The sequence below is a fragment of the Podarcis melisellensis genome (genome assembly GCF_964234715.1).
Source record: "Podarcis melisellensis genome assembly, chromosome: 14".
Taxonomy (NCBI): domain Eukaryota; kingdom Metazoa; phylum Chordata; class Lepidosauria; order Squamata; family Lacertidae; genus Podarcis; species Podarcis melisellensis.
The window spans coordinates 17314574-17383855 of record NC_138546.1 but is presented as its reverse complement, the minus strand read 5'-3'; the positions used below and the strand labels follow the sequence as shown (position 1 = coordinate 17383855).

The following is a 69282-nucleotide window of genomic DNA, read 5'->3' as shown; positions in this document are numbered from 1 at the left end:
TGGAAAAGGGTGAGAGGCTGGCAGCTCTGCAGGCAAGGGGTGACATAACTGGGCTCCTGAGCCCCACAGGGGTGCTGCAGAAAGAATGTTGTTGGTCAAGAGAGCCATGGACTCAAAAAGGTTGAAAACCTCTGGTGTAAACTCTGAGCTAAATGGACCAAGGGTCTGACTCAGCATAAGGCAGCTTCCTATGAGCATCTATCCTTGTTTTTATATTTGGCTTTACATTGTTTCTTTGAGACTTTTTTCTGAAAATGATAAAATTATTATTATTAAGCAATATTAGTGGTCTGCAGTAGTTTGAAATTCCTCATTCAGATAGCAAACTGCTTTCTATTGGTGCTGGGCCAGTGTCATGCTTTGTTTATCTTGAAAATCCACTGCAGCATCAAAATGATTTAATCTTCCTCGTCACTGGAAATACAGAGGGATTAGATCATGCAGTACGGTCCACTGAATGAGAAAGGACTCTGAATTTATACCTGCCTCTCGTTCCTCCCCTTCCCCATGCTGCTTCTGCTGCTTTCAGTCTGGATTGGATTCAAACCGCTTAAACCATCTGGTAAGTCAGGGTTGCAAACCATCTGATCTCATGAGCTTTCTGTTTGTCTTGCTTATGTGTGCCAGCTGGCATGTGCTTTGGGGGGAGTGTAGATGAAGATTTCCAACATTTATTTCTGCTGGGTCTCAAGAGCAGCTTTTGTAGGCCTTTACCAAACTGAGTCTGACATGGAAAACCTTCTTAGCAAAAAACACCCTGATCCATCTACAATGGAGAATGTAACATGTCGCCCAGGCCATCCTCAAGATAACTGCTCCTGCCATCTACTACTGCAGGAGGGCAATAGCTCAGTGGCAGGGCTTCACATGCAAGAGGTCCCCAGCATCTCCAGGCAGGGCTGGGAAAAGCTGCCTGAAATGCAGGAGCTTCTACTTAAAAATGAGTCATGCACAAGAGGCCTTAGCCTCATGTTGAGCAATAGTCTTCAGCTGGGTGGATCAGCACAACAAGTTGGTATTGCGTGGACAAATGGGTAGCATTAATAGCATCATCACCATTTTCCCTTCATTTTTTAAATATACGAATGAGAGGCAGGAGAGGGAGAAGTAGAATGGAGGAGGAAGTGTGATGACAGGAGAAAACAAAGAGACAGAGAGGTGGGCATATCTGGTCAGAAATTTCAAAAAGGGGATTCCAGGTTCTGATCACAACATCTGAAACATTTGCTGCCATGTTGGTGTTTCTGAGGATACCTTGAGACTCCGTGTGGATGCCCAGGAGCCAATGGAGTTCCTCTCGAATGTATGGAGAACATTCTGAAGATCTTAGCTGACCTGTTCCCTAGCTAACTAACCCCAGCGCTCCACATTTTCAGTAATAAACTATGAAGAGTTGCAAATGTCCATGCCAGTAACCAAAGAAATGTTTAACTGGTGATTATGGTTACAAGTGTTGGATGACTCTACAAAAGTACTTCTCTAGTCTTATTGGCCTGAATGGAAGCTCGCATTGTTATTCATATATACAAAGGGCTAGAAAGGCATTTGAGTCTGTATTTGTTTTAAAGCTGAGGTCATAAAGCGATACTCAGTGAACAAGACTAAACATAGATGGCCAATGCAACTTCAAAGTACACAACTGAAAAGCCAACCAAGCATGCAGATTTGTCACAGCATGTGGCAACCGGATGCTTTGGATTCCAACTCCCATCAGCCCCAGCCATAAAGGGAGTGGAGGGCACCAGGATGGGGAGGGCTACCCTATGTAGAATATTAGATCCAAGAGTCTCCATACCAACCAGCTGTATTCTGATTCACAAAATCCCCTCTGATTTTTCTGGCTTCCACTCCAAACATAGTCATCTTGCTTTTGATATGCTTGCCTTAATTTGCCAGGAAAGGATTTTAAGTTCATCAGGTCAAGTCCTCAATTGGGAAATAGACTTCTACTTACTAAAAATGCATGGATGAATTGGTGCATACTGTTATGGACTATTACAGTGGTTCTCCTGGGAGTGGGGAAGCTATGGTGCTCCAGATGCTGTTGTATTCCACCAGCCCAAGCCAGCATTTCCAATGGTTGGGGATAACAAGAGTTGTAATTTCAGCAACAGCTGGCAGGGCACGGGCTCCCTATCAGTCTTGACCCTGGGATCAATGAACTAGAGCAGGCACGTCCAACAAGTAGATTGTGATCTACTGGTAGATCAAAAGCTCAACAACTTTGACCTGAACCCAAAAAAGGGGGTAGATCACTGCCAGTCTGTAATGCCATGAGTAGATCGCAGTCTCTTGGGAGTTGGCCACCCGTGAACTAGAGGACTGGATCCAAAGGCAAACAGCTTCCCAGTCCAGCCATAGAAGCAAGTCCACAAGATGAGCTTGTAGTACCTGTGCCCCTCCTACCTAAAAATGTGAAATTGCCATTCCCTGACTCAGAAGCCTCCTTCGCAGAAGCCCTAGGACAATTCTGCTCAACTGGAGTAAAAAAAATATATGCCAGAGTGGACTGTTCCTTATGAGTCACCTTTCAGGAAAGGTGGAGATTACCATTGAGATAGTTCTTCTGCTCCTATATAAGGCTCAGCCAAAGGCTATCTGATGCTGAAGCAGCATTACAGTTTTGTTCTCCTATAGTGCAGCCTGAGCCCTACTTGGATGTCAGGGTTGCATCATAACACTATCCCTACCTCAAGGGTCAGTGTCCTCAAGTGAGAGGTCAGCCCCCATAATGAAGGGGACAGTGGTAGGCGTTTGTTTCTTCTATTGATCAGCTGTTTCCCAACTTTCTTCCATCATGGAACTCAGGGTAGTATGCAGAGGTTTCCCAGGGGGCTTCCCATATAGGTGGTTGCTTTGCAGACACCTTCCAAGGTGGTGATGGTTTTATTTCATTTAGGAATGAATTGCTTCCTGTGAAGGGGAAGGAATGTAGCTCAGTGGTAGAGCATCTAATCTGCCTTGTGTGCAAAAGTCCCTTGTTCAATCCCCAGCATCTCCAAGCAGGGTTGCGAATCACAGAATTGTAGAATTGTAGAGTTGGAAGGGACCACAAAGATCATCTAGTGCAACCCCCTGCAATGCAGGAACCCACAACCTTGAGATTAAGAGTCTCATGCTCTACTGACTGAGCTACTGTATGTCCCTTGCCTGAAACCCAGGAGATCTGTTTCCAAACAGTGAGGTAAACAGACCAGTGGTCTGGCTTGGTATAAGGCAGCTTCCTATGTTCCTATATTTGATTATTCTCCCTTTTGGAAGCCTGTGTAGTGGTTAGAGTGTTGCACTAGGACTTGGGAGACCACGGTTCAATTCCCTACTCAGCCATGAAACTCATTGGGTGAGCTTTGGCCAGTCACTCTCACTCATAATGCTGGAACTCATGAATATCCAATGAATGTTGGGAAATTCAGGACAGATAAAAGAAAGCACTTCTTCATGTAGGACATAGTTAAACTATGGAGCTTACTTCCACAGGAGACAGTGATGGACAAATTCACGGAGGAGAAGGCTATCAGCAGCTACTAGCCATGGCAGAGGCATCTGACTACCAGTTCCCTGGTAGGGAAATGATGAGGGAGAGTGTTCTTGTTCTTGGGTCCTGCTTGAAGGTGTCCCAGAAGCATCTGCCACAGTGAGAGCAGCACACTGGACAAGATGAGCCATTGGCCTGATCCTGAATTCTCTTCTTATGCTCTTACGTTATGTTCTTCTAGAGTGCTATGATGTATCAAAGGATCTCTCCAGTGGGGCAGGGTGGTTGCTTTTTAAGTGTCAGTCAATTTTACATCTGATTGCCTTGTTGGATGCTGAGCTGCCAAGCACAGGGGAAAGTTTCACATGTGAACAAATTGAGTGTTTGTTTTAAAACACCACTCTTTCTCTACTTGTAGCCGAGACTTCCTTCCTGGCCTGGCGTCACTTTAAAAAATCTGCCCGGCTTTTAAACAGTTTGCTGAACAGCTCCAGCCTAGCAGGCAGAACAGGCTAGGGTTCATTGTCCTAACATGTTATCATAACAGCAGCTGCGGGGGGTGGGGGATGGACTATGCCTGTCCGTTCCTAGCTGGAAGCTCTGCAAAACTCTCATTGCATAAACAAGGCTAAAGAGGGTTAAGATCAACATTGCCTTTAAGAGAAAAAAGTGCAACCTGGAAAAGATCTTTGCACATCCCAATCCTGATTGCATTGCCTACTGTTTCTTGCAATTGCATGTTTCATATGCCATTTAGTTTGGCTGTGAGACCATGTGATCAGAGTCTGCCAGAGCAATTCTACCACAAGAAACCAAATTGACAAGATCCATCCATCCCTAATCTCCAGTGTAAAGGATCTCAGTTGCTAAGGCAAGACACTTGTCTCTTCTGGAGACCTTGAAAATCAGAGTAAATGGGCTGGTGGCGTAGGAAGTTTCTCGGGTTCAGCCAATGGTTATCCACGATGGAAGCATTCTGTCCAAATACACTGCTAGCTTCAGTGGATGGTGGTTTTCACCTAGAATGCTTTGCTTTCCCTAAAGAGAAGGGATTTCTATAAGCAAGTGCATGTGAAGAAATCCCTGGAAAGCTCACCAGCTTTATCAAAGCTGGGTGGATTAAAGCTACACATTCTCTCTTCCTCACCCCCTGGCCTCCACCCCCTCTTATTTCCCAGACTGCCCCCCCCCCCCCGGTGCCTGTAATTTCCTTTCTCTATCTTGCTTTCCCTGCACCCCTCTAATATCAGAGAGAGTATTATCTGTTGTGGTCTTTTAATCTACAATCCCTCCAATCCCTCGAGAAGGCAATTGGCAGGAGGGGTAATGTGAAAGAGAGGGAGCAGCAGAAGCGCCAGAGGATCCCAGCTAGGCAGCTGCTGCTGCTGCTTCATTTTTCTTTTGTCAATACTGTGATGAGCCGATGCTGTTTTAAATAAGATGTTTTGGACCTTATCCAGAGAAGCATTAGTTGGGCTAAGGACTAGCAACCCAATACAAGTCTGTGTAGGACAATGATGTGGCTACAGACTTATTTATTTTATATATTAGGTTTATATCCCACATTTCCTCCAAATAACTCCTTCACCTGTCCTTACAAAACAACCCTGTGAGGTAGGTTAGGCTGAGATACAGTGATTTGCACCAGGTTACCCAGGGAGCTTCATGGCTGAGTGGGAATTCAAACCCTGGTCATGGCCCAACACTTACACCACACCGGCTATCCAATGTTACCTACCAAGTACATGAAAAGACAGGAAAATAAAATGGTCAGGGAGAACAGTTGGACAGACCCTTCTGCCCAGAGCAATACTGCAGGATGGAGTAAGATGCCTCAAACTGGTCGGTGGTTAATTTAGTACCAACAGCTGCTCTCCAAGCTTTCAAGTAGGTGGATTTTCCCAGGTTTACCTGGAGATGCCAGGGATTGAACCTGGGACCTTCTGTATGCAAGGCAGATGCTCTGCCACTGAGCTAGGGCCGTTCCCCACCCACATGCTATGTGAAGTGGTCCTGGTGCTGGTAATTGTTAAGCTGCCCCGGATCTCTAGGAGAGCACAAGGATGCATCTCAACAAAGAAGTGAGTTTGAAGTCAACACTGGTCCTTTCCAGTTATACAACATCTTGGGCCTTTTCACATCTAGAAATGATAGGCGCTGTTTCTCTAGGGGATATCATTTTGTTTATTCTGAGAGAAGGGTGGGGAAAACACTTCTCAGAATAGAAAAGGCCGTGGGAGAGAGTGCACGTGCCAACAGCTCCTCTTAGAGGCTGGGAAGTGGGGAAAACTTATGTCCTTTGGTTAATAGAGAAAGGACCTCTCCTGACCTTTGCTCTGCTGCCATCCTCCTCCTCCTCCAAGGCTCTGCAAAAAAAATATGAGTGAAGGCAGCATCCAAAAAGTTTCTGCAGTTTCTCTGTCTCCCTCTGATCACATGTAGTTGAGACCTCTCTCAGGACCATTAGAGCAGGGGTGAGGAAGCAGTGACCCTCCAGATGTTGCTTGACTATAGCTCCCATCATTCTTGGCCCTTGGCCATGCTGGCTGGGACTCATGGGAGTTGGGAGTCCAACAACATCTGGGGGACCACAGGTTCCCCATTGCTGTGTGAGAGAGAAACCAAGGTTGTCTTCCAAAATGAAGAGAGTGGCAGCTGTAAAAATGGTGAATTCCATGTTAGAAATGGGTTGAAAATAAAAACACTGATATCACAAGAACCTGAGAACATCAGAAGAGCCTGCTGGATCAGGCCAATGGCCCATCTAGTCCAGCATCCTGTGGGAAACTAGGAAGCAGGATTCGAGCACAAGAGCACTCTCTTCTCTGGCAGTTGCCAGCAACTGGTATTCAAAAGCATTGTCACCATTGTGGGCACAGAGCATAGTCATCATGGCTAGTAGCCCTCAGTAGCCCTCGCATCCATGAATTTGTCTGATTCTCTTTTAAAGCCGTCCAGATTGATGGCCATCACTGTGGCCTGTGGGAGTGAGTTCCATAGTTTTAACTGCATTGCATTAAAAAGTCATTCCTTTTGGATGTCCACAAGTTCTAGTGTTATGATAAAAACTTTTCTTTATACACTTTCTCCATGCCATGCCTAATTTTATAAACTTCTAGCATGTCAGCTCTCACCTTTTCTCTGAACTCAAAAGTCCCATGATGCAACTATGACAACTTGATAATCATACAAATCTGTGGTGTGACCTCACTTGGCATACTGTCTAAAGTTCCAGCTGCTGCATCACACAAAAAGTTACTGTAGAGCTGGAAAAGTTTCAGAAAGGGGCAAGCAAAATGATCAAATGGCTGGAACAAACACACACACACACCCCATGAGGAAAGGGACTTTTTAGAGGGTGAGGGGACAAGATAGAGGTGTATTAAAAAACTATGCACATGATGGAGAAATATTAGAACTTAGGAGCCACCCAATGAAGTTGAATGGTAGAAGATTCAGGTAAGATAAAAGGAAGGACATCACACAGCCTATTGAATCCGCTTCCACATGAAGCAGTGATGGCTACCAGCCTGGGTAGTTTTAAAAGAGGATTAGACAAATTCATGAAGAAGAGGGCTATCCATAGCTACTGTCAATGGTTATGTTATACCTCCACTGTTGGAGGCAGTCAGTATGCCTCTGAATAGAAGTTGCTGGGGATTGCAGGTAGAGAGAATATTGCCCAGTGAAGTGAGGCAGCTGGGGCTCCATTGCTTTTCCAGCTTCCCAACACTGTGGGTCACTGCCTCTTACTGAGAGGAGGAAGGCTGAGGTACAGGGACCTCAGCATGGTGCACTGTGTAGCAGCAGAACCAGCCTGATGCTCCTTCTGTCATGCAGTAGGCTAATCTTCCTGTGCTCCATCCCTCCCCTTCTGGTAAGTGGCAGTGACCCGCCATGTTGAGAAGTCAGGAGAGCAAGCGAGCCCTTGCCACGCTGCCTCACCAGCCACCAATGAAGGAAGGTGCTCTTTTGCTTGTGTCCTATTTGCTAGTTTCCCACAGGCATCTGCTTGGCCACAGTGGGGACATGATGCTAGGCTAGATGGACCTTTGGTCTGACCCATCAGGACTCTTATGCTCTTAAGACACCCACATGTTAAGTCCTCCTCTAATCCCCAATTATGGAGAATTGTATTTAATGGCATGACATCACCCTGCAAGGAGTCTCCCTGCCAGCCAGAGAGAAGGGACAGGGAAGCCCGCAGTACGATGGCATCACATGGTGCCTGGAGAAAGGAACCATCTGGCCCCAAACACATTTGCTGTTAATATCTTGGTGAAATAAACAACCTAATTGCTTTGCTGAGAAGAGAGGTTTGCCTCGTTCCCAGCAATCGGAAGCTCCCATTGGTAACAAGTGACCTCAGTTTCTTGGGGTCAAGCAAGCACCTCCCTTGAGTCGTAACATAAATCATGGATGGTTTGGAAATTGTCAGGAGAGAGACCAGCTGCTTGACCTGGAAGAGGCACCCGATAAAGCTGAAATCTGCAAGGATCAAGATAAAGGAAGTCTTTCTCACACTGCCTCTGACTGACGCTAGGAGAGAGAGATGTACTGTACAGAATGAATTTGGTCCTGGACAAACCCCCTACTAATGGAGGCACCAACAGAATAATCAGCAATGTCTGCCAGGTGGAAAGGAAAGGAAGGATGGTTCAACTGAGCCACACTGTTGTGGAAAAATGACATTGGGAAGCCTATGCCACCCCAAACATGGAAAACTGGATACAAGACCTCCTGCAACTAGCAGCTCATAAGAAAATTCTGCTCCATAAAGGACATAAAAAGTCGAGCTTCCATGGGATTTGGAACATGTTTTTTGAACTCTTCACTGAGTAATGCCCACAACCAGGAGACAGAACATATTAGTTGAATACTACCCTTAAGTTGCAAGGGAGAGTGGCTTGTTGCTTTCAGTCTTTCTTCTCACTCCCTCAATTTAGTGTGGTTTTAAATATGTATAGGTACTTCCAGATATCTGGAGTTTTAGATCAGGTGCCAGTCATTAATTTTCCAGGATTTTATGAATTCAGGGGCAGGGAGTGGATTGTCCCCAGTGCAGAAGGTCCTACGTTATTTTTGTTGTTGTTTTTCTCAGCAATTTTCAAGTGGTATGTGGAAAGAAAAGTTTAGCAACCACTGGTCTGCGTTGACAGGCAGTGACACTCTAGGATTTCAGGCAGGGACTCTCTCCAGCCCTACAGGGATTGAACCTGTGACCTTCTGATGCTCTGCCACTAAGCTATGGACCTCTCCCTTTGCCTTTCAAGCAAGCAGCTTGAACAAGAGTCCAATCTGGCTGCCCTGAAATCTGCAGCCAATGTCTGACTATATATATGCATTATTCCTCCCTGGGCTATAAGTCAGTTCTCCAGCTCTGATTTCCATCCGGCCTTTTGCTGTTCTCTGCTTTCCTTTGTTTCTCCCCCTCCTTTGAGTTTTCCCAGCAGCAATGGCAGCAAATAAAAGAATTTTTTGACGTGTATGAAATATTAATAACTGATGCTCGGAGCAGTCTTTGCCTTGTGTTGCGCTGCACCTTTCTCCTCTCGGGAGCTGGACGCACTTGGCAAGGCAACTTCAAGGATGCCGAAGCAAAGGGGCTCATAATGGGTGGTGTTTGGAGTGCAGCTGCTGTTCCCTGGGAGCATCAAATACGTACGACCACTAGTGGCCGGGGCCGGGGCTCCGGGAGCCTAACAGCAAGTGAAGCAAAAGCCAATGAGAGGCAGAGGCAACTCATTCTGGTTAGCTCCCCTATAAGGAAAGGCTGCAGCAATTTGGACTTGTCATTTTAGAGAAAAGGCAAGTAAGAGGTGACATGGAAGAAGTTTATAAAGTGATACATGGCATAGCGACAACAGATAGAGAATTCTTTCTTTTATTAACCTAGAACTCGGTGAAGCCGAATTGTGGAAGATTCAGGACAAACAAAAAAGGACATTTTTTTTACATAGCACATAGCTGAACTATGCTAGAGGCAGGGATGGCCACCAACTTGATTGGCTTTAAAAGAGGATATTGGACAAATTCATGGAGGAGAAGGCCATCAATGGCTATTAGCCACAATGGCTCTGCTCTGCTTCCACGGTCAGAGGCAGTAATGCTTCTGAATACCAGTTGCTGGAAGCCACAGGAGGGGACAGCACTGTTGCGCTTGGGTCCTGCATCTGGTTGGCAAAACATCTGCATCTATGAAAACAGGATGCTGGACTAGTTGGGTCACTGGCCTGATCCCACAGGCTCTAAAGTGCTCTTCTTGTCCCCATCATCCTCCCTGCTGAGTTCTACAAGGGTGAAGCTGAGACTAAGAGATAGAAGGCAGTTCCACCCCCTGGATTGGTTGCAAACAGGAAGGTAGGGAGATGGGCGCTGGTTGAGGGAAGGCAATGGTTGGTGGGGCAGTACCCCATTTGCCCTAATACACAACTTTCCACTGATTACTACCAAAGCCACACATGTGAACAAGGATTTGAGCTTAGCTGGTAAAACCAAGCTTGCTGGACTAGGAGGAGGAACCACTTGCCTCCAGGATTGGGATGTTTGCATTTAAAGGGGAAATCTACCAAAGCCACACTTTCTGAAACAATATGCAAACTGAAACACAGCCAGCCTTTGAAATTCACACACCTCCGAATTTTGCAATTCAGTTTACCAGGCCAAGTAATGTGTACCCTCCCCCCCCCCAAAAAAAAAGAAGTGTGGAAAAATGCATATATTTGTGAAAATAACATGCAAGAACTGTGTTCTACTAGGAGAAACTGTTTGCCAAAATGTGCGTGTTAGTCAAAACTGCATTCAAAAATATGTTTATTAGGAGAAATTTCATAAATCGCTGGGGAAATATGGAGAGCTGAATTTAAGATTAGGAAAATTAGAAACCTGGAAGACTAAAACTGACGGGTGTGTCCATCTTTCCTCCAGGACCAGCCTTATTATGCAGCTGTTATGCAGGGCTGCAGAGCTCCAACTTTCAGTTTCCATGTTTTTGTGTGTATATTTAAGAGTGCAGTTTTGATGTTTTTGAGCACGTCATTTTGACTTCTTGCTTTAAATAGCCATGGCTTCCCCAAAAGGATCCTGAGAACTGTAATTTGTTAAGTTCTCTGAGGGTTATTAAGACGCAACCCACCACATTTCCCTCACAAAGCTACAGTTCCCTGGGAAAAGGGATTGATTGTTAAACCACTCTGGAAATTGCAGCTCTGAGAGGTGAATAGGGGGTCTCTTCACAACTCTCAGCATCCTTAACAAACTGTGGCTCCCAGGATTCTTTCAGGGACTGCTTAAAGTGGTATGATACTCTTTAAATGTATAGTGCATATGGGACCACACACACACACACATAAGTAAAGAAGGTGGTGTAAAGGGGTTAGCCTATCAAACTAGGACAGTGCCTCTCAGTCTAGCCTACCTCATAAGGTTGATTAAATGAGGAGGGAGAGAACCATGTACACAACCCTGAGCTCCTTGGAGAAAAACGGGGATTTTAATGCAATAAATACATACCATCTTTCAATACGAATATTTCCATAGAATATGTCTCTGTGTGTATAAATATATATGATGAGAAAGGCCTTTTCTAGCTGTAATCTTGACCTCTTAACATATATCCTTCATCTAAGCATCATCTTGCCTCAGTGTCAGAGCAAAAGCACTAATAACAAGGGGGGCAGAATGGAGCTGGCAGCAAAATAGGAGATATATAGGATATCTATCTATCATCTATCTATCTATCTCTATCTATCTATCTATCTATCTATCTATCTATCTATCTATCTATCTATCTATCTATCTATCTATCTATCATCTATCTATCTATCTATCATCTATCTATCTATCTATCTATCTATCTATCATCTATCTATCTATCTATCATCCATATCTATCTATCTATCTATCTATCTATCTATCTATCTATCTATCTATCTATCTATCTATCATCTATCTATCTATCTATCTATCTATCATCTATCTATCATCTATCTATCTATCTATCTATCATCTATCTATCTATCTATCTATCTATATCTATCTATCTATCTATCTATCTATCTATCATCTATCTATCATCTATCTATATCTATCTATCTATCATCTATCTATCTATCTATCTATCATCTATCTATCTATCTATCTATCTATCTATCTATCTATCTATCTATCATCTATCTATCTATCATCTATATCTATCATCTATATATCATCTCCCTGGGAATGCAGCCCATTTATTAACATATACATGGAGACCTGACTCAATAGTCAATCTTTATCATATGACGCACACACAAATCAACATGCCTTGGTCCGTATCCTCGAGAAGAGGCAACAGCAGAGGTTGCATTTCAAAAAGCTGGGAGTGAATTTTTGAGTGGGCTGGGTTATAAGTATTTCATGAGCTGCCAGGTCACTTCTCTGGTGCACTATTAATAATTCACTCTTGCAATGCTCTATTTAGCATCTAAAATTATCCCTTCCTTTCGACAGTGCAGAACTAACAAAGCCCCGGGCCGCCTCTCCTGGCATTTCTCTGTTTTCTGCAGCCGCCTCCTTTTCATTTCCAGACTCCTCAGCTACTGTTTGGCTTAGAAAAAGCCAGGCTCGGGAGGGAGCAGAAGAGTCCCTGCAGCGAATTGACATGCCCGGTGGAAGGATGCTTTAACAATCAACAGAGCCTGTCCTTCCCTGATTCAGAGGATGGCAGGAGGAGGAGCGCGATTCATTTGGGAGCAATTGAAAAACGGGGACCAAATGGAGCCCATTGGTTGATAGTGTTTGATAGGCGAGAGTAGCCAATGGATATGAAGGGTGTTTGCTTTAATTACCTTGTTCATCACTCATTCATAGGAAGCTGCCTAATACTGAGTCAGACCAGTGGGTCTATCTAACTCGATCTTGTCAATACTGACTGGCAGTGGTTCTCTTTAGGGTGAGTCAGATGATAAGTCTCTTCCAATCCTACCTGAAGATGCCAGGGATTGAAACTGGGATGTTCTGCCATTGAGCTACAGCTCTTCCCCTAAAACCAAAGCAAGGTTCCAGTCCTCATGAGTCTGAATTAAGGACAGGTTTAATTATAAATACAGGAAGTCAGATCCTGGGGTTCATCAAGCTCAGTCCTGTCCACAAAGACTAGCAACAGCTGTCTGGGATTTCGGGAATGAAACATTTCCAACTCTACCTGGCCACACTGGAGACTCCAACCTGGGATCTTCTGAATGCAAAACAGATGTTCCGCCGCTGAGCTACAACTCAACTTCTCTGAAGAATCTGGCCTTGCTCATGTCCTCTTCCTTTCCTTCTCTCTTTCTCTCTCTCCTTCCCTCCTTTTGATGGGGAATCAGGCAGGTCTGCCATCAGACGAGTGAAGTCAACTTCACTTCTTCTTCGCAAGCATCTCTGGGTATGTTTGCAACGAGAAAAGTCTACTCTCTAACCAAGATTCCACAGTCAAACGCTGCTCACCCTGCCTATTGAAAGGGTTTCAGTGGGTAATTGAACTCTGTTATCCCAATAATCTGGAAATGCACAGGGAACTGTCCCTGGTTAAGGGACAAACAAGAAAAATGGATCCTGTGGCGCTTGAGGAGGTCAATTCCTAAACCTTCCAAGAGAAATCTCTGTAGCTGGAGCTCAGCAGCGTCTGGAGACAAAGGCTCACCCCTGCTCAGCTCCTATCGGTGACAAATCCACACCACAGACAATGGTTTCTGGGCTAATCCTTTTATAGCTGCACAACCACTAATTAAGACTCCAAAGCCAGCCTGCCTTGCCATATTGAACAATGACACTGTTCTAAAAGGCTCTTCTTGCCAGAAAGGCAAGAGAGGCCGCAGAAGTTTGGGAACTGGCTCCCTCTGGCACGCCCCCCCCCCTCATCAGTATGCTGCACAGGGCCATTTTACTTGTCAGTTTGGGTGCTGGGATGTGGGCGGCAGATGAGGAGGGTTGTTAGTAGCTTTGGTTTTCGCTGAGGCGGAAGCGTTCCCGTAAAAGAGAGGGGAAGCATTCTGGCCGCTGCTGCATTAATGGACATTAATATGAGGGACCAGGCCTAAAGGGTTTCCTGTCACAGGGAGGAGGGTGTGCATTGCACAGATTCATGGCACTCCAACTTTCACCGCACAGTTTGACTCCAGCCAACTCCAAGCAGATCCTTCTGCAGTGTCGCAGCAGTCTGCACAGTCAAGAAACAAGGCTGATTGCAGGTGGTCATTCCTGTAGCTTCTCCCTTTCATCACTGCTGGGGAAATAGTCCTCACCCACCAATGCTCCTTTATGGTATATTCTATCACCACCTGCTAGCAATACCTTCTGCATTCTGCAAAGCCCTCTCGGGGCTTGAACAAGACATTTGGGCCTGGGAAGTAACGCAGTTCTGGAGGAGAAGGTTGCCAGTTCACTCCAGAATATTAACTGTTGAGATCTGTCATGTCTGTTGCAAGGCAGAATATGGAAAGCTCACAAGTAATTAAAGGAATGGTGATATAAAAATTAAGAGGGACATAAATGGTAGGAGCTGAGTAGCAGAACTTGGCAGTTGCAGCATCTAAGTTCATAAACACATTAAGAGGCTTTTTTCTAATAACAAGGAATCCACAGTGGAAGAGTTATGGGTTTTGGGAGATCTGGTTCATGGAATCAGGAGTACTTCCAGTCTCCCCCTTGCCTAGCAGGTTTATCTGGCTGGCTGACTCTGTTCATTTTGGTTCCTCTCTGTTTCTTATTTTTTCAGTCTTAAATTCAATTCCCCACATTTCTGCGTCAGTTTGCAATTAAAAAAATCATCAGTAACTCTCTCCTAATATATCCATTGCAATTTTGCGAAATATGCATTTTTCACAAAGCAGTTTTCCTCAATATAATACCAGTTTGTGTTATTTTCATTTATAGGCATGCTTTACCCCAGTATGTACACCTTACTTGGAGGCAGAACTCCATTGCAAAATTCAAGGAAGTGCAAATTTCAAAGGAGGGATATGTTTCCATTCATGTATTGTTTCACAAAGCAGAAGTTGGATGGCTATCTGTCATGTATGCTTTAGCTGAATTTCCTGCACTACGGGGGGTTGGACAAGATGACCCCAAGGTCCCTTCCACCTCTGCAAGCTTATGATTCCATGATTTTATGTGAACTAAATCAAATTTCGTTCCCATGTCCTCTAATCAGAAGTGGATAATCACTATTAATTTCTATTCAAAATGTCCTAGAGTGCCCTTAGAGCATCACTCTGCGGCACTGGCAATATTTTAAATAGCAGTTTGCATCTGTCTGCCACCCAACAATTGGGGTGGTGGCAGTGCCAATCAGGCTGGCCAAGTCACTGGGGCTCCAGGAAGATGCATAGAGTCACTTTCAGTCAAGATGCAATGATCACCTATTCCATGATCAGCTGGGTGCCTGTGAGCCAGGGATGGGAAACAACCTTGGGCCCAGGTGCCAGATGCATCCCTCCAAGCCTACCTGGCCCTTGGTACCATCCCCAGACCACCCCATCCCCAGCTGGTCCTGCTTCCCACCCTCCTCAAGTGTTTTTGCCTGACTGCAATGAGTCCTCGAACCCTGATCAAGTTTCTTGTTCGCCTGGATGGAGGATAGGGAAGAATGCGTGTATACAAACTAGCCTGCTTTAGAAAAGCAAAATTTACATGCATTGCTCTGCCCTCGTTTACCTTTGACTCCACCTACCCCTGGCATGTGGCCCCCAGAGGGTGCCTAGAAAGGAATGTGGCCCTCCAGATGAAAATGGTTCCCAATGTCTGCTATATCCATGGGAAATGACTGCCAAGGGCACCGGGTAACTGCAGAGTATTATGCCTGAATTCGGTCTAGCAGCCAGGCTGGGCTTCATGATGAGGCAGCAGTCACCAAGACAAGACTGTAGGAAGCCGTTCAAGCATTGCTTTTGCCAGATAGGGTTTAACCCCCCGGAAAGCAGATCCCCCCTTCAGTCCTCTTGGCTGAATGTGGGATCTCAGCCTCCCCTTTTTTCACAATAACTCTCCTCGCTTCCCAGCAAAGAGGCACAATAGCTGTATCGCCTGGGCTCCTGGCCTGGCTGGGCTCATTTGCATCTCAATATTCAGCCTGTTCTTTCCTCGCTCACCAATTTCACAGCAAGACTGTTGTTTTAGCTGCGCTGGGAACAGCGTCTGTCCATCCGGTGCTCAGGAAGGCGTTGTGCCTTGGGTGAGCCTTTGCAGCAGCACTGAACCGGGGGGAGTTGTGGTCTGTCAGATTCAAGACCTCACAGTGGTGGGTGAGAGAGGGGTAGCACATCATGGTCCCCATGTCGTAAGGATGTATGGCATACCCTCTAACATTCCTCAGATGACAATAGGGACATTTCTCACTCCCCACAATTGACCCTCCTTAAACCCCCCCCCCCATTTTTGTGCGGCCCCCAGCAGAATATTTGTTATCAGAAGAAGGGTGAGTGCCCCCACCACTTTACTAATGGGACACATTACACACGTCCTCCACCATCCTGAGAAAACCCCTTTATCCCAGTTTTATTTTATTCTTAGGTAGATTTACAAAGAGAAATACACACCAATAAATAAAATTTGGAAAAGGGCAAGATTAGACACGGATACGCAAACTATCTTTTTTCACATCAAGACTCCTTGCACTCTGCTCCGCTCCCCCTTTCTTCCCAACCAAGGCAGCTGTGCTCTCTGCCTGCACCTCAGAGCCAGTGCGTGACATGGGGCTAGGCCTCAGCAGCAGCATCTTCTCCTCCTCCTCGCCCACTCTCCAGCAGCCACCATTGAAGGGAGTGGGCAGGGGGGGTGCATTGACAGTTGGAAGGCAACGCCCGGAGAGCAGGAGGAGAAATGCATCTGGAGCAAATAAGATATGCAGGTTTGACTGATAAGCGAAAGGAGTGCACTGCCAAAATGCTCTGGCAACACCCAATGAGGCCATAAGGCAAAGGGGGGAATATGATATGATACGTTACTGGTGGTGGGGTGGTTGGGAGGTGCTGCTAGGGTATAAAAACTGCTTGCTTACGTGTTTTAGGGGCCCCCAGCCTTTGGAAATAATTCCGCTGGTGGTCTCTGCGCAGATCACAATAAACTTTTTCTCCGAAGGAACTGAATCCCTGGTGCTTCTTTGTCACCTCTGCGTCCTGGGTAAGCGGGCAAATGGATCCCAAGTAATTAAGGCTTCAGATTTGGGGGCTCGTCCGGGATTTGCCCAAACCCATTGGACCGGAGGCCAGGCTCGACCGCGGTGAACAGCTTGGGCTGGTGCTCGCAGCTCCAAGCGCGCACCCTGCCAGTTTGTAGGGGGAGCTAGCCACACCGTCCCAAAGTGGAGACACCCGGTCGAGGGAGAAAAACGACGGCCGAGGAAAGGGACCCACAACGGGAGAAAGGTGAGCTCTAAGGGAAAGGGGCTAGAGTCTTGATCAACCTCACCTGGCCGTGGCAGTAAAAGTGCCGCCAGGAGGGTAGGAGGGGAGGACAGAGGGGAGCCTGTGTTGTGTGTGGTGTGAAAGGATGAATGTATATGTGAGGCCGGGGCTTAGCGTCCCCTTGGCCAAGCGTGTGTTGGATTGTGAGTTTCTTGGCAGCGCGAGCTCGTCCAAGCCACAGTCTGTAGCAAAACCGGTGTGTTTGAAGAGAAGTCCCATATAGGAGCAGAGTATTTTGTTAGACATGGGATCTGGAGGCAGTAAATGTACCCCTTTGCAGTGTTTACTGGATAACTGGAGAACAGCTACAAAACATGACTATTGGGGTTTTAAGTTGCAGAAAGAGAGACTTAGAACTTTATGTGAAGTACTGGCTGGCCATCAGAGGGCACTCTCGATCTGCAGTTAATAGACCCCCTGTGGCAAAATATAGTTAATGTTCACCCGGACCAGATTCCTTATATTTCCACCTGGAAAACTAATGTGGGAAAAAATCCCTCGTGGCTGGAATCCTGCCGCAGTAGAATAGACCAGGGCGCCCGCCTGTGTGCGGTCAGAATGAAGCCAAAACCCCAGGTCTTACAGGACCTGGAAGAAGAAGGTGTATTGAGACCTCCTCCCCCATATGCCCCACCAACGGCAGTGCCAGGGGAGGCCAAAGATGATGAATCAGATGAGGAAAAGGGAGAGGATGAGGAGTTTAGACAGACTATTGGAACGTTGACAAAGGGTGGAAAGAGGTGGACTGAAGAACAAAGGAAAAGAGTTAGAGATTTTGTAAATGACTTTAAGGAAGAAATAGACGTTAGTGGGCACTTAGTGAGTGCCGCAGAGTGTAAAAGGGAGCAATGGAAGAAGAAACAGAGACATTGGGAACAGGCTTGGGATAGAGCTGCCCTGCATAAGGCAGCCAAGAAACAAAAGGAGAGAGCAGAGAAAATAGCCCCCCTGCGCCGGGTTTATGACCCACCGGGACCCCCAGGGGTGAACGGGGCGCCAGCGCCACGAACATATACGGTCCAACATGTGCCTTTCTCAAGTGCAGATGTATGTAATTGGCGCAATCAGAACCCCTCTTTTGAGGAGAACCCAGCGAAAATTATAAAATTGTTTGAAGGGATTTTTAAAACTTATAATCCCACTTATGATTTACAATATCTCCTGGACTCACTACTAACTACAGAAGAAACTAGGAGAGTCCACACTGAGGCAAGAGCGCATTTGCGGGCTCAAAACCTGGGTGAGGTGGCCATAAATATCGCCTACCCCCCGAGAAACCCCTAACTGGGATTACCAAGAAGTGGGAGGCCAAAATTCTTTAAATACGTACCGCCAACATGTATTGACTGGGATGAGGCGGACCTCCCGGAAGCCTACTAATTTGATAATAATAATAATAATAAATTTTATTTGTATCCCGCCCTCCCCAGCCGAAGCCGGGCTCAGGGCGGCTAACAACAATCAAAACAATCAAACAATCAGATAATTGCACATTCTAAAAATAAATAAATAAAAAAATCCTTCCAGTAGCACCTTTTTTTGTTTTTTGTTTTTGTCTTGACTATGGCAGACCAACACGGCTACCTATCTGTAACTATTCTAAAAATATTTCATTATAAAAATCAATTGAAATCAAATTAATGGCAACTGATTAAGCAAGATTCTGTGCAGGTTGCCAGAGGAGGGAGTCAGGCTGTGCCCTGACCAAAGGCCTGGTGGAACAACTCTGTCTTGCAGGCCCTGCAGAAAGATGTCAAGTCCCGCAGGGCCCTAGTCTCTTGTGACAGAGCGTTCCACCAGATTGGAGCCGCAGCCGAGAAGGCCCTGGCTCTAGTTGAGGCCAGCCTGACCTCTCTGAGGCCTGGGACCTTGAGGATGTTATTATTTGCAGACCGTAGGTGATGAGAGTTAGGGAAGTGATTCAGAATCATAAAAGCCACCAAGGACTTGTTAAACCACCTGGCCGAGGCTGGATACTGGGTATCCAAGAAGAAGGCGCAGATATGTCAACCAACTGTAAAATACCTTGGTTTTGACATCTCTCACCAACAGCGAACTCTAAGGGAGGAAAGAAAACAGGCTATTATCCAAATACCAGAGCCAAAAAAAAAAAAAAACCGCAGGGAGCTCCGTGGTTTTCTGGGATCCGCAGGGTTCTGTAGGATATGGATACCTAACTACAGCAGCATTGCTCGGCCCCTGCATGAGTCAACTAGGGGAACAGAGAAGGATCCTTTTATATGGGGCAGGGAACAGCAGCAGGCTTTTCAGGATCTCAAAGTGGCATTACAACAAGCCCCAGCGCTTGGCATCCCAAACCCCGAGAAGCCTTTTACCCTGTTCATAGATGAAGACCAGGGGGTAGCCAAGGGAGTTTTATGCCAGAAACTGGGCAATTGGCAGCAACCCGTTGCATACTTGTCAGAGAGGCTAACCTCAACAGAACAAGGGTTGCCCCCCTGTATGAGAGCAGTTGTGGCAGTGGCCACCCTACTCACAAAGGCAGATAAATTCACGTTCGGACAAGACACCACTTGTGTGACTCCACACGCAGTCCCAGCCTTACTTGACATGAAAGGCACCTATTTCCTATCACAAGCAAAAATGAGGAAGTGCCAGATGTTGTTATTACATCCACGCCTGAAGTTTCAGGTTACCACAGCCCTTAACCCAGCTACCTTATTACCGGTAGGAGAAGGTGAGGGACCGACCCATGATTGTGTAGAGGTCATGGATGAAGTGTATTCCAGCAGGCCTGACCTGAAGGATGAGGCAAACCCACATTGGCCTTCATGGTTTGTGGATGGAAACAGCTTTGTTGAGGCTGGACAGCGAAAGGCAGGATATGCAGTGGTAGCCCTTGAAAACAACGTGGTTGAGGCCAGTTCACTCCCACTGGGAACCTCAGCCCAACTGGCTGAAATAACGGCACTTACCAGGGCCCTGTGTCTAGCAAAAGGGGAAAAGATCAATATTTATACTGACTCAAAGTACGCTTTCCTCACCCTGCATGCCCACGGGGCACTGTGGAAGGAAAGAGGTCTGCTCACCTCCAGAGGGGGTCAAGTGGCGCACCCTCAGGCGCTCTTAGACCTTCTGGACGCTGTCTGGGAACCTGAAGCAGTGGCAGTGATACACTGTTATGGACACAAAACTGGACCTAGTGAAGAGGCCAGGGGAAATCGCCTGGCTGACCGGGTAGCAAAGGAAGCAGCCCGGGGTTCATCCCCAACACCTTTCATTGGGGCCCTGGTACCAGAAGAAATTCTGGATAGCACCTTGAAACCAAGGTACTCTGCCCATGAGGTGGCTACTGCAGATGCTGAGGATATGGATCCCAGGATCATTGTCCCGGCAAGTAATTCAGCGGTACCATGAGTCCACCCATGTGGGACCTGATGACATGACCAAGCAGCTGGAAAAGTGTTTTTATGTGGCCAACCTTTACCAACTGGCTGCCCAAGCTTCCAGGAAATGCATGTTGTGCCAAAGGAACAACCCTAGAACTGGACACTTGGCTCCACCAGGAGTTCAGCACAGTGGGACGGCACCCATGGAGGACCTTGTTGTGGACTTTACTGAATTACCTCGATGTGGATTGTATCATTATTTGCTTGTGGCAGTATGTACGTACACAGGCGCCCAGCGGACGACCGCTCTGCTGGTATCACTCCGGACCTCTAGGCACGGCTGGAGAAGTGGATGGGAGGAGCGCCCGCCGGCAGCGCTCCCAACGTACCTGCAGTTCGAGTAACACCACCTGATAATGTTTTAAATTCCGAAAGAACTCTAGTGTGTATTATTTGGTGTGAGGAAGAGCCCGTGGGTATTTTGACACCAAGTGCCACCTACTCTTGTGGGTGTGTGGTAATCTACCAACCTTGGGCTCCTTCCCCGTGGGGCTTGTGTTTGCCCTCCACCCACCAAGGATATAGTCACCCCGCAGGACTAGAAGGGTTCTATTTGCATACTATAGGTTTTGATCCTTGGAGGTTTCCACGACCCCTTTTATCCTGATCGCCCTGAACGCCCAGGCAGGCCAAATCCTTCCCCAGACCCTTATCATGATTAAGGAATGGTGGGAGGAACCTTGGAACCATCGGGCATGGTGGATAGGGGTGACATGTACTGCCTTGATTATATGGATGCTGTTATATTTCTGTTGGCACGAACGCCATAGGTTTTCTGGAAGGAAGCGATCCCCCTCCATCCCCTTGATGATCCTTCTCCTATTTATGGTGGGAGAATCCACTCCCAAGGCCAAATGCTTCCAGGCCTTAAATCGTAATAGCATTTTCCCCACACATGAAATGAGAAGACAGGGGGCTCAGAGTCTCTATAACAAGTGGCTTCAATTGGCAGAAAAAGTAGCCCATGTTCCTGTACAAACTTGGGAAGGAAGGATGGGATATGTCCTACTAGACAATTTCCTCCCAACAGGGTGGCTCCGGGGGCTCTTTGCTATGCTTATGGGACCTTTGCTAATTTTGCTTTTGCTCTGCTTCTGTATTCCCTGCTTTTGCAACAGATGATGCAAAAAAAATGATGTCCCGAATGATGGGACCCCGTGTGATTGCCCTCATGCGAGAGTATAGGCCTATCCCTGCGAACGAACCTATGGATTAGGTTGTTCAGAAGAAGAGGAGGGAAATGAAGGGAGTGGGCAGGGGGGGTGCATTGACAGTTGGAAGGCAACGCCCGGAGAGCAGGAGGAGAAATGCATCTGGAGCAAATAAGATATGCAGGTTTGACTGATAAGCGAAAGGAGTGCACTGCCAAAATGCTCTGGCAACACCCAATGAGGCCATAAGGCAAAGGGGGGAATATGATATGATACGTTACTGGTGGTGGGGTGGTTGGGAGGTGCTGCTAGGGTATAAAAACTGCTTGCTTACGTGTTTTAGGGGCCCCCAGCCTTTGGAAATAATTCCGCTGGTGGTCTCTGCGCAGATCACAATAAACTTTTTCTCCGAAGGAACTGAATCCCTGGTGCTTCTTTGTCACCTCTGCGTCCTGGGTAAGCGGGCAAATGGATCCCAAGTAATTAAGGCTTCACCATGAGCTCCCCAAGGGAGGATGCCAGCAGCGGCCATGGAGAGGCAACAGGATGTTGCCTTGCCACCGCCATCGCTCGGGACAAGCACTGGCTCATCCACCTCCCTGAGCTTGGCTGCGCCAGCACTGGCAGGGGAAATGGAGACATTCCAGGATCAAATCAGAAGCCAGGATGGCTTTCATAGTTCCGGGACTGTCCCTGGAAAATCAGGACACTTGGAGGGTATGGTATGGGGGACATAAAGGCCAAGATGCAGCATGTGAAAAGACTCCAGGAAGTTGTTGTTGCTTTTTAAAGTGAATGTGTTATAGGGCTTTTATTGAGGAGCATTTAGAACCACCCTTTTGGTGGCCTGGTGAGAGCGGAAAGGCCAGAAGGGTCACATTTGGCCCTGGGCCGGAGGTTCTCAACCCCTGTTTCATACATCAAGTGCCCATGTGCCATGATATATTCTGTATTTGAAAGGCTGTCCAGTCCAAGCTGGCGGACTTTAAAGATAAAAGGGGAGGGGTTCAGGGGCCTTGAAGTTGCCCATGCAGACTAAGCAGGTGCACAGGTCACCTGGTCATATTTGCCACTTCACTACACAGGCAGATTTTTAAAAAAAGTTTTTTATTTATACAACAAGAAAAAAAAACCACACACACAAATACCAATTACAGATAGGTAGCTGTGTTGGTCTGCCATAGTCAAAACAAAACAAAATTCCTTCCAGTAGCACCTTAAAGACCAACTAAGTTAGTTCTTGGTATGAGCTTTCGTGTGCATGCACACTTCTTCAGATACCTAAAGAAGTATTTGAAGAAGTGTGCATGCACACGAAAGCTCATACCAAGAACTAACTTAGTTGGTCTTTAAGGTGCTACTGGAAGGATTTTTTTTTGTTTTGACACAAATACCAAATTACACACAAATTACAAAAATAACCATAGGCACATCATTTTCTTAGCAAACAATAAAACATCTATTGGTCTTAACACTAAAGACCCAACCTCCCGTCTATTCCATATTTCAAATTCATGTTACTTTTTGCCAGTATACGCTTTTATCATAATTAAACTTATTCTCAATAAATCTAATTTCTTATATCTACCTTGCGAGTATTACTGAAGTTCCTCGAATGCTGCAACAGAATTTAAACTACTATATTTATTTTTCAGATAATCTTTGGAAACCTCCCATTTTGAAACAAATTCCTGTTTTGATTTATTCTTTATTTTTCTGATAAACCATCTAATTCAGCATATTCTGTCAGCTTTTGGATCCAATCTTGTATAGAGGGGATTTCATTACTCTTCCATTTTGCTGCGATCAAAACATAGGCAGATTTAAGGGAGCGCGACCAGTTCACTTGCACTGGATGCTGAGCCAAGAGGGTCCTGCAGGGGGCGCTGCAACAACGACAGACAATGGAAGGTGAGTGGTAGGGGGCACCGAATTTTGGTGTCACATAGGGTGCCATTGAAATTTTAAAGCCCAAATCCCATCACTGTTCCCTGCTGTATCACTGGGTTGTATAAAAGTGCTGGTCCTACTCAGAATAGACCTACTGAAACTAACAGACATGCAGGGTGAAAGCCTGCACTCCTAAGCAACCTTACTGTGAATTTCAGTTGCGCTGAATCCAATGGAACATATTTCCAAGGAGGGATGGGGGATAAATTTAATTCAGTTCACATTTAAAGGCAAACCTACTTGATTTGAACTTTCCAAAACAACAGGCAAACTGAAACATAGCCATCCTTCAAGATTCACACTTCTCAGGATTTTGTAATGCAGTTCCCCAGCTGAGTAATGTGTGCAAAAATCTATATACTCTGGGAAAGTGCATAAATGTGCATAAATGCATGTATCAGTGAAAAGAACTTACAAAATGCATTATATCAGGCGAAAGTGTTTTGCAAAAATGTGCAGATTTGAATAAATCTGCTCTAAGATGCTGATAAAATCACAAACTGATGTGGCAGTATGGAGGACTGAACTTAAAATTGGGGGAGAAACAGAGAGAAGCCATAATGGACTGATTTGCACATCCTTATTTCTAAGTGTCTGTGGTTAGGATGAGGTTAGTGTGCCACCGCCAACCAGCAGGGGGCACTTGGTCCTTTTCTAATTCATCAGTACAAAAAGATGTGCCATGACTAAGCCATGAATGGATTAACCACAATGCTAACTAAGCTCTAGAGCTGACCTCCCAGACAAACTGAAGCCCCAGCTGGGGCATCAGTGTATGGGCTGGCCTGGAAAATAATTTCCCCCAGTCTGGCCCACATACTCCAAGCAGAGAGCTCACATTCTTATGCCAATCGGGGTGAGCAAAGCACAACACCAGTTGATCAATTTTCTTAATAATCAACCATGTTGTTTTGGCCTAGGCACATTGAATGCTGTGCAAATAAGCCATATTAGAATACTAGACGTAGGGGGATGTTGCAGATGGGACAGGTAAGGTGGGAGAGCAAGTGTGCGTCTCTGTAGAAAAGAGCTGTAGCTCAGCGAGCACCTAGTGTGCATGCAAGTCGCATTGGTATCTCCAAGTAGAGCTGGGACAAACTCCAGTCTAGAACAGGAGAGACTAGAGCCACTGCCAGCCAACATAGTAGATGAGGGGTGTGGGGACAATTTTCAGTCTGAAGGTCACATTCCATTGTGGACAACCTTCTGAGGCCCAAAGGATGGGTGGGGCCAGATGCATAAAGGAGCAGAGCAATGGAAGATCAGGACCATGGCCCACCCAGTCCAACACCTTGTTCTCACAGTGGCTGACCAGATGCCCATGGGAAATCCACAAGCGGGACCTGAGCGCAACAGCACTCTCTTCACTAGTGATTCCCATCAACTGGTATTCAGAGGCATACTGTCTCTGACAGTGGAGGGAGAAAACACAGCCTCCTTATCCTCAGTGAATTTCTCTAGCTCTCTTTCTTTTGTCTGTCCTGAATCTTCCAACATTCAGTTTCATTGGATGTCCACGAGTACTAGTGTTATGAGAGAGGGAGAAAAATTACCCAATGATAAATTGACATTTTTGGTGCTTTTATTATTCAGGGAATTGGCTGTGTTTACTTCCAAGGGATGTCGCATCCACATTTTGATTACTCCTACTCAACGAATAATATCCTTAAAATAATCATGCAATAATATCCTTATGCTGTAGAATGTTGTTGCTTTGCAAAGGTAATGATTACCTTTTTAAGGTCAAATAACACTTTCAATTTCCTGCTCAGTACCTTCCTTTGCCCTCTACCTTGCCTGAATGTAATACTTAACCAGCCTTGAGAGATGTTAAGGTTTTGCAGGGTATGGGCCTATCCAGATTGATGTTTTATTGCGGGGTATTCTGCAACATGTTCTTGTAATCTCAATAGTGCATTAATGATGGGTTTATTCTGTTTTAGTTTGTTCTGTGATGCTTCCCTAATGCTATAACATATTATTGCTATCCAGAAGGCCTGCAGAGCAACAAACGTGGGACAAAAATAAACCAGATTTGTGGTATAAAAAGTTACAGGATTTCCAGTTATGCGATATGCACTGATCAGAACTGAAGCCCCCAAACTTTTGCAGATGCAAGCAGTATTGAAAGCGGGATTATCTATGACCATCCCAATAACATTATGGAAACATAACGAATACAGAATTAAAAGGATTTCTGAGGAGCCTGTGTCACTGACATTTTTAAGATCTGCTTGTGCTGCTTGGCAGTCTTGCTGTGTGTGTTTTTTTAACGGTTTCTGTTGTCTAATTTGTTGTTCATGCTGCATTTGTTTTTTTATTAGGTTTGAATTGTATTTTACTCTTTTCACAGAAAGCCACCACAAGGAGTCTGGTTATGGGGAAGCATATACATGTTGTAAACAAATAACCAACAACACTTAATAGAATTAAAGGATAAATTGTTATCAAAGCCTTTCTAACCTCAGCTTATGATATCTCTGATGTTCCATGGAGCTGTGCAATGCGAAACAAGGATTCTCTCTATTGTGTCTGTTGAGCCCTTGGATGAGCTGCAATAAAGGACAATCCTTTTTACATGAAGGATGGCTTTTGAAATAAGGGACATCTGGCAACCCAACTGGGGAATCTCCCCTGCTGTAATAATCATCTCTTGTCCAGGCGGTGTTGTTGCAAACCGTAAATGAGGGTCTCTGCTCATCTTGAGAGTCCAGGGCTGCATGTAATCTATTCCCACCTCCTTTTGATTCTACCTTTAAAAAAACCCCAAACAGTTCCTTCAGTTTTTTGATGTGTCATAAGTATAAGATAAAAGCAAATAATAAAAATAACAAGCCATCAGCGTTATTTATTTAGGAGAGTGATTCACCTAATGCTTTGAAATATAATTGATTGACCAGCTGGGGCACTGCTTGGAATGAATTCCAGAGGGGTAGCAGTGGCAGTCTGCTGCAATTAAAAGGGGGGGGGGAGCTTGATTTGTCAAATATTATGCACAGTTACTGGGAAGTAAGCTTAGTGAAGCTTCTCCTTGAAAATTAGCCCCACTGATCAGTGGGACTTGCACCTCGTTGATCTGCACTGGCAGGCTGCTGCAATCCTATGAATAAACCCTACTGCACATAAATAGAATAATGTAGTTTACTTTGGAGCACCGGAAGTTGGGTGGGACCTTAAAGAATTCACACAGCTGCACTGTCTTTACACGTTTCCTCAGAAGTAAGCCCCACTGGATTCAATGGGGCTTTCTCCCAGGCAAGCAACCATGGTAGGACGGATCGCCACCACAGTGTGTCATAAACTGCCTAGTAAATTTAATAATAATAAATGTGGAAATGCTTCATTACTGATGACGAGAGCTCTGCACTTCCAAGAAAGCAATGCCGCAATGGATCTCGTTAGTCTTTTAAAGTGCCCAATCTTATTTCTATTCCCTATAAAACACGGCTCGCCCTCGCATATAAACTCTCACTCACTCTCTGTCTCTGAACAGAGTATAGCCAAATCCCAAACCAGGCAGAGTAGGCAGGTGAGCCGCGCGTCCTTTCCCTCACGCGCCGGCACCACAACTCCCAGTGAGCTTTGCGCTAACTCGGGCGCGGCCGTCAGTGAACGGAGCCGGCGCGTTGCGTGTCGGGACATGTAGTCGTTTGTGGATTTTTTCCTCCTCGCGTTAAAGGTCTCGAAGGCAAAGTGAGAGGAGGCTTTTTCGGATGCCCCCTCGTGATAGGCCGCGCCAACTTGACGGGGCGGGAAGAAGGAAGCCTATATAATAGGGAAGAAGGTGGACTGACGTACGGGAGAGCCTATGGTGTGCCGGCAGTGTCGCTGGGCGGGCGGACCGTGAGGGGGAGGCCTGTGGCGCTTGTCTTCTTGTCCCGAGCTTGAAAGGAGGTAGAAACAGCGGCGGCGGCGGCGGCGACGTTTGTCGTTGGAGACGCAACCTGAGGCGAGTCCCTTCAGCGGCGGGACAACCGAAGGAAGAAGGTGAGTGTCCGGAGCGGCGAAGGCGGCGGTCCTGGGCCTCCTTCGGCTCGCTTCCTCCCGCCTCAGAATTTTACCTCAGAAAGACGACGACGCCCCTATTTCGAGCGGGGGGTTATGTTTTGTTCCCGCTCCCCGGCATAACCACACCTCGGAGGACTGCCGTGTCCCTCCTGGCGCCCAGCCCCTCCACCGCATTGAACACCCCCCCGCCCGGCTCAGTTTTTTGAGGCCTGCTTCCTCCGTAATGGTCTCCAAAAGTGTTTGTTTTCTATAGTGGTTCTCTTCTTCATAACCTCTCTCACTCACGCACACGTATTCTTTCTTGCTTAAAAAAAACCCCAGCAACAACTTGGCACCCTTGACACGCGTCGAGGGGGATCCACACGTGCACACTCATACTTCTTCTGGAAGGGAAGGGCGTGTGCTACCTTCCCATGTGTTGACTTGTTTGTTTGTTTCTTTCAGTAGAACCACTCACCTCTGAACTTGGCACGCTTGACTGGCGCATGTGCCCCCTTCCTCCTCCTCCTCCTCCTCCTCTGCTGGGAGAGATGGTGGTGCTCTGGCGTTATTTATCTTGCCCTTGTATTTAAGGACTAGCCTGGTAGCCATAGGTGGCTGGCAATTGTGCGCTGGGGAGCCCTACTCAGGTGAGCAGAGTTGGTGGAGAAGGGATGGGAAAGCACCCAGCATAGAAACTAAGAGGGGTGTTATAGGAAGTCTGTCCCCTTCTCTGTCGCCAGGTCTGTGTCCCTCCTTTGCCAACCCTGAGTGGGCAAGAAAAACAAAATTGTAGGCTAGTAATTTTTACAAGGCTGCTTTTATCTTTACTTTTCCTGCATGAAGAATGTTTATAGCTTGATTTGATTTGCAGGGGTTGCTGAAAGTGCGAACCGTCACTTGTGAGGAAGTCATGAAATACTTCTTTTCTTTCTTCCTCCCCAAACTGAGCCCAGTGGATTGTGCATAAGCACTAAATCTGTTTATCTTTACTGCAAGAGTTTTCTGCCTTAAAAAAAAAGTTGAAATACGCTAGATAATGGGAGGAGAGAGGGAAAGTTCTGTCTTGTGGTTACAGAAGCTGGGTTGGCTGCCTCAGAGTTGCAAGTCATTGCTTGATGTTAACAGCTGTCAAGCAGTGGAAATGGGTGTGTGAATGCTCTTCGAGAGAGAAAGATATAGGAAGCCCAGAAAAGTGGTGTGGGGTAGTATAATGGCCAGTGCTGTGATTACTCCCCACTGGGAGTAAGCCCCATTGAATTCAGTAGAACTGAGTAGCCAGTTAGGATTGGACTGTAAGAGGCTGAGCCGTGAGTTAAGTCCCTGGTTTGAATCTTGCCTCTGTCATAAACTTGGTAAGTGGCCTTTGATCAGCATGGCAATGTCTTGCCTCCTAGCTTCCCCTACTCCACCTGCATTATGGAGGTTTATAACACTTAACATACCTTTGGGGATTGTTGTAAGGATTAAAACTATATAAAGTACATGAAGTACTTTGCATGCTTGAAAGCACTATTCAGATATTAAATATTTTTATTAAGTCTCCTATTCCCCACACTTGTTTCTGTTACTTGTGTTGACCCTTTGGTGAGGCACCGTTTAATCTATAATTACCATCCTTTAGACCCTTATCTGGATGTGCCTGCCCTCTTGTCAAAATCTTGTTATTTTTCACTGGGCCACTAGATTAGTACTACCAGTACCAGCACAGAACAGAATTCTCAGCTTGCCCATAAATATACATAAGATATTGCAGGAAGGGGGAAAACCTGTTCTTTAGGCTGCCTTTTCCTGATCAATAACAGGGGTTCAAATAATAGTATGCTGCCACAATCTCCTCTTCCATCAGTTCCACATCCTTTACTACCCCACACTTCCTCTTGTAGACTCAGATATGTCTTCTGTTCTGTAGTCTGGTGTCCTGGACTTCATCTTTGGTGCGGCATTCCTTTCTTTGCACACTTTCCAATCTCTGTGGCTTTGTGCTTTTGTCTATACCTTGGTGTGTGTGCCTTCCTCCTTCCCCATTATTTTGGACCTCTCCCTTGCATGATACACACAAGTTCACGCCCTTGTTAATTTAATGTTAAACTACCTCCCATTTCTCCAGTGTCTGACATAGAATATAATCTTACAATTTGCAAGCCTATACAAAAACTCTGAGAACAATTAACAAGTTTACCATGTTACAAAAACAGGTCACTAGAGTGTATTGGTGTAATCTGATTAATACAGACTGTTTACCCCTTTTTAATCCACTTCTTTGGGAAGCATCTTGCTCTAACCTAAGTGGGTACTATGAATGGATTACAAAGGAAGAAAGAGTATTATGTTTCCAAGAGACAGGAGTTGGGAAATTGACAGTGGAATGAAAATATGGATATTACGAGAGTGTCTTATGAATTCTAATTGCCCATCAATGATCTGGGAAGTTAAATCTAACAGACCTGATTTCTTTCTTAATATGTGTAATCTTGTCAGGATTCTTGAGATGTCAGCGTATGGACTAGAAAAGACACTGAAAAAAGTGTAGGAAGCTTAAGATCAGCTGTGTGTTTCTGTGTTTACAAATTACAGTTAGATATTGAAGAGGAACTCAATCTATTGTTCCTGGCTCAATCTCTTGCTTTACCAGTGAATGACTATACTTGTACCCCAATCTTCCCCAGCTTTAGTAACCTTCAGATGTTTTAAACATCATCTCCCTTCAACCCCAGCCAATGTGGGCAGTAGTCAGGAATGATGGGAGTTGTAATCCAACAACATCTAGAGGTCACCAGGTTAGAGAAGCCTGCTATACCCAGTAGGTTTCATTACACAGTATATATCAGAGGCAGCCCCTTTCATGCTATGTGAATCCATTGCCAATAAGGTGTTTTGTACAGGTGCTGGCCACCTCCCCACCCCCCAAATTGGGTGTCTGTGAGGAGAAATAGTACAGCCATTGCACTTATGTTGGTGTTTGGCAGCTCAAAAAAAATTGAACTGTGCATTTTCTGCCTGATAGTTCAGGAGTATGAAATGGAAACAAAGTAAGTAGGCCATCTTTCCCCTCCCCGCCTTCCCTTTCAGGACCCAGCACATTTTGACAGAAGATTATTCACAAAAGATGGAGAGCCTGCTGTGAGAAGAATCATTCATCTCTGCTTTGTGCCTGCCTGTGGAAGGACAGAATTACACTAATTCTCCCAAGATTGCCTCTGAAAGTTTGGTATCGTGTGCATCTTTCAGTCTGGCTGTGTGTTTAGTATGCGGATTCTACCTCTTCACTAATGAGAGGGAGAATGGGAACCCAGGGCAGCCCTGTGAAGAGCTATGATTATCTGCTCAAGTTCTTGTTGGTTGGTGACAGTGATGTCGGCAAAGGAGAAATCCTGGAGAGCCTTCAAGATGGAGCATCTGAATCGCCTTACGCATACAGTAACGGTAAGCAATCTTAATAAAAACACTCTAGCCAATATCTTGCATTAATTGGGGTTTATTCTTCATTTGTAGGATGTAGTATTGTCTTGTTGTTTATGCAGGTTGGTCTCCATAACCTGAAAAATAACACTTTGCATAAAATAGCTAGAATAATAATTTAAAAAACCTAACTAGCCCAGATCTTTCATGTTATTTGCTTTGCTGGATCTTGGTGTGGTGTTGTATTTTAGGGTATGTGTGTTGGAAAAGTTCAAATCAGCAGTGTCACATTAATGTGAAGGTTGTGACTTGGTTTCTGAAATCGCCTTGCAAATCTGCCTCCCAGTGTTGTGCTGTGGGAAATGATTCAGTTACTGTTTTGGTGTACTTTGAAGTGTTGACTTAGAATTGCAAATCCTGCAGTGTTAAAAAGGTGGCTCAGAAGCACAAGGCACTTTGTTGTTCAGACTTCAGGTGATGGGAAAGAGAATCAAACCGTACTCTGTAGGACAACGGTTGGAGATCCAGTTTAAAACCTGATTACATTTTAAAGTGTGTGCCATGGAACAAGTTAGTTAGCTCAAAATTCATACCATTTCTGACTTGAGCAGGAGGAGTACATATCTATATCTGACTCTTTTGCATAAAGTCTTAAGAATTTTTAAAGCCTCACAAGCCATTAACAGTTAACTAAGAGACAAGATGTAGCATTCCTGTATATTCTTCTGCTTCTTTGGATGGTAGTTAACATGTAACTCTGCCTGGCAGTGACTGTGTCCTGTAGTGATTTTTCAGTCTGTCAGAGCTCTAGCCATCTTAAACGCTGAATGACTGCCTGGGGGGCTTGACAGCAGAAAGGAAGCATCCGCACCAGCTCTACTCCCAGGGCTTCAGCACTTGGCACATGACACCTACACTGAAAGCAACTGTATGTGACGCTCAAAGTATACAGTGTGGAAGCAGACCTGCTTAAATGGGGCTGCCCCCAAGGAGTAGGAATGTCTCATGTTTTAGTAAAATGGGTTTACAGAAAGCTGACTATTCTGTGCTTCCTGCTCTTGCTACCTCCTAGAATCTCTTCTTCACTGCCCCTCCCCCAATGTGTTCCACTTGCCAAGCTCACTTCTAATATTGTGAGCTTAGCTGAAGAGAAAAATAGTTGAAAAGGACAGGTCAGAAAATTGGGGAAGTAGGCATCAGGAATAGTTGACACCTCTCATGCCTTTACCTGCTTTGCTGGGGGCGGGGGGGGGGAGGATTATCCAATACTAGAGGTGACTAGGACAGACCTAGGTTTTAACTAGCTAGCCTACTGTCATCACATGTTTTAATCTGGTGACGGTTTGACTTCCAGCTGCTCAGAGTCCTTGCTGGCCACAAAAATGTACTGTTCCAGTGGCTGCTTTAGCTGCTGTAGGTAGAAATGGTTGCATGAGAAGAGGCACGACTATGTAGAGCTGTGTTCAGGAGTCAGCTAGGGAATGAACAACATACTTGATGCCACAGACAAAAAACTTATTTAGGGAGCATAAATGACATCTTATTTCTCAAATATAGATCACATCTAAGTAAAAACCTCTAGTGATGCTTCAGAATAGCATTTTATGTAGATCATACAAAATCAGAATCAGCTAAAAAAAAAACTAATTACAGCAGTCTAGGCAAGAACTTTTGTCCACAGACAGTTTTTCCGTGTCATGTGGCCAAGCCAGTAAAGCGAGATGAGTGCCGCAACCCCAGAGTCATCCACGACTGGACTTTACAGTCAGGGGTCCATTTACCTTTACCTTAGGCAAGAACTTAAAGATCTGAAATGGAACAGCAGCAGTCTTAACATTCTGGTAGGTCAAAAGCCTTTCAGAACAAAATCATTTTTGCAGGCTTACAAAATACAGTGGTGCCCCGCAAGACAAACGCCTCACAAGACGAAAAACCCGCTAGACGAAAGGGTTTTTCGTTTTGGAGGCGCTTCACAAAACGAATTTCCCTATGGGCTTGCTTCGCAAGACGAAAATGTCTTGCGAGTTCCTGCGGGTTTCCCCCCCCTTTCTCCCCCCCTTTTTCTAAGCAGCTAAGCCGCTTATCAGCTGATCCGCTAAGCTGATAAGCCGCTAAACCGCTAATAGCACTAATCCGCTAAGCTGTCAATGGGCTTGCTTCGCAAGATGAAAAAACCGATTTAAAACTTATCTTAAGAACTATTGTAAAATTTCGGAATGTTGAGATGTCAAAGGATATGAGATACAGAATTATAGCGGTTAAATCTAAAATATGAGAAAATTTAAGGAAAAATAGCTTTGAATTTGAACGAAGGTTTGCTAAGAACTGATATTTTAAAATTAAGGATGCAGTGAAGGGGAGGTTTGGGGAAGTCACATTATGTGTCAGTTTGTATTGTTTTGTTGTTTTTGTTTCGTATGTTTTGTTATTTTTTATGTTTGTGAAAATTAATAAAAATATTTAAAAAAAAAGAAAGAAAGAAAAAAACCGCTATACGAAGAGCCTCACGGAACGGATTAATTTCGTCTTGCAAGGCACCACTGTAAAAGGTGTCAGTACAACCTTTCATACTTGCTCCTTTCTTATCCTCTGTTGAAACTGAAAACTGGTATCAACCCAGAAGCTGTCTGCAGATAAATGCCAGCTCCCTCGGCCTATAGAGCGAGATGAACGCGCAACCCCAGAGTCGTCCGCGACTGGACCTAATGGTCAGGGGTACCTTTACCTTTATCAGGATACTTAAGTTCTTTCAGATGTGATAACCACCAACTTAGAAGGCTTTTTAAAAGGATAAGACAAATTAATGGAGGATAATGCTAGTCATGATGGCTATATGCTACTTCCAGGATCAGAGGTTCCCTAGCTCTTACCAGCCACTGGGAAAAGCAGCAGGAGAAGTCTTTTTATCCTTGTGTCTTACTCATGAGTTTTTGATAGGCATGTGCTCAATTACTGTGGGAAACGGGATTCTGCACTGGACAGGGCTTTAGTTTGATCCAGCAGGGCTCTTCTTATGTTCATAGCTGCTATTTACTTTGCAGTTAGCCTTTATCTGTGGTCATTGCTGCTAGGTTTTTGAACTGGCAGCAATAATGCTGCACCCGAACTACAAAATTTAAACATGCCAAGGCTCTTGTCCAAAACCTAGAAATATCTGAACACAAAATATCTATTTAAACAAATGTTCTGTCGTGCTGTCCATTCCTTGCCTTTAATGCAATTTTATTTACAACATTAAATCACCCAGACCCGAACCAATTCTAGAGGCCGTTGCTTAAGAATCAGCTGAGGCCTGCTACATGAAATTGCTCATCATAATGTTGATACCATCAGTTTTGTAAAAGCTGTTGCTCTTTTGCAAGTATTGCTGTAATTTGGAGAAGAAATATTGCAACACTTGACTTGCATCACTTGGCACTAGAGCATCTACATTAGTTTTGACATTTCATGAAGGCCTAGAAAGTTGTTGCAGAGGAATACAAAACTTGATCCCTCCGACCTCCCCCTTCTCCTCCTCCTTTCCCTCTCTCTCCCTCTCGGCAGTGTGCAAGTATTATCTCCTATTTGGATCAGATGTCTAAAGGGCATAGACTGAATGGTTCATATGTAAATCTCATTTCATTAACAGCCAGCTCCTCCGTAATGAAGGTCTTCCAGCTGATGTCTGCAAAACTATTCTGGTGAACCATTGCAAATGTGTCTTTCAATTGCAAGTAGTTGGGTTGTGAGGAGGAGCAACATGATGTATCATAAACCTTCACGTCTGAACTCTATTTGTTATCCAGCTACTTATGTTAGGTGCTTGTCCTTATCAGACACCTGATGATATGTCTCTATTCAGTGTGCATGGTGAAGGAATGAATGCTATAAAACCATCTTCCTCTTCTTGCTGTTGATTGACAACAGCCACAAATGGCAGTTCAGCTGCATGACCAATATCTAAGTATTTGCAAGGAAACACAGAGCTGGGCTCTTTATTATTATTATTATTTATTCAGTTTCTTACATTCTTCACCTCAGTCTCCCAGAGTGGATTCAGTTTAAAACAATTACAATCATACATACAGTGCTTTTTTATATAAAAAAATGTTTGGGGGTACATACATACATTATATAGATATGGTGTCAAAGACCAGGTTAAAGAAATGCATCTATTGTGCTTTCACATTTGCAGGCTTCAAAATGCTTCACTTCCTCATAATCAGTGTTAGCTGCTGTTCCAGGAGCATAGCAAGCTGCTTTTTCCTCTTAGGCCATTGGAGAATCTAGCTCACCATTGTCTACACTGACTGGCAGCTACTCTCTGTGATTTTATACAAGGGTCTTCCCCAGCCCTACCTGGAGATACTAGGGATTGAACTGAGGCCTACTGCATACAATGCATGTGCTCCACAACTGATCAGTGGCATATCCCAAATCAGAATGGTTAAAGTGTGATTACATAAATCGTGATTCTGTTCTTCCTGTATCGGTACATGTAAATTAATGTATTCCAGAGTAAATGTAGATAAACTATTCCAGAGTTGTTCAAGTGGTCTGATTTGTGGATTCTGTTGCCTTGATCGTTGCTCCCCCTAATATCCCTTTATGTGAGAATGGAGTGTAAATAGTCTTTAAGCCTTCAGGATCTGGTAAACTCAGAGAAGGCCATTTATCCTGTGTAATGCAGCTCTGGGGGAACATGAGCTATATCAGTGCAACTAAGTTTAATATTGTGTTGACATGTTGAAGTTTGAAACCGTTATCCTGAGTTGTGAAAAAATGATCCTACCTTCTAAAAAAAAGTATAGAATAATCAATGAGGGGTCATGAATATTGAAGGTTAACTGTCCTTTTTTTTGTTTCTTACTTTTGACCCTGTTGAATTTCCCCATCCCCTCTTCATGTGTAAGCATGTAACTTGCAGAGATCAATTTATTACTTAAAGGTAAAAGATAAAGAGGGCATTTCATGTCAGAGGCATCATGTCTGAGAAGACTCCCTCTCCTGAAGGTGTGGGCCTTATATGATGAATAAATGACTCATGCAAGCTCAGATGGAAGAACATCATTCTCCAAGCCCTTGTTGGTAACTTGCAGGACTAACCCAGTGATTTAAAACATTTTTCCTGGTCTTTATAAATTCAGGGTTTTAAAATGGAAGACAGGTAAAGCAGGAGATTCATTCCAAGTTCATTGGACAAAGTTCCAACAATCAGCTGCTGCCTCTTGGAGCTTGTTTTTTCCCTTCATTCCCCCTCCTGCCTTTCCCTTTTGTAAGCAGTACCCCATTAAAAAGATAAATACTTTTAAAAGACACTTTAGATATATGAGTAGGCAGACTAATATTTACTCTTTGAGTGCTTTGAAGAAGTATCATTTTGTCTTTTTAGACACCCTTTTATGAAGCTAATACCAAGGATATTTTGACACGCATGATGAGATGGGACAAAAGATTGTAAATAAAGCCATGTTGTCTATATTTTCAAATTGGGGCAAAATGAATCAACAGGGATTCAGTGGAACATCATAGAGCACACTACTACTAAAAGCTTTTAGCAATTGGATGGTGGTGTTCTACACCAAGTCTGGAAGAATTTCTTTGGCTGCCCGCTCTTCCAAGCCAATTAACAGTTTGGGATCCAAATACCTGAAGGAACACCTCTCCCTGTATTAATCTGCCTATGCCTTAAGAGCTCCAGAGGAAGCTTTTCTTTGCATTCCATTGTTAGGGGAAGTGTTCTCTGTGGTGGCACATCACTATACAAGCATGACAGACACCAGTGTTCGAATTTTCTTAGTTGGGCATTTTAAAGTTTGCTTTGTGTTTGCTTCAGCTGCCTTTTGTTTTTGTTTTTTTATAAGCTTTGTTCTGTTTCTTTCTGTTTTTGTCTATAAGTTGGTGGCTTAATTTTGTGCTGTACCCACCCTGGGGGATATTTATACGAAGGCAGTTCTTCTCCAATTCTAACAGCAGTCTCTCCAAGGAAATGTTTATCTATGGTTTAGCTTAGATAGCTTTCACATAATAGCTAAAGAATCTGGAGTTCACACCAGATTTCTGTGTCTTGGTTCTCTTGATTTGCTTTTTACTACCTTTGTGCTATTCTGTCAAGGCCTCTTACTCAGAAGCAGCATTCCTTTAGAATAATATGTATCCAATTCTCCATTTTATCGTTCCTCCATCACACTCAAGCTAACTCCAAATGTTCTATGAGAACACTAGAAAGGGAATTTAGCTTCACCTCAGGTGGTCCTCTGAGGTTAATTTGAGGAGTGGCCCATTGGTTCAAGGGCAAGCAGTTATCTCTACATGAGGATAAGCTGTTGACTTCTGCAAATATTTTATAATCCTTGGGGCATATACCGACTCTTTCAGTGTGCAGCTATTTTCAGTCATCTAGTGATTTTTTGTTTTAAACAAACCTCTGCATATAATACAAGGGTATGAACAGAATCTAGTTGTGATGGCTTTACCACCCATGATGTGGGGATACCAGTGCACATCTCAGCTGAACTGATATTGGGTTTGAGTGGCCCTGGTGAGCTTATCTCAGGGCAGGCAACTGTGCACCAAACAGCTGGGGGAGCAGCTACCATTTTCATTTCCCACAATTCCACCAAAGCATCATTGCTAGACTGTAATAAGCTTTTATCTGCTGTCAACTTGTGAATTCCAAAGTAATCTGACAGTGCACAAGCATCTTGGACCTAAGTAGGAGACAAGCCCCCACAGTAATTCCTTGGAAATGTAAAAATATTTACACTGATCCAGAAGATATTAAATGTCTTGGGAAATAGGGAAATGGAGTGGTTAGTTATGCCCACTGCCCTAGAGTTAATGGATTAAATAGCAATGTTCTTACCTCTTTACTAGTATTGATTTGTTGTGCTTTTCTTCATAAAGCATATCAGAACCTGGATTATTGAAACTAGAGGCTTCCAAAATGCATTTTCTTCCATGTTATTACTTTAGCTGACTACAAAATTGTGTTGAAATTAAAATAAAACTTATCCTTGAAGAGGGCAACCAATAAAGGAATAATAGACAAAGCTTGTCAATTAGAGAAAATTAAATGCATTGTTGTACAGTCATGTGACAGGTTTTATTATTAGTCACTAACTTTGAAAATGCTACATTTTGTAGGACTGCAGTTTCAATATCTCTTGTGTTCAAGACTGTGGATATCTACAGTCAGCTTCAGACTTCTATAATCCGGCTTTCCTACATGTCTTTTCTTTAATGGCACTTTTCTTTCTAGTGATAAGCGTGAAATTCTGCTTGCAAGAGGTTTTTGCAGGCAGTGTAAAACTCTATTCAGAAAGCTACATAGATACCAGAGTACACTGATGTGTATTGTCCTTTGCAGCCTCAGTTTGAGGTTCAAAGGTAAACCCTGTACATGTTCTCCTCCCCACAGAAATTGTACTCCTTTGCTGTTCACTTTTAAAGAATGGTGGGTGAGCAGACTGTAAAGCCACTTGCCCCAGCCACATGCTGTAAGGAAGATATCTGAGCAAAGTGCTGTTAGCTTCCTCAAATAAAAATGTTAAGGCCTGAAAAATATCTCTGCCCACTTCTTTCCCATTTCCCCACTCCGTCTTCACATCTTTGTCATGCAGCTTAGAGCATGTAGCTGTTAGGAAGGGAAGGATTAAATTGTCTTTGTCCCAATTGCCTGGAATGTAAAATGCACACAACAGGCTGTAAATTGTGTTCATTACCCCAAGCAGCCATGATCCCCATGTGAACTCCTATGAGGCATACAATTGCTGAACAGGGATCGAGGAGCCTCAGGGAACATTATGTAAGGAGGCAGCCCAGATGGGGCTGTTTTTAACCTCTCTTTTTCTTGCTGTCATGTACTGTGAAGAAGCTCACTATTACAGACACACTAAAAGAACTTGAGCTACTTAACTGGAAGTTTTGAGGTGTCCCCCATGTACTCTAATGGTGTACTCTACTGCTGGAGCAGGTAGCTAAAGAATATTTGACCCATGTGTCCAGGGAATGACATGGGGAAGTTCATCACTATAGCCGTCTTGAATGGGGTACACCTGTTTGGTGCAGGGGTAGAAAGACATTGAGATCCCTCCCCTTGTGCGGCAAAGAAACTTCTGTGGCAAACTCATTGGGGTCTATAGGGTTTGCTAGGTAATTAAAGTACTTGAAATAGGTTGGTGCCTCTTTATTGACATTTCTTTTGGTGTGAAGTTGGTAAGCTATCAAGTTACTTCATATATCCAATCAACTAGTTCTTTAGCAACAAAACCTCTTCACTCTTCTGGGTCTTCTCTATGTAACCATGAATTTCACTAATCAAAGATAATATCCTGTTATTGTTCAATTTGACTATTACTTTGGATTATACCTTCCAGGATGAATGGCAGAGGGCAGGGTAGGTAGGTATGTTTACTCCTTCATGTGACTTATGCCTCTATTGTCAAATCATAGCTACCCCCAAATTCACAGGAATCTGTCTCAGAACAGCTGATTATGTAAATTATGTAAACAATTGAGTTAGTGGCAGACTCTTACAACTTTGGTTTTATGCAGAGTAAACTTGATTATGTATCTCTCAATGTGTATACACACACAGACAAATAAATGTTTCTCACTTTCCACATGCACGCCCCCCCCCCCAACCTCTTCCTCTACAGTGGTACCTCGGTTGTAAAACGTAATCCGTTCCGGAAAACCGTTCATTCGTCTTCCGAAACATCTGACAACCAAGGTGCAATGGGCGGTCGGCAAATTCCATTGAGAAAATGGAGAAACATGCCTCGAAGCTGTTCAACTTCTGAGGCACGTTCGAAAACAGAAGCATTCACTTCCGGATTTTCGGTGTTCAGGTTCTGATTTGTTTGGCTTCCAAAATGCTTGAAAACCAAGGTTCCACTGTATAGCTTTTGCCATCCTCATTAAGCTGTATTGTTCATCTTTTCTTACTGGTAATGTATACCAGTGTCAAAATCTTTGAAAATGAAACACCAATAATCTGTTTCAGCTGAACTGTTGCTCCAACTATGGTCAAATTCATTGCTTAGGAACTGAAGGAAGGAAGCTTTTGTGGTTCTGTTAAGAATTGGATATAGAGTCACTATTCATTAGCATCTGTTGAGGCAGGAGTGCCTACCCATGCACATACTTTGTAGTGTTTCTCTCAGTGTTAAGACATCTTGCTGTAATGTCTTATAGTTTGAAGTGCACAACAGACCTTTCTTGATACCCAGTTCCATACTCAATTCTGGATGACAGTATTGATCTTCAAGCCTTACTCAAGCTTCTGAGTTGTGTTGGCTGGCCAGCCTCTGAAGAGTGTCTGAATTATTGGGTGCACATTATTGATGAAAGAACTCACTTGCTTTTGTAACAAGTCTAGTATGCAGCACAGTATGGTCAAGATGCTGCTGTGCCATAAACGTCAATATTTATCAGCTTTTAAATAATCCTTCCTTCAAAATTCATGGCAACAAACAAATAAGAAATTATACACACACAGGGAGAGAGAGAGATAGAGAGAGAGATGTTTGTATGCAGTTAAACACTGAAACATTATTTAAATTTGGTGGATTGGTATTTTTTAAACTAAAATTGCTAGCAACTGATGGCCTTCACACTCTGGCAGAAGGGGTGGGGCAGGTCTCTCTAGGCAGGAAATTCCAAAGTCTGGGTATGCACACTCAAAAAGACCCTGCTCTAGTCCTAATCAACCATGATTTTGGAACACATAAAAATACAGTGATACCTTGGTTTATGAACTTAATTCATTCCAGAAGTCCGTTCTTAAACCGAAACCATTCTTAAATCAAGGCATTCTTTCCCTAATGAGGCCTCCCACTGCCGGTGCCCTGCGACCGTTCGGCTTCTGTTCGTACACCAAGGTAAAATTCGTAGACCAGGACACTACATATGGTTTTGCAGAGTTCATAAACCGAATAGTTCATAAACAGGGCTGTTCTTAAACCAAGGTACCACTGTACCCAGATACCTACTTGGCCATGGGTTATAACTTTAGACATCTCTGAACAGAAACACAGGGTTCAGGAGAAAGCATGAAGTCATAACAGCCTGTAGTCTGTTCCATTAGTTGTGGAGAGGAGGGAGTTCCTTGTCTGACACAGTGCTCTGTAAAGCTTCTGGAACAGGCCTCCATCGCCTTCCAGAAGACAACTGCTTCACACCTGGTGTTTTTACCTGGCTGGAATGTGTCCTTGAAATCTCAGGATGGCTGTTGCGTGCCATGATGGAGTACAGAGAGATGTGTCAGTGTATGTAGGTACTACCCTACATTACAAAAGTAAAGCTTAGATTTGTTGCCCTGGGCACACTTGCTTCTGACCCTGCCTGCCACTGGCATGTGACCCATGGAACATTTCCCAGAAGGGAGTGCGACCCTTGGGCTGAAAAAGGTTCCCCATATTTAGATACTTGAAAAAAAAATTTGAGAATATCTGACAAGCTAGCTGGTGGGTGTTCTCTCTTGATGAGTGATATGCCTGCTCAGTGCTACTCCAGTGTGTGTTCCTTATTCCCAGTTGTTGTTGTTGTTTAAGTAAAATTACCCTAACGAGCAAAGGAAAATGAAAGGAAATGGATAAGAGGGGGGATAAATAAGCAACCAGTATTCATTTGGTTTCATTTTGCAGTCCATGGAACCTCATGAAGACAAAAGCTAACTACAGGCAAGATTACTAAACCATCCTTGAGTGTTGTGATTAGAAACTTTGAATCATCCTTAAACACCTCTCTATTAAAGTGGCAAGTCTATTTATTTCAGACTCCCTGTAGCAGCAGAGGATGTTGCTTCCTGTTGTTCCAAGCAAATCCTGTTTCAAGTACAGTGGGGAACAAACATCCTTTTACAGCCCATATGTTGCTGTATTCATTTCCTTGTAGAATACAATCATTATGTAGGAGAATGTTTTCCAAATAGTAGTTGTCTGAAGTATGGTATCAGAGTAATATGTCGAAGTTTTCTATTGAAATATTGATCTGATGCTTCAAACTTCTTATCCTTGTCTCTCTATATTAGTGCAGAGTGCAGAGAAGTATATATCTAGATAAGGGTTGGTGCCTTCAGTAAGCCTTTGTGGAATGCATAGTTTATTAAATGTAAATGATAGCTTTCATACTCCAATCCTGTCTATATAATAAAACAAATCCAATATATAAGTAATAACAGTACTAGAGTATAATTTATAGACTTACTCAAATTCATGAACATGCCTTCTGGTCATAAAATGGATCTTTTAATTATGCATCTACTTTATTTGGCTCCTTTACTTCTTTATAACTCACCCTTTCTGTAAGAATAAGGAGGCTTAATGATGAAAATAAACAGCATCAAAAACAAAAATAAAACCACCATACAAAATACAGCAAAACAATAACAAGCACGACATTATAGAAATGGTGTCACTCCTACTACTACCTGGCCTGCCAGAACAAATAGATTGTAAACTGCCTCTTGAATGAATTTAGTGTGGGACTATGACTGCTGTCCTTGTAGATTAAGGATTGTGAACATAATATGAGTGATGCTGAAAGAAGGAAGAGTAGCAGAATCCCTTCCTATCTACCTGATCCCGAAACTATTCCATAGTTGGTTTGAGGCTGTCCTGAAGAACCTAACGAGCCGTGCTGGATCACACCAAAAGGCCTGTTTAGTCAAACGTCTTGTTGAAACAGGTGCTTGTGGAAAGCCTGCAAGCATACACAAGTGCAACAGCATTCTCCCCATGTGTTTTCCAGCAGCAGGTAAACACAGTGCTAGTAGCCATTGATCTACAATTGTTTTCATGTATTTGAGGATTACCCTTAAAATTATCCAAGTGTAGAGGCTAATCTTGGGGGAAAGTTACAATTCAGATTCAAGTTCTTCAATAACTTTTAGATGGATGCCATTCAGATCCGGTTATTTGTCAATTCTTAATTTGTCAGCAAGGCGTAGAATTTCAACTCTTGGCAGTGCTTAACAACACAAACCCACCAACAGCACACAATTCAATATGGCTAACTTAACCTAACAACTCCCCTCACAATGCACAAACAAATCTCACTGCAGCCAACCAAAGACAATCAACAACACCCTAGACCACTCCGACCTCTCTCACCACTAAGGAAACATAACAAGCGAATAGAAAGAGAACCTACCCAAGTGACACTGACACAAAACCCCCACACATACACTAAAAGAACATAAGCTTTACCACCACCACCTCTCTTCTGCCCCCCCTTTTCTTCCCAACCCTATACTGCATATAACACTAATGTCTCAAAACATTTCTACTGATCTGTAGAAAGAGACAATGCATATGTTTTTATAAACAAGGAAAATCTTTAATAAAAAATTTAACAAAAAACACCTTGGCAATGCTATTTTCCTCAGTTCCTCAGAATTGCTCCCTGATAAATTTAATTCTGGGATCTGCCTTACATCTTATGCTGTAAAGGCAGATGCAAAGAATCCGTTCATGGCAATCCTCTTTTCCTCCTTTAGCATACCTTTGACTACTTATTTGTCCAATCAGCTTCCATGCTTCTAATGTATTTAAAGTTAGTGTTATTTGCTCTTTGTTTTTAGTGATGTGCTTCTCAATTTCTTTTTTTGCACCCCTTATTGCATTTGCTTGCATTTCTTTTGCCAAAATTTGTCTTCCTTTTTGCTCTCCTCATTTTTTTGTCTCTCATAGCTTCCTTGCCTCTACTTGTTAACCATTCTGGCATCCTCTTGGCTCTGGTTGTATCCTTTCTATCAGCAGGTATAAGGGAAGAAAATAAGAACCACAAAAATGAACATGGCATGAGTTTGTATTACCTCTTGTAAAATTTGGTGGTGGATAAACACGAAAATCATTGCTAATACTGTACCCGAGTCACTAGAAACACTTCTATTTAGAACTAGATGAAATTATCAAACAAAGACAAGGCACCTTATATCGTAACACCAGACTAGCCACCTTATCGGTACACAACTAATAATAGGATCATAGTTGCAAAGTTGAGTAGCTTAGTTCTCAAATTCTTTATGTATAGATCCAAAGCACTAGATATATTTCAGCCAATAAATATCAGGGGGGAAAATGATATTAACACGGTGTATTTTGGGGTGTGTGTGTGATGGTGGCTATCACTGTATCTTATGAGTCTCTGGTCTGATCTAGCAAGCTGTTCCCATATTGTACCAGCATGGCATGTGGCATGTGACTCTGATGTGAGTGTACATTAGTTACCGTATTTTTCGCTCTATAACACGCACCAGACCATAACACGCACGTAGTTTTTAGAGGAGGAAAACAAGAAAAAAAATAGTCTAAACGAAATAGTGGATATATGATTTTTGTGGTTCATGCTGTGGCCACAGACATGTGATCTGACAGTGAGTTTGGAGCAGCCCAATGCAAAAATCCTGAGGATCCGTGTGGATCCATGCTTTGTAACCACAGAGGAGGGAAGGAAGGGGAACCATGGATCCTCTGCTCACGACTGCAGCAGATCCCCCCGCCACCCGCAGGCATTCGCTCCATAACACGCACAGACATTTCCCCTTACTTTCTAGGAGGAAAAAAGTGAGTGTTATGGTGCAAAAAATACGGTATATGCCCCACCTTTCACCTTGAGAAGCTCAAAGTGGTGTGCATAACACAGTTATCTGTGCAACAGTTGATGCAATACAACAGTTCAAGAAAGTTGATGAGAGTAGAAAAGCTGACCTAGCAGGCAAAGGGTTGGGCTAGAATGTATTTGCATGGAGTGCTTTATGTGAGTATCATTCAAAAATGTTTATTCCGCTATCTGTAGTCTGAAATAGTAATCTATTCTAGACTTCATTCCAGTCTAATTCTTCTGCATGGGTAGATCCACTTAAACACCTATCTGTTAGCCTGTGCTTATTTAACTTTATACTGTGAGATTTGTAGAGCTAGTAGTCAACATACTCTTGCACTTGATCTGCTTTTTCTCCACTCTTTCCCGCCTCCCGGTTCATAGTCATATACTATCCAGCTTGTGGATCACAATACAATTGTTGTTTGTTTGTTTATTTAAATGATTTATAAGCTGCCCTTCATAAAGTAAACAATCTTGGAGCAGGGTACATTGAAACTAATGAAACATATTCTGAGATAAAACATGTTTTCTCCCTCCAGCCATTTGCCTTTTTTCATTTCTATAACTGCAAGGTGGTTGTCTGTGGGCATTCCACATATATAGTGATAACTGAAACGTCCCTTAGGCTGTATTTTCAGGTTTCTGATGAGTGAATGTGTGTGTGATAAGGAAATACTGACAGCTGTTTCTGTACGTCACTTGGGTCAGCTGGTTTGTATGATCTTACATGTTGGTGGTTTATATAACAAAATTTTAGAGATGAGGAAAACAAAGTTAACAAATTGCCTACTATTGTTCTTTTCTCACATTTAAGTGGCTTTAAAATAAATGAATATTTAATGTATTTTTGTTGCTTTTGTTATCCACTCATGCTGTCTTATGTTATGGTAGACTGAAAAGGTACCTTTCTGAAATACTCATGCTGTCTGAGAGCCAGTGTGGTGTAGTGGTTAAGAGCGGTAGATTCGTAATCTGGGGAACCGGGTTCGCATCTCTGCTCCTCCACATGCAGCAGCTGGGTGACCTTGGGCTAGTCACACTTCTCTGAAGTCTCTCAGCCCCACTTACCTCACAGAGTGTTTGTTGTGGGGGAGGAAGGGAAAGGAGAATGTTAGCTGCTTTGAGACTCCTTCTGGTAGTGATAAAGCGGGATATCAAATCCAAACTCTTCTTCTCTTCTTCTTAAGTCCACATTGTGTCTAAGGGAAGGCACATATGTTAAATTTGTGTTAACACATATGTATGCTTCTTGGGAAACGGGGATTGCCTGCAGCTGCTTGTCAAGCTTGCAGTCAGTGGCAAATGTAAGTTTGCTGCCATGTAATGTATGCATTGACTTATGTGGCTGTTTTTGTAAGGATATATTTAAGGAACTTAAAGTACAGTAGCTTATAACCACTTATGTTGATGTGTTGTTTAGAACTTTGTGTATTAAGGTATATGGCCCACAATAAATACAGTGCTGTGGTCTCTAAAATACCTAAAATGGGTCAAAGAAACATCAACTTGCTTAGAGGACTCTTCAGCAAATATTCTGTTACTTCTCCTGTGCCTTATGCAAGTCTACAGATTGCTGACATCCTAAGCATTCACATCTACCAATGTTGTTTTGTAAGGTCGTAGATATTTCAGTGAGCTCTAGTTATGGCCAAACTATATCTTCTTATGAAGTGAAGCTGTGGTCCATCAGCTGTTGCTTCCTCCTCCTTTTACAATACAAAACAAACCATTATATGAAAGTAAAGCTGCTGTTAATGTCCCTGTGATGACAGGATGTATTGTGAGGCAAGAATCCTAGTGCATTAGCACTTTTCTCTAGAGGCTGTTGTGGATGAGCCTCTTGGCTTATTCTCTGCCATCTGCAAGTCCCAAATTCAATCCCAGATCTGCCTCCAGGGTCCTGGAACAGTGCACCTTCTGGTCTGATTATGTCTGGTATTTGAACAGCAATCTGCTGATTTTAAAAAGCCAGTTATACTTGCATTTATTTTAAAAATGTACTTACTGATTTATTTGTGTCTACCTAAATGACTAATTCAAAAGAACTAATTCTAATAGTCTTTTCATAACTCCTGGTGGTGTATCTTGTTGTAGGGGCTTTGTCAGACAATGTCACAAGTCTACCCCTGTTACTGGAAATGCACATTTTCATTATCTAAAATGCTCTGAGTAGGGTTTTTTGTTTGTAATTATGGGATATGACTACTGTACTTTAATACTTTAACAATCACAACATCTGCTAGTGAAAATAAGATTACAAATAAATGTAAACATCCCAAACTACCAGCAAATCAAGTACTAGACCCCAGTGACTTTCCCTAATAGAAAACTCTTGTAGCCCCTTCTGGAAGCTATCAGAAAGGTGTTCTGGCAGATCTTTGGGAAGTCATTTAACAGCCCCAAGGCGACCATTGAAATAACTCATCCAATGATGGGACCTGAAACAAGGCACTAAATTCTGATTTTAATTATATAGGAGGCTGGTACTTACAGGGAGAAGCAGTCCCATACATCTTTCTTCTATGGCGATCACTCATAGCCAAGTAAGATTGTCTTCCATGAAAACAGTCTTAACAGTGAGTCCGTAAGTGACTGTGGAAGCCAATTCTGATAATAATTACTTTTCAATTACAATCCAAAAATAACCTCATTATAACAATACCAATTTATAATAGAATTACTAATACCAATCATTCAAATACTGAATTATATACAGTGGTACCTTGAGTTAAGAACTTAATTCGTTCTGGAGGTCCGTTCTTAACCGGAAACTGTTCTTAACCTGAAGCACCACTTTAGCTAATGGGGCCTCCCACTGCTGCCGCAGCGAATTTCTGTTCTCATCCTGAAGCAAACTTCTTAACCCGAGGTAATAGTTCTGGGTTAGCGGAGTCTGTAACCTGAAGCGTATGTAACCTGAAGCGTATGTAACCCGAGGTACCACTGTAATTTAGATAAGATGGTTTGATGGTTTTCTTTATTTCTGCATTCCAAAATCTTGTTGTTGTAGTTTAGTCGTTTAGTCGTTTCCGACTCTTCTTGACCCCATGGACCAGAGCACGCCATGCACTCCTGTCTTCCACTGCCTCCCGCAGTTTGGTCAAACTCATGCTGGTAGCTTCGAGAACACTATCCAACCATCTCGTCCTTTGTCGTCCCCTTCTCCTTGTGCCCTCCATCTTTCCCAACATCAGGGTCTTTTCCAGGGAGTCTTCTCTTCTCATGAGGTGGCCAAAGTATTGGAGCCTCAGCTTCAGGATCTGTCCTTCCAGTGAGCACTCAGGGCTGATTTCCTTAAGAATGGATAGGTTTGATCCCACTGTGAATGGTTCATTTTGAGAGCCATTGTAAGCAGTCCCATAAATATGTGGGTCCAAGGGTATGAAGAGTTAGATTCTAACAATCAGCTGCTTGTCAGGGCTTGCAGGGGTGAAAACAAGTCACCTGATGTCATTGTGATGCCAGGCGATTGACAGATATCTTCGCACCCTGTCAGTTGACCTGCAAGCGGGGAGGGACTTTGAATTGATCCCAGAAGCTGGTATTCAGCTGGGGTTGGTTGCATATGCTCCTGCCACTCTCCATGCTCTAGGAGATGAACATTTTGTACTAGCTGAAGTTTCTAAGCTGTCTTAAAGGCAGCCCATGTGGAACACATTACCATAATTCAGAGCTTTCCAAACTGTGTGTCGTGACACATTAGTGTGTTGGCTGCAGTGTCTGGGTGTGTCGTTCAATATGTGACCATATATCTTATAAGGGGTTAGTTTTACCTCTGGTTTGCTAGTAAAACTGAATTACTGTGTTGCAAAATGTGTGTCACCAACATGAGAATTTTGGAAAGCTCTGTCATAGTTGGTCTAAGATGTTAGAAGAATTGGAGTTTGGGGAAAGTTATTCCTTCTTCAATAATGGAATGTAGTCGACAGCTGTTACCAGTTCTTATCACGGGCATCTTCTGCCTCTACTTCATGGGTGTCTTATAGTCCAAGAGGGCATACAGGCAATGAAACAGTTCTAATGAGCTAATATCAGGTCTATCATTCTCTTGCTGAATCACTGTTTACTGTCTTTGGTTTTTTATATTGTGTATAAACTCCTTTAGCCTTCACAAGACAGCATAATAGCTGGATCTATTATTTTCCCAATGTGGGAGCTTCCTGTGCAAATAGTGCCTCTGTTTTGCCTCATATGTAATGCAGCCTTTGAAACACAGTGTTGTTAATTGTCAACAGATTGAGCAAAGTACGATGTAAACAGATCATAAGAACAACTTTGAGATGGGCAGCTACAGGTGATCATTTTCCCTTTTCCTTATATAGATACAACTGAAAGCTTGCCAAGAATTGAGATTATTACTTGACTACAGCAAACATAGGTGTAGGGCCTGGTAAATACAATAACTTTAAGAGTTGCTGGGTGTATTTGCGCATGAACAGATTCACAACATTGTGCTTATGACTTTTGCTTTAATTGTGCTAAAAGTTGGTAAATAACAATACGTATAAAGAGCTTAAAGGGCCCCAAAGTCTTAATAAACTAACTCCTGTTTAATTGCAAATTCAGTATGACTAGAGAAGCAGAGTTGGAATGTGGGCTAAGCTGAAAACAGCTCAGACCGGTTTTCTGTGCCTTGCCAATGCAGCAGTTCCAGCAGGATATGGACAACATCATTGGTGTTCAATGCAGTACCTGCATTCCTACCTTGCCCTCTAGATATGTAGTTACCAAACAGAGTTTCATACTTGGTGGATAACTAAGGCCCAATTCTGACTTTAATTTCTTGGTATCCTTTTGGGACAGACATAGAGAAACAGAGAATTGCTACAGGCATGAGAGTTCCTCATGCTCCAGCAGTGATTAGACACACAAATCTTGGTCCACTAGATTCAGAACAGGCAAAAAAGGAAGTGTGAAATAACACATTCACATATATACTATATGATGTGTTGATGGCCACTAACTTGAATCCTTATTTAAAGGGTTATAAACAAATGATTGAGGAGACCTTTGTTGACATTTTTAACCATGATCATTAAATGATACTTGCATGTTCATAGACAATATTCCACTGAAAACTAATTGCTTGAATGGGAAGGGATAACTGCTTTCAAGTCCTGATTGATGGATTTCCAGCGGCATCTGGCCATTGTCAGCACAGTGAAATCCATTACACTTCATTACTGGATGGGCCCCATTATATTACTGAATCAGGCACCCTGCTGGAGGGTGTAAAGCCAGGGCTGCCCTGCTACAGGCACAGGGCTCTGCTCCTTGCCAGCTTTCTACCATGTGCACACGAAACCACGACTGCAGACCAGCTTCTGCCTTCCAACTTGGTCAGAGAACCCCTCTCACAATCAACCGTGGAACGCAGTGCCTCATGGGTGTTGTCATCTTAGCATGTCAGCTGAATATGGGCTGCAGGAGTGGAGACAGCAGTGACACCTGCTGGACCCTGGACTCCCCATTCAGTGAAGGCTCAAATCCAGCAGGAAGAAATCCATCAGATGATGCTCTTGTGATCATGACTTATAAGCAGGGATGTTGCAAGAGTGTTTAGCGGAGGAGTTTGATGGGGATGCCCAGAGTGCTGTCTTACAGTGTGACCTGAAACACCTGTGCTATGTTTGCCTTCCTGACTGAGAACATGGAAAACTACACCTGCAGCAAGTGCAAACTGGTTGCCTTGCTGGAAGACAAGATATAGCAACTTGAGGCCCTCCTATCCACACTTCATGCTATCGGGCAAGATGAAGAAATTCTTGCTAGACCAGAGTGTACTGTCCTGGAATAGAGATGCAGGTAGAGTGCCCTTAGTGGGGAGGAAGATCTCCCAATGCAGGAGACGAACCCCAGGAGGAACAAAAAAGCAGGACTGTCAGGAGCTATGCTATGTCAAGAGTCTGGAAACAAAACCTTATGAGGAACTGTTGAGGAAATTGGGTATGTTTAGCCTGGGAAAGAGGAGACTGAAAGAAGATATGATAGCCATCTTCAAATATCTAAAGAGCTGTTACATGGTAGATGGAGCAAGCTTGTTTTCTTCTGCTCCAGAGGCTAGGTCCTGAATCAATGGCTTCAAGTTACAAGAAAGGAAATTCTGACTAAACCTAAGTAAGAACTTTCTGACGGTAAGGGTTGTTTGACAATGGAACAGACTCCCTCGGTAGGTGGTGGACTCTCCTTCCTTGGAGTTTTTTAAGTAGAGGTTGGATGGCCATCTGCCATGCATATTTAGTTTGAGATTCCTGCATTGCAGGCAGTTAGACTAGATGACATTCAGGCTCTCTTCCAACTCTAGGATGATATGGTTCTATGATTCTATTATTATGGTTTAGCATTATAATTAAAACTTAATATTTTTCAAGGCCAGGGTTCAAATCCCTACCCATTGGATGACCTTGGGCCAGTTACTGTTTCAACCAAACCTACCTCACAGGATTGTTGTGAAAATGAAATTGGGAGGGGGAGAACCATGTACACCATCCTTTGTTCCTTGGAGGAAAAGAAGAATATAGATATAAGAAATAAACGTTTGCAACCATAGCGTAGAAAGAAATATGTTTTTCCATTTGTCTGTTGGTAGTTAACAACTTATCAGGCCCAGGGCTTTTTCATTTAGCACCAACCTGCAACATTAAATCAACTTTTATCATACTCTTATATCTTGTTGGTCTCTTTCTCTGTGCCTTGTTTTGTGCTCTTTCCTAATTTTTTGTCTTTTACACTCTCTCCCCTTCTTTCCATCTCTTAAATGATCGTGGATCTGCTACAGTGACCCATATTCAGATGGAGCATAGCCCCATTGTGTCTTCCACATAGCTAGACACATTAAACCACATTTGTGTAATTTCCTGCCACTGAATTGAGCCTGGCATGCCAGACATGAAGCCAATTTGGCCTAGTGGGTGGAGAGCTGGACTAGAACCTAGGAGACCAGAATTCAAATTCCGACTCCATCATGAAGCTCATCCTAGCCTACAAGGTTGTGGGGTTGAAACAGAATGAGGGAACTGTATATGTTGCCTAAAGCCTCATTGAAGGAAAAGTGGGATATAAATGTAATAGTAAATAAATGGTAAAATGGTAAACTTTTTTGTTTTCATGCCTGAGACTGCAACATTTTCAAGCATCTGATAGGCTACAATTACGTGGCTAGTGGCTTGCATTTTATCTTGGAGTGTCATGTTGGGTAGACCTGCTATAAGCAATAGAATCAAATTGGTTTGTACATTGTCTACCAACAGAGCATATCCATGTGACTGAATGCTTGAACTTCAGTTTTTAATTTCATAGTTTGATCCAATGGTCTTTCTCACCGAAAACTCTTTAATATGTAAATTCATAATGTCCAGCCCAGGGAGATGTGGATGGCACATAAACTAGAAACAGAGTAAATAACAAATAAAAAATGTAGCAATATAGTGAAATAAAGTAACACAACTCCTATTAAGATCAATCAACAGACTGGTGCTTCTCAGTATGCATATAAATATATGGATATTCACAGTTTGTTTGCTGAAGAAAACTCCAATATTTCCCTACAACAGTTGTAAAGATGGGAGTTTAAGGGGAGGTAATTAAAGCACTCAGGTATTTAAAGGCTGACTTTCAGCAGTATCCCAAAAGCCTCTGTGCAATAGTGCCACCCAGTGGCACAAACATGTCAGTTTCTGCCTTATTCATTTGAAAGTTTGTTCAGTGTTATGTAACATACATGGTTGGGGCAGTTGAGCTGTACTCCACCTCATGAACTTGTCTGAACAAGCCTGATGATTTCAAAAGTGAAATACTTGCTGCTGAAATGAGTTCCTTTTTGTGATACGATTCCTTATGATACATTGTAACCAACTGTTTATAAAAGCTGAAGAGCGTTAGTGTTCTGGAATGCAAAGCAGAATCAGAGGCTGGTTGCATCATTGACCCTGAAGGAAATATGTCTAGTGTAATTGTGAAGGAGTTGCACTGACGGCCTTAATATTTTAAGATCAAGTAGTGATACTGCTGCTAGCCTGAGATTTGGATCATGGACAGTCCAGCACTGTGAAGATTTACCTAAATAAGAAGGAAAGCCTTTCACACTGACTGGAACCTTTCCTTATATTTGCATAGGGTCAAACTATAAATTATGTTAATTGTATCATTGCAATTCTCATCTACTTTTTCACATTTAAAGAGAAGATGCAAGGGGGTGGGGTTGGAACCATGGCACACAATGAGGGGATTTAGCTCTTCCCCTCATACCCCAAGGTATTGATTTCCCCAAGCTGCTAATAGGTTTGGAGAAAGGAAGCTTCATAAGTTTGGAGAAAGGAAAGCTTTCACAATTAGCATCATGTCTGGCTTGGCCAATGATATCACTATGAATTAAGTCCGGCCCAAATAGTGACTGAAATATTATGAATTAAAAAGCAGCCAACCTGAAGGCCTAAAACTACTGTATTCCTTCCTAGGAAACTGAAATATTTGTTCAGTTTTGGGCTGGGCAGCTGCTTGGGAATTGGCAATAAATATTTTCTCTCTCTGCCAGGGCAAAGAACTGTGCTACCTTTCTATTGGTACATGAGGTAGCTACAGCAATGTATCTTCCAACGTGGGGGAGGCTGAATAAGGTTGCCCCATTTTTGTGACTTCTTGGGTTACTTCTGGGTTTGGGCCGGTGCTTGTATGTGTGGTTGCACACATATTGAATAAGCGTAATCAGTTGCTACCTGTATATTAAAAACAGCTTTAAAGTGTACAATTACAAAAATAACAGAGTGGGCCCTGAAGATATACCGAACTTTTCCGTGTATAAGACAGGTTTTTTTTTACTGGAAAATTATGTTTAAAATAGGGGGTTGTCTTATACATGGGTAGTGCCCAGGGGGGACATGGGATTGGTTGATGGCGCGAGCCAGAGATGGTCTGCAGAGTGTTATTGGTGTCTGCAGCAAGGGATGTTGTTGAGTGGGTGTCACTGTGGCAATTGGGCAGGCAATAGGCTGCTTCTGCTGGTGAGGGGACAGACGTTAGGAAGCTGTTGCGATATGTGCGAGTGTTAGCGTCGGCCATGTGGGTGAATGATTTTTGGCAACACCTTCCCTAAAAAAAGTTCAAGAACTCTGTGCAATCCTCCACAAAAAAAGCTCCACAACTCTGGGCAATCTCCCCCCATTTTCTTAATTTTTAGTCCCCCAAAATAGGAGTCATCTTATACATGGGGGTATGTTATACACGGAAAAGTACGGTACATCTCAGATTGAGCCTGAGGATTTTTAATCAATGGCTGTAAGTTGCTTTTTTCCCCTATAAATAAAAGTAGTCAGGTTGTCTTGTCAAACAGGGTTTTAATAGAAATGACAACATAAAACAAAATCTTTATTTTACATTCTAAGAATATATGTGAACTGTTAAGTCATGTGGGAGTTTGCCAATGCAGATATGCAACTTAAAGGCTATTCTTTGGAAATAAATGTTTTAACATGTTTATTGGGGGATACTGTGGTAGGCTAAGTGCCCGGAATGTTCCAGAAGCATAGACTGCTCCTGGCTGAACAGGAAGCAAATTTTCATTAACAGTTGGCAATCTGTAACTCAGGGTTGGCAGCCTGTGGCTAGATGACGACATGTGCCCTTAGCCTACTTTCATGTGATTGGAGCAGTGGGGAAGGGGATTATCAAAAGAGAAATGGCCTTGCCTACTTTCAGCTGTGGTTCCATCCACCACTGGCTTGTGTCCATCAACAGATTGCCTCCAATGGAATGCAGTCCCCACCCTTGTTATAACTTATTTTGAGACCTGAGCTAGCTGTAGATACTAGATCAGGGGTAGCCAACATGGTGCTTCCCTAGATATTGTTTGACCTCATCTCCAGCCAGTGTAAGCTGTGGTCACGGAAGATGGGAGGTGTGGTTCCACAGCAGCTGGAGGGCACCACACTGGCAACTTGCGCACTAGATAGTTGGAGGATATTAAAATAGGAGTGTGTCGCCAACTATACTGGCGAGACACAGGACAGAGTTTTCTGGAGTTAGGGCTGCATCCCAGTAGTACTTGGTTGGCTGGCATCCATCTGTCACTAGACAATGGAGGAGTGCGCCTTCGGGGGTGAAGTAATAATAATAATAATAATAATAATAATAAAATAATAATAATTCATTATTTATACCCCGCCCATCTGGCTGAGTTTCCCCAGCCACTCTGGGCAGCTCCCAATCAAGTGTTAAAAAAACAGTACAGCGTTAAATATTAAAAATTTCCCTGAACAGGGCTGCCTTCCGATGTCTTTTAAAGATACGATAGCTGCTTAGTCTAACCTTTGGAGAATTACAGCATGTTTTGTTGCAGCTGAGGCAGATGAAGATAGCCAGTTCACTTTCCTTGAAAGAATTTTTCCTCCATGGTTCATTCTTTACAGAGAAAATGATATTTTTAGTGTGGGGTGTGTTTAGTGTGTTTGGATCAAGTTAAAGAAATCATATGTAAAAATTTGTTTTTGAAGCAAGCTGTTGAAAAGTTTACTATATATTTCAAAGTCAGACTGCTTATACTTAAAATCTTCATTTCTTATGTGACCTGATAGGTTTGAAAGCATGTGTCCTGGAAACTGTGAATCAGTGGGATTTCTTTCTTAAATTAAAGGAAGTGGTGCTTGATCTCATGTGGGGCAGGACCAATTGCCGGCAGTCAGCTTCCTGTTTGAAGTTTGTTAACAATGGACTAATTAATATGCAGATTAAAGCATTGGGAGGAACAGGAAGAAAAGTGACCAGCTGAGACCTTATTAGTGCAATATCCAGGTCTCCAAGGATATTGACACAGATGTGTGGCAGGGAAATGAAATCTCTGTGTCAACACAATTGAATATGTATGAAGTATTTTGGTATACTTGCTAATAAAGCTGCCTAGTTAGAAATAGAACTCATTGACCTGGCATTTGACATGCCAATAGCGCTGTCAAGTTATTGTTAAGATGGCAGCAACATGACTATAGTATGAATTGTTTTTGAGAGTTGAATGCTACCTTTTGGTGGTGGATATGGCTGTGGTGGGAAGTTAAATAGCATTTCCATGCGCTCTGGCACTCGTCACGGTGTCCTGTTGTACCAGAAGTAGTTTAGTCATGCTGGCCACGTGACCTGGAAAGCTGTCTGTGGACAAACACTGGCTTCCTCAGCCTGAAAAGAGAGATGAGCACTGCACCCCATAGTCACCTTTGACTGGACTTAACCATTCAAGGATCCTTTACCTTTACCTTATGGTTGTATGTCCTTTTGCTTGCATACAAAAACTGTAATGCAAAGCTGTAATGTGCAGATCTTGGTCACAATCAGATGCATCCTCTGAAATTAAGCTTCAAAATGCAGATATCAGACTCTGTTGAGGTCCATGTCCCAATGATCCACCAACAGGTTCTCTGGTCAGTTGCCGCTGCTAGCTCAAAATCTAGATTTTTTTTGGGTGGCATTCAACTAATGAGTAGGACCTTATGAAATGAATGAACATGTTTGAGTTAGGTCCTTAATTTCAGTGGGTCTAGTCTGAATGTAACATACCTGAATGCCACTCCTGGCCTTCACATTTCAGTAATAATACCTAGACAAAATACACTGTACTCAAAGTGAGGGTACAAATCTTAAGTGGATGAATTCAACATCAAGTTGAGGGGGGGAAATATAAACAATTGGTAGGGTGTGTTTTTTTACAATCAAGTAGTATATAAATTTTGTTGTAGTAGTTTTGTAATTTAATGTTATGTTAAATATGGTGAAGAAATTGTATTTAACTAGAAGTAGGTCAGTTTGACAAACAGCTCTTGGTTCCTCATTCCTCACAGCTAACTTTTTTTGTGTTGTAAGAGACCTAAATGTCCTTGCTACCAGATAAATGATAATTGTCTGTTTACTGCTCTTCTGAGTTGCTTGTTTTGTATATTAAAACTTACTATGCTACTACCACAAGCATCATTCCCCCAAACACTTGGTGTTGTGACAGCTTTTTCTGGTTATGAACACTTACATGTCACTGAAATAGTGCCGTTATGCCTGGTTTTTGTGTTAATCACACTTCCATTGTTATTATTTACAGGAATTGACTACAAGACCACAACAATCCTGTTAGATGGCAGACGAGTCAAATTGGAGCTCTGGTAAGGTTGCATTGCTGAAATCTTACCAAAGTATTAAGAATGCCTACATGACCTTAAGCCAAGAAAGAACTTGGGTTCATCAATATAATGTTCTTGCAAGCTTAGAAGTGGCTGCCTGGGCTTATCTGGAGACGTTCATAGATACTGATTTCATTTAATTATAGCATGTAGATTACATTTTTCCTTATCCCATCCTTCTCTTGTATGGCCTGGCTTCACCAGGTCGGCTTCACAAGCACCATCTCCTCCCTCTTCCTTCTACTGCTGCTACATGCTGAAAAGAAAACAAGGGGCTTACAGCATACAACAGGCATAGGCAAACTCGGCCCTCCAGATGTTTTGGGACTACAACTCCCATCATCCCTGACGACTGGTCCTGTTAGGTAGGGATGATGGGAGTTGTAGTCCCAAAACATCTGGAGGGCTGAGTTTGCCTATGCCTGGCGTACAACATAATTTAACCTTGCATACAGATTTACAATGTGAATGGAAGACATGAAGAAAAACAAGGAAGTAAAGGAGGACAGTAGGGGAAGATATGCTAAGTCACTTTTCCCACCTTCAGTTTGTGTGTGTCTCGGCAGATTTTATTTTTTGCCCTGTGGCCTAAGGACAGTTTACCTTTAAACGTGTACATCTGGTCCTGCATGAAAGCACTTTCAAAACAGTCCTGGTTCCTACTTAGTGTTCATTCTAAGAGCATTGGTTTTTGGCCACTTATGGAAATGGCCTCTTGTACAAGGAGGATGGTGTGTGAATTTAGTCACAAAGTCTCTACCACAAGAGCATCCAGTGTGGTGCCCACTAGATGTTGTTGGGCAGCATCAGCCCCAGCCAGCGTAGTCTATGGTTGAGGATGACTGGAATTGTAATCCATTGCCCTGGTCTACCATAATGATAGGATAGATGGAACAAGCTTCTAGTTTGTGTAGTGACGGGTGTATAAGAAAAGTGCCAGCAAAAATCTGACCCTTTAGATATTTAGTAATGCCTCAATTGCACCAAAAATCTGATCTCCCTGGGAAATCTGATGCAGGGGAATGAGGGTGGTGAGGCCTCCAGCTGTTTGTCATGCACCCCTCCCAGGTCATTGGACACAGCAGAGACCAACACACTGCAACGTGTTCTGTGACTAACCTGACCGCAGCTTGCACTTATGTAGGCACTTGCTTAGGTCAGCACAGCACTCCTCATAGCATCACAGATGTCTGGTGATGCCCCTTGGTGTGCTGTAATGTTTAAATAGATGAGAAGGCATGGCTTAAATCTACACACAAGCTCTGAGGCAGCTGGTGTCCTTAACACACCCTATGTTTGTTTACTACAGAACACGTTGTACTCCTAAACAGAGTTGTAAGAATTCCTCAGTGTAATGTCAGCCTCTGGAGTAGCCATTGAATGCTGAACTCAAACATATCTTCTCCAGCCAAAATTTGTCCTTTGTTTGTTTTCATAGCAGCTTTTTAAATGAAGAGCTAAGAATTCTCTCTACGGCTAGGCAGTACTGAAGGACTGCTTCCAACACTTTTCTTTTATGTGTATGTGGAAGTTGGATGACAGAGAGAGTCCACCAACTTGCCATATTCATTAATGATAGCCTTGCATGTGCATTTTTGTGGATTAATGATCTCTTCTGAGCCCACACCCCCATCCATACCAATCATTTGTAGCACTTCTTAAATCTTCAAGAGGATATGTTCTCACTCACCTAACAAAAAGTTAACTGAACTTTCATGTAGACAGGCCTATGCAGTTGTTTTTTAAAAAAACAAAAACGTGAACATTTTAATGATTGTTCTGTAGTGCTCTTAATAGAGGGGGATTTCTTATTTTGCTGCAGACTCCCTGATGCTTTCTGAAATGGTGATATATAAATACTTTTATAAATAAATAAATTCGCATTTGACAGCAATTTGTAATCACTGTAGATAAGTACATAAAAGGCTGTTGGCAGGAAGCACATCTGGCATAACTTTTTTTTAAAAAAAACACGTGTAATTGCAGAGAGAGAAATGAGAGGGGGCAAGCAAACTTTTCACTGGAAGAGGTTTCTGAAGCTGAAGTGTCCTGGTGAAAAAAGCCTTAACCTTTGCACCCCACCCACCTAACCACCAAAGGCGAGACAGAGCTCAGCCATTATCTTAGAATGGGCAGTTTTGAATGAGAGGGTGTGTTTTGTTGTTGTCTAAGTTGTTGTTGTCACTAAAAAGGGGGGTTGGTGCTAGTAACTTGACAAAGGCCACCTGGTGAAACCATGACAGTTAGAACTTGAGCCTTGGTCTCTCTCATCTAACTCTTTCTAGTGGAACATATTGATGATCCTCACGTTTAACAGTCAAATCCTGTCTCCAGTGGTAGGAAGCTGGAACATAATACCCATGAGCATCTAGTCCATCTATAGCAGGGTCGGCCAACTTCCAAGAGACTATGATCTACAATTAAAAACTGGCAGTGATCTACCTCTTTTTTTGGGGGGGGGTTTCAGGTGAAAGTTGCTGAGCTTATTTTAGGGAGAAAAATCCCATGGGGGGGCAGGTCGAAGAAATAAATAAAAATAGGAGCTCACCAAGAGATTGCTAATGAAACTGTCAGCTTCACAGCGAGAGCTCCGTCTTCCAGTATACTGATCTAGAGGGCAGGGCGAGGGGACAGGGCTGGATGGAGGAGCCCACGATCTACCAAAACATCCCAGGAATCGAACAGTAGATCACGATCGACCTGTTGGACATCCCATATCTATAGTATATGTATGTAGCATGTATGTCTCTACCTACCCATTTATAGGTCATAGGAAGTGGGAACAGCTATGATGAATTTGCACACAAAGGTGGCCTGCTGGAGGGCTTGCAAAATGTATTTTACATACATAGTCATTGTCTTTGAAGCATTCAAAGTGAGGGCAGCTGGTGTTGAGCAGGACCTGGAAGTGTCTGCTGTAGCTTCTGTTATGGTTGAATTCTGCCAGTAGCAGCCTCCAAGAACTGAAAACAATGAGCTGCATCAGTAGATAAAATGGGAGTACGTAATGAACTTGAACCCAGCTTGAGAGTATGGATGTTCTGGATTGATAAATAGAGCTGTAAAATTTTTTTTTAGTTCTCAGATGCTAACATGTAATCTATATTCCTGAACAACCAGTCATTTGGGATATCTTTTGTATGTATACTTGTATGGAAAAGATAATATGCACTCTTACTAGTGTTTATTAACATGTATGGTAAAATTTTCTTGTGTATATTCTTCTGCAGGAAATATATTTGTGGGTACACAAGACTGGGATAAGTTAGAGTGTTCTTTTTAGGCATGGAGTATGAGAGTGCACTCTACAAAAATCCATATGTGAAGCACAGCATTTTGGGGAGAAAAATAATGACTTTTGTACAATATCCTCTTGTATAGTATGTAGTTCCAATTTTAACCAACAGATCACTGAATGGAATGGTTTTGTTATTAGCTAAGGATTCAACGAAAGGGTTGGGAAGGTGGAATGGGGAGATCTGAAAGCCATCTACTTTTTTCCCTCCTTCATTGTAGGGACACATCGGGCCAAGGGAGGTTCTGTACAATTTTTCGGTCATACTCCAGGGGAGCTCAGGTGAGTACAGTCAGCAGTGCTGCTTAGCTTCTGTTACTTGACTCCAGGCAAAGGTGCCACCTGCAGTCATTGCTTATCAGTTTGTTAATGTCTGGAAGTGAGCCAGGGGGAACCAGTGATTGTGGTTGGGGCAGCCCTAACAATGCATCCATATTGGTTTAGGCCAAGGGTGGTGCCCTCTAATTCTCATCAGCCTCAGTCAACATAGTCAATGGGCTGGTGGGAGTTGTAGACCAAAACATCTGGAGGGCACCATGTTAGCTACTCCTGGCTTAGGCTACAGAATGATGGCTGTGCTGAAATTAGAGTCTTGCCATGGGGAAAAAAGCATTTCTATTTCTCTTCCACTATTTCTTCCACTTCAGACTGGGAATTCTGCTTGTGACCTGGATCCTAACTTATCGCTGAAAACATCCAGCTTTCTGAAACATTCCTCTTGTATTTCTTTACACACACACACACCAATTTTTTTTGTTATAGTCTATAGGTCAGGCTTGGGGTTGGAGGGGAGCCTTCAGTAGCCTGGTAAAAAAATAGTTCTCAGAATTCCTAATCATATGACTAGAAATGGGTAGAATACTTTGAAAACCTTACAGTAGAAGTGAATTACATGGCAAAAATGTAGGAAAAGAACACACGGTTGGGTGTGAAATCACCATTGACCAACTTTAGGAGAATACCTTCTGCAAGTAAGCAACTTTGAATTTTGTTTTGTTTTGTTTTGTTTTAATTTGAACATTTGGTGTTCTGTTTCATACAGGGAATCCTCTTGGTCTACGACATTACCAATCGCTGGTCTTTTGATGGAATAGACAGATGGATCAAGGAAATTGATGAGGTAAGAATGGCAAAGACTGCATTAGACTTCCATAAACTTGGTCTTTTTATCTTTGTTCATTATCTACAAATCTGGTTCAGGGAATGTCAGAAGGTTTCCTGTTAGGACCTTATACTGTATTGAAGCAAACTGTCAGTTAGGTACTATTGCATCCTGCTGCAGGCTGAAATGCTTCTATAACCTTCTATTGAGACCAAACACCCAAGTAAAAATCCCTGCACTAAGAAAACTCATATCCAGGTGGAGTCTAAGTTAGAATCCTTCTCCTTTGACAGGTGTTAGTCACCTGGGATCATTATAATGAGAGGTTATGGATTGCAGCCTCACCTGCTTGTCAAAGTTAGCCCATGGAGGGATGGGAAGATTTTGGGATTCTGCTCCCAACCAGATCTACTTCCCAGTCCTGCCCAAGTGCACAAATTCTGTTATGTGCAGGGATTTTTATATGGCAGAGCAATTAGTCATATAAACCCTGGCCTGTAGTCTGGAGTAAGATAGCCCAGACACAGGGCTACTTCAGAAAGGCCTAACATAGTTATCAGAAAATGTTATCTGTTAATTGCCAAGCATTAGGAGGAAAATATGTTAGTACACTTAACACTAGAATGTAGAAGGGATGGAAGGTGTGGGCAGATACTGGGATTTGTCAGGCTTAAACCAGTTTCTAGTCCCCATTTCCTCCTTGGAAAGCCAGCAGTGTACTTGACTTGGCCTTCTCTAGACAGCAGCTTCTTCTATTGGACCCTGTGCCACGTCCAGGTTAGGAGCACAGAACCCGGCCTGAAAAATGGAAGCACATCATTGTCTTGTAAATGAGAAATGCCAAATAGGTATTTTGCTCCCAAAGGAAAAGGGTTGGAACATGAGCTTGGGCTGGCATGGAAGTGCGTATGTTCAGTGATTTGTTTTTCTCTCTAAAGCATGCTCCTGGTGTGCCCCGCATCTTGGTTGGCAACCGGCTTCATCTGGCCTTTAAACGGCAAGTGCCAACAGAGCAAGCCCGCTCCTATGCAGAGAAAAATTGCATGACGTTCTTTGAGGTCAGCCCATTGTGCAACTTCAACGTTATTGAGTCCTTCACGGAGCTGTCTCGTATTGTGCTGATGAGGCACGGCATGGAGAAGATCTGGAGGCCCAACAGAGGTGAGCAAGCACCCACACCATTGTTCCTGCCATGCATTAAGACAGGAATAGATGTTCCAGTTGTCAGTCTTCCTTCTAAGATTTGGTGTTCGGTACACATGGCATTTCCACTATTGCTCTTTGAATTTAGCTACGGTAATTTGCCTCAATGTCACGTGTGACGTCTGTCATGTAAGTTACTGTGACTTAGCTTGCTTAATGATGATTTGCTCATATTAGTACCAATAGGGGAAATCTCACTCTGCAAAACAACGAAACATCTGAAACAGACCTTATTTAGATATGAAACAAAAATGGGGCTCTATGTGCCTTGAGTCTTCTCCTCTAGAGACAATACCTGCCTATCTTCTTCACTGAGCCCTGTGAATTTATTGAACTTGCTCTATGCCCCAACATACCACCCTGACTTGGGGTTCTCTCCATTGGTGTCATTATCCTCGTATATAGAAAAGAAACTGATTAAAAATAGCTTTTTGCATGCAGCACTGAACCAACTAGGCCAGTTTTTATATCTCCCATAGCTGTGAAAATAGGATTGAAAAGGCTTGGATGTTGCAGGCTTGATCTTTTTATTAGAGTATCAACTTTCCTACTCCAGATTTGATTTCTTAAACAAACTTTATAGCATAAGCTAGCCAGCATTCAGTGAGTTGTTAATTTTCAGTTTTATCAATTGACACTAAAATTTCATGTTTTCTTGAGACCTCTATTTGACTTCTCTCAAAGCAGTTCAGTCATGGGAATCTGTCCAGCATCTTCCATGGTAGTGACCAATGCAACTAATTTATTCAGCTTGTTTGGATCACAGACTTCAGGTCTCCCCGTGCTGACTTTGGGGGTCTTAATATAGAGCATGTGTGATATATTGTTCCATCCTTGTCAATCATTCCCAGCAGCTTGATGTTTGAAGAAGCATTGTGGACAAGGGAATATGAAGAGCAGCCTTACACTGAGCCATTCAAACAGCGCTTGACAAAGCCAGCTTCCTGCTTTCCCTGTGGGGTGCAGTTTTCCTTGTTGTCAGAAGATGGCATGCTATCATTTCTGTGGTGGAGGGATTCTTTGACACTGTCATAGTTGACCTGCTCAGTTTCAAAAGAGCTCCCCTTCCACTCTCACATGCAAGGCTGGCAGATAGTTCAGCTTGCAAAAGTCTTCTTTGTCCTCAGCCCTAAGGGCAACTGAAACAAAAGGAAAGTCAAGAGGGCAGAGGTTCTCATCCTAGTCTCCACTAGGAGAAGGGATTGCTGCTAGCTCACATGTATACAGGTATTCTGAGATGCTGGGTAACAGGAGCACAGATGAGGAGGATAGTAACTTCAAGCACTGCTTCACAGCTGACAAGCACAGAAGTCTGGTTTAGTGTACTTACTTTTTTTGGTAATATCTGTTCAAGTCAGCCTGAGATTTGTGGACTGAGGTTTCATAGCAGATTTCAGTAGCTTTTCCAGCTGCATCCAAGTGAGCGATTAGTTGCTCTGACCCTTTTGGCTCCCTGTGTGAAATTTTCCTGGTGACCTGAACTGTGTCAGGCCCTCAAGTAACAGAACTAGAATGCCTTCCTCTCTTCTCCCCCACCTCCCCCAGCAGTGACCTCATCAAAGCAAATTTGCCCCACCCCAGAGTAGCTGTTCTGCTTTGCAAAGCAGATGTTACAAGATTTTGCACACTGCTTAGAAAGAAACACGGGGCCACAGGTTCTCATGGGTGTGAGCGAGTTTGCTCATAGGGTCTCAGTCCAGCTGTGGGAAGGGATCAGAGTTCAGGGCTGTTTGCCTCAGGTTGCCAGGGCTTGTATACTTGTCAAATCGGAATGTGCTCTGTTCTGAGGCATGCAGCATGTCTGCTCACCTCTAGACCAAGCCTGTCCTCCCTCATTGAATTTTCAGGCAGGGAAGCCCTCTTCCAATTTTAATTGCAGTCTCAAGGGCTTTGTCTGGAAGGGAATTTATATGCAGTGTGTCTTCTGCAGACATGACTTAGCCAGCCAGTCGGCTTTCCCGCCAGCCAGTTGTGGGGAGGCATTAATTACTTTGACAATGGCCCAAGAAACCTGATTAACACACAAGAATATGATTTGGGAGAAGATGCGGGTTCATTCCCAGCTCTAAAATTCTGTTGGGCATGTCACTAATTCTCTAGCTTCAGTTTCTTGTCTGGAATGTAGAGAGAAAGAGAGAGAAAGAACTCTGCCTCCCTAGAAGAGTTGTTATTGAATACTGAAACACATATTAGAGGCTATAGGAATGTAGCCATATAAACTGATCAAACAGCCTAAACTCAGTGTTCTGTGCAAAACCTGGGGCTTCTGCTTCCCAATGCTATACTTGGTGTTACTTGGGGCTGCAGAGCCTTGCATAGTTATTGGGATAGTACGGAGTTCAATATATTAAATGTTTTGAAAATAAAAGCATGTTTCTAGTCCTCATAGTTGTCAGGAACCATTTTATGGGGAAATTAGCAGTGCCAGCTGGACTGTACAGTTGAACCAGGCAGCTTTTCTTGATGGCATGGCTTGGCGGTGTCCACTGTGGTGGAAATAGCACACAAGTCAAGCTTTGTACTTCTGGCCAGATTGGTTGGTTCCCTATGTAAACTGATGTCACAATAAGTTCTGGTGTGTGCTATTGCAGGATGAGGAGAGGTATGTGTGTCAAGAGCTGCACTTTCAGGTTATGCAGCTGTGCCCCTACATCAAGATGTCTATCTAATGAATGGGTATATATGATTTTATGCTAAATATTCAAAAAAATGTTCAAGGTGGATTACAAACATGAAACAACAATTCCAATTGATTACTAAGATAAAACCAGGTAAAACAGATTCAGGGGCTGGAGTGAATTAACCAGATCCTGATATTGGAGAAGGGGCTGAAGGATGTCGCTGTGGTGTTGCACTTCTTGAAGTGTTAATTTAGATAGATTGTGGGTTGACTTATTCAGTGGAGCACTTACAAAAGGAAACTGGTAACCAGAAGTGGGGCTACACTGATCTCTTGGGCTATTTCCCTTGCAAAGAATGTATGAAAATGTAGCTTGCTGCAGGCATACCTTTAAAATTACAGGATTTGGGATTTATAGGCTCAGCTCATCCATATACAGGTCCACGATGCTAGCTGAGACTGGGGAAGTGCCTGACACCTGAAGAACTAAACATTTGTTCATGGAAAATGGTATACTCGCACCAGAGCAAATAATACAAGAACTGTCCCAATCGTACATCCTTTCTAATCCTGTATTTCCTTTTTATTGCCTCTCACATCCACAGTGTTCAGCCTGCAAGACCTCTGCTGCCGTGCCATTGTTTCCTGCACGCCCGTCCACCTTATAGACAAGCTGCCCCTTCCCGTCACCATCAAGAGCCACTTGAAGTCCTTCTCCATGGCTAATGGCATGAACGCAGTGATGATGCATGGCCGCTCATACTCCTTGGCAAGCAGCGGAGGCGGGAGCAGCAGCAAAGGCAACAGCTTGAAGCGCTCCAAGTCTATCCGTCCGCCACAGAGCCCACCACAGAACTGCTCGCGTAACAACTGCAAGATCTCTTAGCAAGTCGGTGCTGGGGAGTGTCTCCTCCAGCCACGCCCGCCCACTCGCTGATGTACAGATGTTTACACACACGTAACCCATTCCACTGGGGTCTCTCCTGACATTCCTCTGTGTCCCTGGCAACAGTGCCTACAGGATTGGCATGGGGCTTGTGGGCTGACGTGAGGTTGGCAGGATCCCACATGGCAAGGGGGTGCTGAGCCAGCCTTCCCAGAATGCAGTAGGTGTGCCCCTCGCCCTGCTCTGAGGGGCAACTGCATGGCTGCCTCAAGGGAATGACTCTCTTCCTCCTGCCAGGGAGGAGATGGGACTCTGTGCTGCAACTTTAACCTTGGGCTCCCAAGTGGATTGCTGGTGCTACAGTGAACATGACTCTTTTTTTAAAAAGGGGGGTGAGGAGGCAGGAATTATAGCAACTTCAACCCAGATGGAGTTCTGCCTTTACCCAACAGAAATACCATGATTGGCTGGGGATCCTTAGAAAGCAGGCTGCTTGACATTTTCACTTATTTATAAATATAAAGAGATTCTCACTACTTTTTTTTTCTTCTTAGTTCTCCTCCATTCCTGCCTTTTTTTTTAAAGAGAAGGACATCAGGGGGGAAATGTTGTGCCGCCTTGTAAATAGAAGTACTGAGCCTTGAACCCTAGGGCTAATTGAAGTAGGAGGGGGGTTGATGGGGGTCAAGGAGCAAAATGATCAAACACTCTGAGAATTGTATAAGACTCACAGGGTTGCTGTCATATTTTTTTTTAATTCTGTTTGTGAAAGGAGGTAGGGATTTGTTCCTCCCTTTTCTTTTTGACTTAAATTTTCCAGACATTCCTGGTAACAAGTGCATGGCTTAAATGGACAGCAAGGGCAGGGTTTTGAATCACACTGCTGTGTTTGTGGGGGTGGGATGGGGGGGAGAGAATGAGGGTGGGGGAGTCCTGACTACATCTGGAATTGGTTAATGACTGATCAAGCCATCCCTGCCTCCCAGGAGGTTTAAGGCAAAAGGTTAGACTGTACCAAATCTCAAAAAGATCATGGCTGGTGGGGGGGGGGGAGACGATCATCAGTAAATGCTGCTCTTTTATGGCTGTTCATAATTACTGGGTTGTGTGAGGCATGGGGAGATCTGCGGCTCCTGAACAAAACCTCTCCTGCAGCATGTTGTCTGGCTGAGCAGAAATCCTCGCATGTTACTGCGCTTTTGCTTTTGTAGTCAGCTGCTTGCTTTTGATGCTCTCTAGCCCTGTGGTGTTGTCAATCCTGTTCATACAGCTCCTCTGAACTACAGAGTTGCTCAGGGAGCCCAAGCGGTCTTAGAAATCCAGGGCACACCTCCCCACCCATCCCACCCCCGTTAACACCTTTTCACTTTTCAAAAATCAATATAGTCACCAGAATTGTACACAGATAGTAAAAGCCTCTCTTATAGCATGCATAAGAGTATTAAGATTGGTGGGGTAAGGTGGGAGAGGTGGAATACTGAGAAACAAATTAGTTGCAGCTTCCGTGGCTCTTTCCTTTGTGCGCTGCCCTGCTCTCTGTTCACTTAGAGTACCCTGTGCTGCCACAAATGCACATTGGGCTGTTGCTTTAGCTTTGGCTGGAGTTGAAAGTAAGCTCATTGGATGTTTGGGGAATATCTTCCAGCCTGTCTCAAGCTAAAAGGAGAGGCTGGTTTGATGGGAAATGAAGCAGAAGTGTGCAGAGTGTGAAGCTACAGTCACCTGTTGGCTTTATTGATAGAGCCTATGAATTGCATTCTGGAATCTTTGATTTATTCACCTCTTTCACCACCTAGTTCCCCCCTCCCTCCCTCTCTCTCTCCCCCCCCCCCGCCAAATTTATCTCAATCTATCTCTCCCTGGTGAATGTCTCCACCCAGGTGGCTTTCCTCAATACCACCCACCATCCTGCCCAGGACTGGCCACTTAACCTTATTGCAGATTGGAAAGGGTAGTATGATGCTGCTGGTTGTTTGTCATGCAGCTGACTAACCCATTCTGTTCAGGAACTTTGACAGGAGCTTATTGGCTGCTCCAAGATGGCTTGGCACGAGGGGTGAGCCAAGCCCCTCATGCTGGCATGAGCTCAAAGAGGGCGGCGGGGACAGGTCAAGGGCAGGGGAAAGCCTTTAGCGGCATCTCATCGGGCTGTGAACAAAGCCAGAGCCAAATCCAGGGCAGGAGCATGGAAGCTTGGAGATTTACAGGGCATGTCGGCACAGCCACGACCACCTGTTGCCGCTTGCTCTAAATGGAGTGGGAGACAATCACTGACTCAACAGCCTGGCATTCTGGGGATGTGCAGTGAACAGGTGATCTAGGAGGCAGCCTGGACACAGCCATCTTTCCACCCTTGGTTTTAAAATAGCTACTTCCCAAAAGAGCTATAGAATGTGCATTGTTTTTCTGAAGAATTGCAGGGAGTGCCCCCCCCCATGCATCCACCCCTGCTTGGCAGGCTGTAAATCCTCCTTATTGTGTCTCCAGCATCTGATATCACTTGTACATAATCTGCTGGGACAGGGTGGCCATGGAGCTTTTCTTACCAGAGTAGAAGAGTTCAACTACCTGCACTTGTTCTTTCTTACTTGTACATGCATAATTTTCAGTCTCACCTAAATGCCTGTCTTTAATTTTCCCTTCTTCTTTTTTTTATCATGGCAAATTCTGTGGAATGAGACTCTTTGGAATGTCTGTCAATCAAAGCTGAACTTGTACCTTATTTTATTAATGTTCAACTCAAAGAATGTGATCTGATATCAAACACTAGAAACTAGCTGCTCTCCCACACACGTACCATTCCTCTGTTTTTAATTCCTTTGTACAGTAAACGTTGTTAAACTGATGGTTTTTATATAAATTAAAAAAATTATCTTGTTTTAAAACCACCCTGCAGGCTCTGGAAGTTGTCATTGACAAGCAAGTGAGCTCTTTAAAGGGGTGTTGCTGAAGGACAGTGGGAGGGCAGCAGAGAAGTGGGGGAGGCTGGGCAGGATGGATTTAAGGGGATTAAGGGGGCTTGTGGCTCTGGGATATTCCCAGGAGGAATGGTGGAAAGCACTTTGCTAACTGCCTCATTTGAAGTGAACAGGCATTTGGCCATGGACTGAAGGCTTGGATCAAAGCGGAATGCTTTCTTCACACTTGCATGACTTGAGAGAATCTCTATTCTGTGCCAAGGGCATGGATGTTTGCACACCAGCCCATGGATCCCTTCTGGGGTCTTTAACCGTGCTTATTTTAATTTTTTTAAGAAAAGAACTTGTTAGCATTGCAAAAAAAAAAAAATAGATCTGGCCTTGGTACAATTTGATGGCATTCAGACAATGAAATCCTGGCTTAAGAAGCCAGGATACTTAAACACACCATGCGTCCACTTCATATACAGCTCACGTACACTACATATACATGAGCAAGGAAACGAGCCAGGAAGCCACTGTTAACCATGGTTTCCCATTATGTCCAAACCAGGAAACAATGGTTAATGGCTTCCAATCAAGGGTATGATGCCATGGTTTAAAATTTGGCTTATGAATCCTGACTTGTTTGGAAAGCAATTATGCACAGTTCCCAGGGTGCATGTAATGAAAAGCATGTCTAACTGCAGTTATACACTTTACTCTTTTCCTATGAGT

At 43.5% G+C, this 69282-nt stretch overlaps 1 protein-coding gene and 1 long non-coding RNA gene across 2 annotated transcripts; one reads left to right on the top strand and one right to left on the bottom strand.

Moving 5' to 3' along the window:
• Positions 1-22887: 22887 nt before the first annotated feature.
• On the bottom strand, positions 22888-27002 carry LOC309356572. Its single transcript, XR_014162851.1, has 3 exons — positions 26887-27002; positions 25874-26163; positions 22888-23346 (listed from the first exon to the last, which is right to left on the bottom strand). It is a non-coding gene; the product is annotated as an uncharacterized lncRNA (long non-coding RNA).
• Positions 27003-27249: 247 nt separating this feature from the next.
• On the top strand, positions 27250-68535 carry RAB40C (RAB40C, member RAS oncogene family). The gene is made up of 7 exons (XM_081888075.1): positions 27250-27397; positions 30470-30823; positions 56463-56523; positions 60058-60118; positions 60879-60956; positions 61877-62099; positions 65367-68535. The coding sequence occupies exons 2-7, from the start codon at positions 30670-30672 to the stop codon at positions 65645-65647; spliced, it is 858 nt and encodes a 285-aa protein (XP_081744201.1). The 5' UTR covers positions 27250-27397; positions 30470-30669; the 3' UTR covers positions 65648-68535.
• The last annotated feature ends 747 nt before the right edge of the window (positions 68536-69282 follow it).

Excerpts from the sequence above, each read along its gene's own strand:
- RAB40C (XM_081888075.1), top strand. The coding sequence starts at position 30,670 with ATGAGAGGGAGAATGGGAACCCAGGGCAGCCCTGTGAAGAGCTATGAT. Across the intron at positions 30,824-56,462 it reads GCCTTACGCATACAGTAACG|GAATTGACTACAAGACCACA; the intron begins GTAAGCAATCTT and ends TATTATTTACAG. Across the intron at positions 60,119-60,878 it reads CATACTCCAGGGGAGCTCAG|GGAATCCTCTTGGTCTACGA; the intron begins GTGAGTACAGTC and ends TGTTTCATACAG.